The 57,702-nt window shown below is 39.1% G+C and overlaps 1 protein-coding gene across 1 annotated transcript; it reads right to left on the bottom strand.

Annotated features, from left to right (window-relative positions):
• Window positions 1-8,301: 8,301 nt before the first annotated feature.
• LOC132900534 (scavenger receptor cysteine-rich type 1 protein M130-like) lies at window positions 8,302-41,928 on the bottom strand. The gene is made up of 14 exons (XM_060942687.1): window positions 41,752-41,928; window positions 34,633-34,911; window positions 26,491-26,766; window positions 26,046-26,360; window positions 24,375-24,692; window positions 23,187-23,243; window positions 22,800-22,934; window positions 19,318-19,428; window positions 19,108-19,227; window positions 15,048-15,122; window positions 11,471-11,545; window positions 10,399-10,527; window positions 10,251-10,292; window positions 8,302-8,996 (listed from the first exon to the last, which is right to left on the bottom strand). The coding sequence occupies exons 1-14, from the start codon at window positions 41,801-41,803 to the stop codon at window positions 8,848-8,850; spliced, it is 2,133 nt and encodes a 710-aa protein (XP_060798670.1). The 5' UTR covers window positions 41,804-41,928; the 3' UTR covers window positions 8,302-8,847.
• Between the last annotated feature and the right edge of the window lie 15,774 nt (window positions 41,929-57,702).

A 57,702-nucleotide genomic window follows, 5' to 3' on the forward strand; every position in this document is an offset into this window, starting at 1 on the left:
CTGTTCCCAGCTGAGCCCTCACTCTGTGAATATCATAGCAGGGACAGGCTATGCGCCGGTGTGTCTCAGTTCAAGTCATGGCACATAATCTGTCAGACATTGAAAAAAAATCGATATATGATCTTTACACTAACAAGCCCTGGTCCTCGTCTCTACGCTGAACCGGGCACTGAAGGGTAAAGAGGGTGTGAGTCGCCTAAAATGCAGGCATTCACATGAAAGCATTACTGTTCGAGTATATTTGACTGTTCAAACACATGAAAGTCCCAGATGACCAGCTGAAACAGTGCAGGAGTGAATTCTATCAAAATGAAACATCTGCTAAAATTCTCTGTTGAGAGCATCACATCGTTTCCTGTGAAACAACAAGGCACACTGAAACCTAAAAAATAGTTTCCAGGATTCACAGGGTCAGCAGAGAAAGTGAAAAAAAAAACCCACCATCTTAGAGCTATTGACTCTAACACTGAGATATGATAACCTGCTAAAGAGAGATGCATAAAAACTGAGCACAGAGTTCATAAACTTAACAGTGCAAAATAACATGTAGCAGTCATGTTCCATATTTGTTATTATATTTTATACATCCTTTTGATGCTCTAGTAAGTATTTTTCAGTTGAGAAGCATATTATTCATAAAGCCTATTATTCTATCCACATTCACTGGATATGAGCAATCGTGTGCTCTGATTGGCTACTCTACCTCTAGGCTATCAGCTCATATACCGTGAGTAGAGAAAAACAAAATGGCGGCGCGTGTTGCTGAACCAACCAAAGACGAAATAAAAACTACTCGAAAACAAAAATACAAAAAAGCAACAAAATATGGAATGAAAGTATTTGATGGTAAGAACGTATCTTTTTTATTTTTCAAGAATTATGATTATAGCATTTTTCACAAATTGCTACTGTCATTTCGCCGGTTTGTTTGCATTCTAAGCGGAAATGATTTTGTCGGATGTTTTGTATAAAGTTTTTATTTATCGAATTTGCAAAAAATCAAAATAAAAATGCTCTGTTTCTCAAAATCCAGTGAATGTGGGGAGAATAAAACAATTACTCCACTCAGTCATGTCATACATGGCTTATAGCCAATTGAGTGCTACGTGCTTTGTCAGCTATCAGCTCATGTACGACTCAATTTCGTGGAATAACTGTTAATTATTCAGTAACTACTACACTGTAAAACCCAATAAGGTCACTGAGCTCAAAAATTTTATTGAAACCGATTACGTAAAAATTTTTGAGGTAAGTAACTTAAATTTTTTAAGGTAAGATTTCTTAAAAATTACAATTAAGTGTAACTATAGTGTAATTTTTAAGAAATCTTACCTTAAAAAATTTAAGTTACTTACCTCAAAAATTTTTACGTAATCGGTTTCAATAAAATTTTTGAGCTCAGTGACCTTATCGGGTTTTACAGTGTAGGCAAGTCAAGTCAGTTTATTTGTATAGCATTTTTAACATTGTCGCAAAGCAGCTTTATAGGAGAATAAAAACTTTAAACATATGAACTCATTTTATCCCTAATAAATGTATTTGTCCCTAATGAGCAAGCCTGAGGTGACGGAGGCAAGGAAAAACTCCCTCAGACAACATGAAGAAGAAACCTTGAGAGAAACCAGACTCAAAAGGGAACCCATCCTCATTTGGGTGATAACAGTTAGCATGACTATAAATAACTCGCTCCTATAACTGTATCCTATATAGTCATAAAGTACAACTGTGTAATCAGGAAATTCATTATAGTCCCAGCATGAAGACTATTTTCTTGAAGCCACCAACTGTCCATCAATGGAGAGCCGAGCGCAAAACCATTCATGACAACCGCAGTCCCAAAGTCACCATGACAACTGCAATCACAAGCCATCGTAGCACCACTATAAGTGTCCAGAGCCATTTTCTAAGTGTATCTTTCAACTGTCCATATAGGGCCATCCTCCACAGGAGCAATGTGATGAGACTCCAGCCAGAAGTAGAACATCAGGATGGATCAGGCAGGTCCGAGGAGCAGGAGAGGCCAGCATCACTGGTATCTCAGGATAGACATAACTCAACAGAGAGAGAGAGAGAGAGAGAGAGAGAGAGACAGGAAGATAGCACAGGTTGTTAGGTATGCCCGTTGTCACCTAATGGTTAAGAACAGTATCTTCTTCTTCTTCTTCGCATGTCCAGTGTGTTCTGAGTTGGGTCCCTTTCCTAGGGTTTCTTGACTAAGTAAGTACAGCCGGCTAGCCAACTGAGTGGACAATGCTTTTGATCATTGACAATTTAGAGTAGTCAATTAGTCGAACTGCATGTATTTGGACTGTGGGAGAAACCCACACAGACAACATGCAAACTCCACACAGAAAGGCCCCCGCCAGCCACTGGGCTCGAACCCAGAGCCTTCTTGCTGTGAGGCGACAGTGCTAACCACTGCACCACCATGCCACCCTAAGAACAGTATACGGTACATTTGGTTTAATCCATGTTCCTGTTAAACACAGTATATTAAACTGCTGATCAGTAATAAGTTCATTAACAATTAGCACTTTATACTACCGTTCAAAAGTTTGGGGTCACTTTGAAATGTCCTTATTTTTGAAAGAAAAGCACTGTTCTTTTCACTGAAGATCACTTTAAACTAATCAGAAATACACTCTATACATTGCTAATGTGCTAAATGACTATTCTAGCTGCAAATGTCTGGTTTTTGGTGCAATATCTCCATAGGTGTATAGAGGCCCATTTCCAGCAACTCTCACTCCAGTGTTCTAATGGTACAATATGTTTGCTCATTGCCTCAGAAGGCTAATGGATGATTAGAAAACCCTTGTACAATCATGTTAGCACAGCTGAAAACAGTTGAGCTCTTTAGAGAAGCTATAAAACTGACCTTCCTTTGAGCAGATTGAGTTTGTGGAGCATCACATTTGTGGGGTCGATTAAATGCTCAAAATGGCCAGAAAAATGTCTTGACTATATTTTCTATTCATTTTACAACTTATGGTGGTAAATAAAAGTGTGACTTTTCATGGAAAACACAAAATTGTCTGGGTGACCCCAAACTTTTGAACGGTAGTGTAGATGTAAGAGATCTAATATGAGCTTACTTAGTGAAACTAAGCATGTCTGTCAAGATATATTATTTCAAAAGACCAACCTAAGTGTGGACCCAAACAGGTCCTGGGGTTTAAAGAGTTAGAGTACACCAGTGGTCCTTAAGGTTTAATCAGATAATGTTAAGAAACGTTTTGTTTTTTGTTCTTTGTTTCCTGAGAGTGTACCGTAAAAGATGTAATCAAATATGAGAAGGTGGATGGGATTAAAACTGAAGTTACAAACTGGCATCTGACTTTTATGCTTTGAAATTTATTCATTCATTCATCTTCTATTTATCCTCATCAGGGTTACTGTGAACACTGGACACGAGGTGGGAATACACCAGGGCACCATGCACACACACATATTCATATAGTCATTCACAGCTAGGGGCAACTTAGAGTAACCAACATATCTACTGGCATGTTTTAGGGAGGTGGGAGGAAACCCACACAGACATGAGGAGAACATGCGAAACTCCACAGACAGTAATCTGAGCTTAGGATCAAACCCTGCAGCTGTGAGGCAGCAGAGCGACCCACTACACCACTCTCGGAATTTATACTAGCATTATACTAAAGCAAAAACATATATACATCGAAATTTTAATTTGGATGGAGAAACTGAAATACGACAAACAACAATGACCAATTGTGTTCGTATGTTTTTACCTCATTATATTTTACTGGTATTTATCAATGATTGACAGAGACTTGCTCTTTTGTTTTGCACAGGTTCCCCTCCTCCTGGGCCAGTGCGGCTCCAGAACAGACAACTGACGTGAACTGTTCTTTTATTGTGTGCTTAACCTGCTCTTGGGTAATAATGCCCTGTTGTGTTATTCAGCCTGCTCGGGTCTAAACCTGAGAGCACATCAAAGTGGCACACAGGAGCCGATGACAACAGGCCTCATGGGCATTGCTTTTCATCACGCATGAAATGCCAAGATTGAGTTTCGCTAGGAAAGGTGCCCTGCTATCACAGATAACACCTCTTAATGCACAGAGTCCCCGGAAACCTGGTGGCATTATTTCAGTAGTGTCTCAGCCTGGGTGGTGTAAAGAGAGACGCTGGAACGAGCATATGAAGAACAACAGGCAGCCTCAGAGCTGGCTGGCAAAGACTCTTTGAAACCTGTAGCATTACGTCAGTACAAACTTTAGAGATTTGTTGGTTGTTGAACAGCCATAACACCAACACTGGGACAAAAAAGGACAAATAAGGACAAAGGACAAAACCAAAGGGAAAAAAAACAAGTGAAAGAATAAAGTAATGAAAAGTAACAAAAGCAAACTAAAAACTTGTTTTCTGATCACATATATAAAGGCTGAGATCGTTGATTTCTTGCACTTTTCATTGTTTTATGTTACCAGTGATTATATGAACATATTCCAGCTCCACATTTACTAAACAGACATTCTTTCCTAATTTTGTTCATTGGTCCAACTTCAAATGCATTTATAAACTTTGTACGAGATTAGTAACGCAATAATGCTTACACAACCACATCTGCTTGTCTTTTAGACACAAATGTTTCGAAAAACGTTAACTCATTGCCTTGCTAATGTAATTGCTGGCTCATTTAGATTCCATAGAAATTATATGTATTAGTAACGCCTATCCATTAGAGCTTCTTGGGATTTTCAAGTCAATTACTCAAACAAAGACATAAATACTAGCAGGTACAGGTTAAGGCTTTCTGGTGCCATGGTGTGTTGAATTATGTCCAAGTGTATTTATAACCCCAGGTACCACCTCTAGCAGTCCCCGCAGTAGATTCTTCCCCAGACTTCTCATCACAGAATCCCAAAACCTACCTGGACTACAACACCCTTTCCTTCAACCACCTACTATAACCATCATTACACACCTACACTGTTTAATTAGAACAATATCTCATGGACTGTAGTGCTCCTCAGAGAACGTGCTATGATGCTGCTATGGGTCATTTCTTACATTGCTCCATTTTCCTGTCTATTTAGTATGCACCAGCTTGTGTATTTTATAGTCCTGTGTACTTATTGTATATCTTGTACTTATCTTACACTAATGTGTATCTGTACTTTACGTAGTCCTGTATGCCTGTATTCCATTCCAAAGTATACGAGTTATATGGACACAAGGAAAAATGCCATGGAACGTCATGTGTACAATTGTACACATTATGCCTGAAGAGGATATAACCCACTTAACTTCACACTCATAGTACATCCAGTAGCATACCAAGGTACATTATCAAGACAAATGACACTGTACACAGATCTCGTGAGCAAGTGGAATTTTTTCTTCAAACATTTGTCCAGGCTAATTGAAAAATCCTGTGTGATCACATCATTGAACATTCCTGAAGAATAAGATAATAAGCCAGTTAGTCAAACAGTCTTAGATAAAGCAGAAGACTAATCTCTTGATTGTGAATGATTAAATATGTGTGTTATTTTAAACATTTCATCTGTTTCTTAAGGGAAAAACACCAGGTTCTTGGACACTCAGGTTGTGCATGTGGGGTGACGAGCTTTTTTCTTGATTTATGGTGCTCCTCTATGACTTGGTGCCAGCTCTCCCTCTCAAGAACCTCGAACAAAAGCTTTGCAATAAAGGAATGGTAAGCTATTTTGGAAGAAATCTCCGAACATTCTGTTTTTAAACGCAAAATTTTAACAAGCACAAGCCCCTCCTGACAGTTTTCCAAAGCCACGCCCCAAAACCACATACATGTGTGTGCAGCCAAGGTTTTTTTTTTTTTTTAATTTACAGGCAACATGATTGGCAGGCAGGTAAAGACGCCTTAAATCTTGGTGGTCCATATCATTTGCTGTTCTTCTGTTTACATGAACTCGTGCGCCATAGAGGTGAAGTTTTTCCTCTGAGTATATATTTTATTCACAGCAGCTGAAATGTGAAGGAAATGTTGCCAAATATTACTAAAAACGTCAAACTTAAATATTGCTGATCCCAAGTGACCAAGGAGCCACTCAAATACAGATGTCCTCACTGCTGTGGCTCAGAACTGTTGTGTGTAAAGATGGTCAATGGTGAATAAATATATAAATACAAAATGATGTTTAATATACAGTTTCTAATGGTTTATAATTGCACAGCTTTAATATATCCATGTGACATGGAATAAACACTGGTGGAATAAATCAAACTGCCAGGTGGACAAGGGCATTTTCCAGCATGAGAAGGAAAGTCAACCATTAGATCATGTCAATTAAGAACACATTACAGGCAGTCCTAATTGCAAATATAAACACCCAGACATTCTGGAGGCCAAGAACTCAGACACACATAGATGACTGTACCCTGAAGACTATTAACTGAGAATGCCTAAAAGCTTAACAAATAACTGCGAAAAAAAAACAAACAAACCATCATTTCTGAATTTGAGCTGCAGAATTTCCATGATAAGTAAATACAGGTCCAAACAGCGATTACGGGGTCCAATCATTATGCAATGAATGGTGACAATGAGAGACTTGATTCTTTTTTTTTTTTTTTTATTCCATTATAAAAAAAAAAAATTATTTGAAGTGTGATGAATATTTTCATCTTGCGATGTTTTCATGAACAGCTATCTGAAATCAATGTTTTCATTTCAATGTTTAGTATTTATGAGCATTTTTTTGTTTAGCAGAGCTACTATCCATGGGAGGTCTCCATGCATAATTAATAATGTTAATGCACAACAACGCTGCACAAATATTACTTCACATCCTGTTGCCTCTAGGTCCCCTAAAATACCTCCACTTGCAATTTTGCTGCACCGTGTACTTTGTATTTCAGTGGCGAGCTATGCCTCATTTGCATGGTTCATTACGGTTGCAGAGCAAGTCACAGAAGGGCTTCAGAAAGTAGGAAGGCTTTTGATCTACCATAAACAAGTCAAAGTAAATGTCAAGTAGATGTAAAACAGCCACCCAAGTTGATCGAGGCAGTGCAGTAGCATGTTGCCATGAAATGAACATAAACGTTTTTGGATAGCCATGATAGTTGAAAATCTATGGCTACCATCAAAGTCTGGTACTACACCAAAAAATATAGACCAAAATTTGATGCCAGTGTGCAAAAAACATTGGAGGGATATGACCTCATTTCCTGTTTTTAGTTGCAGTGATCAAAAAATCATAAGGCAGCTGCACTTGTTACGTCATTCCAAAGGTGTTCATTGGAGTTGAGCTTCAGGCCTCTAAGGTTCTTCCACTCCAACCTTGGCAAACCAAACAACTTTTTTTTTTAATGAATTCTGATTCTAACATCACAGCCAGAAACTTTGTGCCAACTTTCTGGGTGGAAGGAATGGCACACTCTCTCTCCTTTCAATCACAGTGATACTAGCCAATCATGGGTGTCTGTGAGCTCATGTATGCAGAAGAGTGTAGATAGCGCTTTACTCTGAGTGTGTTATGCTTCCATTTGAGCAGCAGTTGAAAAAAGATGTGGTTGGCTGGTTAAAAGTGTGTCAGAGGAAGAACCTTCATCTTGCCTAGCTGGTGTCTGTCATATGATAGGGAAGAGCTGGCTGGTGTCTGGGAATTGGCAAGTATCCAAATTGAGGAGAAACTGGAAGGAAAATTAGGAAACTGTAAACTGTAACAAGGGTGTTTGTCCAGCTGATGGCACGACATGGTTTAAGGTGTGAAGTCATACTGAATGAGTGGACTTCCGTTAGCTGCTGTATGTATATCAGTAAGAAGGAAACATAAAATCAGTATAAGGATACCTTGGTGCTTGGATCCCTAACAATTATAACACTCTAAAAAATAAAGGTGCTTCAGTGGTTCTTCAAATCTCTGGATGGTTCCATGGAGAGTCAAAACTCTGTGATGAACCATTACATTATGCGAAAGGTTCTTCACATTGGAAATGGTTCTTCAGAGCCTGGCATTCTCTTACCATTTGCTGGTCAATGCACATAGGCTATGTTTACACAAATCTGTCTTCACTGATCAAACAAATGGTTTAAATGGTTCTTTAAAGAACTGTTGCATGAACGGTTCTTTGAAGCCCTGAAAAAGGTTCTTCTATGGCATCGCCCTGAAGAACCGGTACTGGCCCCATTATTTTTTAGAGCGTATCATGGTCATTTTGATGGTATTATTGATATAAACATAGAAATCAACAAACCTCTGAAAGTAAAGCACCAAAGAGACACTTCCATTTCTCAAATGTATATGGCGACACAGTGTGGTCAATTTAAAGAACTGCAATTCATAATTATTTGCAAATTCCATACAACAATTTTATTTACAGTAGCATGCAAAATGAGACAACACCAAAATGCATTTTAGACATTTATCCTGTTCCAACTTTTTACCTCTTTAAATAAAATGTTAAAATGGCCAACATATTATATGACGTTCTTTTAAAGTAACAGGTTCCTTTCTTTGTCAGGTTTCAGCTGCTGTGAGTTTAATCATCTTCAGTTTAATCATTTATTTTTCCATAGAGTCTTGGAAAGAACAAGAATCAATTCTTTTTCTTATAGTAACAGCTGCCAGTCTTACATATGTAAGTTTATATACATATAAACCTGCTCAGAGTGAAAGTGCTGGGGGTTTCAGTGCAAATATAGCACACACGGAGACAACTGATTCTAGACCAGCACCTTAAAATAAATTGTCTCTGTGTCTTTACATTTTCAACACACACATGATAACATGTACAGGAAAAATGGGATTCTCAGGTACTTTTAATTAACTAGCTAATTCATAATGAGTTTTTAAAAAAAAAAAGGTAAGACACTACGTCAGTAGGTCCAGTTCACATCAGTGGTGTCTGTGAGTAGTTCACAACATCATCATAGTCATCACTGTCATCAGGGTCATTTGAGAAGGAATCTACATCAGCGCTCACGGGAGAGTAAATGGGGGAATCTTCTCCACCACTCAGGTCCATAGTCTCTCGGGATACTAAACAGAACCACACATCCAGACAAAATCTTTTTTCAGGGAAGGCCTTCCTTCTTTCAGTAAGACAATGCCAAACTGCTTTCTGCACATATTAAAACTGCATGGCTCTGTAATAAGAGAGTCCGGGTGCTAAACTGGCCTGCCTGCAGTCCAGACCTGTCTCCCATTTAAAACATTTGCCACATTATGAAGCGCAAAGTATGACAAAGGAGACCCTGAACTGTTGAGCAACTGAAATTGTATATCAGGCAAGAATTTCTCTTTCAAAATTGTATATCAGGACAACATTTCTCTTTCAAAACTACAGCAATTGGTCTCCTCAGTTCCCAAACATTTACAGAGTGTTCTTAAAAGTAGAGGTGATGCAACATCATGATGATGCAACATGCCCCTGTCCCAAATTTTTTTTTAAATGTGTTGCTGGCATCAAATTCAAAATGAGCATACATTTTTCAAAAAACAATAAAATTTCTCAGTTTCAGCATTTGATATGTTGTCTTTGTACTATTTTCAATGAAATATAGGGTTTCCATGATTTGCAAATCTTCACACTCTGTTTTTATTTATGTTTTACACAGTGTCCCATTTTATTTTATTTTATTTTTTTTTTGCAATTGGGGTTGTATTAAAATAGTTATAATAAAGCAAAAATACTGCTTAAACAAAAAGATGGACAATTTTTTCCATTATCATTTTATCTTTGTTTAGTTTTAATATTTTTACTTGAATCTTGGTCATTTTAACGGTCATATAATTAAAATTAAACTTGCCAGAAAATGTTCTTTAGAGTGATCTTTTTTATTTGCTGAGAACCCTTTGATTGGTAGATCTGTAGTTATTTGTGCAACAAAAACTTTAAACCTATGTTCCCACTACAAATGTGTGCAATGGCCTTTGTGGTGGAAAATTATTATTCAGCTTATTGTGGGAAGAACAAATATCGTTACAGAATTAATGACCAAAATGTACCTTAGGCAACCTAAAATTGCTAGGGAATAAAAACAGTTGTATTTTCAAGAACATTTTCTGGAACATTTGTAATTCTGAGCATTTTCACATGCATTGGAAGTGACATGTGGTTTTGCTGTACAGTGATATCCAGATTCAGTTCCCAATTCTTTCAGTACAAACATTAAACTTCCTTTAATACTTGTTATGCAATGAAAAATACATATAATAATTATTTTTTTTGGCAGCACTATACAGATAAATCGAAAGGAATATGTTTCAGGCTGTGATTATAAACAAGGTTACCTGGTGGATTCAGGAAGTCCTCAGTGCCATGTACAGTGGGAACTGGGTGAGGTGACAACAAATACAATTATATGGATATGGATTTTTACAGGTATTAAAACTGCTTATTTTGATTATTTCAATTTCAAATGTAATCAAACAAGCATACTTCCAGGCGGCAGGTCACTTCTGATTTCTCCAGTATTTTCATAATTCTCCAAGCATAGATCTGTGGCTTTGGGGCCGGTATTTTCATAACACTCCCCAGATGAGGTGCTGGACGTGTCAAATGAGTCGGCTAGAAGGAGTTAAGGAAACAGGTGTGTTCATAATGTCAAAGCAGTCATTTCAAAGGATGCATATTGTAAGTACATTAAACATATGTATATATTTGTCACTAAGGACTGTTAAAGGAATACTCCAGTGTTTTGCAACCACATCAGTAGCAAATGTGTGAATATACCAGACAAACATTCCTACATGAAAGCCTGTTTTCTCAATTTTGAACCTTGATTATGATTGGTCAGAAGGTGCTTATTAATTTTCTATTACAGCCGATCTGACAGCAAACCACAGGTTTATAGTAACTGCTCTCATTCTAATAAATTATCTTTGTATAGTAATAACTTACACAAGTACTTGTATGGTTGTACTCCACATAAATATGTTTCTAAAATTGGTGTAATTGTTAATGTGGTGAAGTTTCCTGTAAGGAGCAACATTATCTACGTAGCATTTCTGGAAGGAGTCTCCATTGTCAGTGTTTGAAACATAGAGGCTGGTGCTGCTACAACATAAGTGATAGCTATGGATTTAAAATGGATTTAAAAGTAAAAAGGTACGACATTTTGTTCATCAATAAATAAAAGTGTTAAATTTTATTTATTAAATTGTTAAGCAAAAGATTGGGGAAAGTAATATATATATATATATATATATATATATATATATATATATATATATATATATATATATATATATACATATATACAGTCATGTCTTTTAGATATTTGTTGACAGAATTTAACTGTTTCTCTTAGACTACCATTATAAATGAGTTTCAAGAAAAGAGGAAATGTGTTGAAATTGCTGACCATGCTAAGTAACCGCATGCTACAGATGCACTGGATAGAAATCAAGGTTTAAAAAAGTGCTGGAGTACCCCTTAAAAGAAACATTTAATATTTAGGAGTTAGTAGTACAACCAAGCATTAAAAGTGGCACCAAAAATGATTGCTTACCACTGGGAGTTGCAGAAAGACGCTGAAATGTGTCCACAGGGGCTTGCAGGTATCCTTGCACTGCAGCACTTGTGACTGTGTGTAAAGGGCAATACAATATGTTTACTTGTAATATATATATATATACACACACACACTACCGTTCAAAAGTTTGGGGTCACCCAGACAATTTTGTGTTTTCCATGAAAAGTCACACTTTTATTTACCACCATAAGTTGTAAAATGAATAGAAAATATAGTCAAGACATTTTTCTGGCCATTTTGAGCATTTAATCGACCCCACAAATGTGATGCTCCAGAAACTCAATCTGCTCAAAGGAAGGTCAGTTTTATAGCTTCTCTAAAGAGCTCAACTGTTTTCAGCTGTGCTAACATGATTGTACAAGGGTTTTCTAATCATCCATTAGCCTTCTGAGGCAATGAGCAAACATATTGTACCATTAGAACACTGGAGTGAGAGTTGCTGGAAATGGGCCTCTATACACCTATGGAGATATTGCACCAAAAACCAGACATTTGCAGCTAGAATAGTCATTTACCACATTAGCAATGTATAGAGTGGATTTCTGATTAGTTTAAAGTGATCTTCATTGAAAAGAACAGTGCTTTTGTTTCAAAAATAAGGACATTTCAAAGTGACCCCAAACTTTTGAACGGTAGTATATATATATATATATATATATATATATATATATATATATATATATATACACACACAGTACAGTGTAGAAGTCTTAGGCACCCTATTTTTTTTTCATACAAACTTTATTATAGATTTCTATTTTATGACTTCTACATTATCCAGTCAGTACAAAAACATTTTAGAGTCCAAACGTTCATTTTCCAGCACAAAATTGTTACAGAAAAAAAAAATGTTTGTATCTGAGCAGCATATTACATAAGAGACTACTTTTCAGATTAAAAATGAAAACATAATGAAGGCTACTGGGTTTTGGTGCAAAATGAAGATGCGAGTGTGACAGTCAAAGTGTCCAGAAGAACTGGGGCTGGCTCTGTAAGATGCTCAGTAAAACCTACAGCTCAGTTCCTTATCAAACTGACCTTTTTTTAAGCAAAAGGTCGTCTCACACCAAATGCTGACTTCATTTCATTTATTATAGCTTACTGTTGTTTATAGTATTTTTTATGTTGAAACATTTCGTTTCATTATTTTTAAGCCATTTTTGTCTTCGAATAATTTCAGCAGCCAAACAGCCAAAAACTATGTTTAAATAAAATTAGATTTTTCTGCCTATAACATTGTTTCTACTTTTAGAAACCATAAATATATTTCACCAAAATGTCAATCAGGTTTGTTTGTTTTTTTAATCTTTCCAAGTCTAGTTTCCTGTATAGTTTAACAAATGATTTGATAATAACAGTTAATGTGACTAAAGATCTCTGAAACCTCTGTGTGATTTCCTCAAACCCACAAAATGTAGTTTCAATTTGAAATGAATTTAAACTACACATGCTTGCAGTTTGCAGAATTTCTTCTTCCAGTGTATTTTCTTGCATGATTCAATTTTAAAGACTCAAATGACTATACAGATAAAAGATGCATTCAAGATTCTTCCTTTTAAAGCTAAACTCTCAGGTGGTAGGTGCTTTCCATTGAGTAATCAGATGTTTTACACCCAAAAAACAAAGGCAGGAAGAAGCAGAATAAAAAAAAACAGGTTTCAGTTGTGGCTAAGTGTTGTTCTATTCAATTTCAGTAATGTATTATATATGTATATTATATACTGGTAATGTATATACAGCGCACTCCACAATTATTGGCACCCCTCGTTAAGATATGTTCTTAGGCTTCTAATAAATTCATTTTTTAAAAATAATATAGGACAACAATGCAAAAAAAGAGAAAAATCCAACCTTTAATTCAAGTGCATTTATTCAGTGGGGAAAAAAAATCCTACATTAAGAAATAATTCTTTTACACGAAACCATGTGTGCCACAATTACTGGCACCCCTGATGTTAATACTTTGTACATCTCCCTTTTGCCAACAAGACAGCACTTAATATTCTCCTATAACATTTCATAAGATGGGAGAATACAGAGAGAGGGATCTTTGGCCATTCCTCTTTGCACAATCTCTCTAAAGCATCCAGAGTCCTGGGTCCTCTCCTATGCACTCTCCTCTTCAGCTCACCCCACAGGTTTTCAATTGGGTTGAGGTCTGGGGACTGAGATGGCCATGGGAGGAGCTTGATTTTGTGTCTGGTGAACCATTTTTGTGTAGATTTGGCCACATGTTTAGGGTCATTATCTTGCTGAAAGACCAAGGGACGACCTATCTTCAGCTTTCGGGCAGAGGCCACCAGATTTTGATTTAAAATGTCCTGGTATTTCAAAGAGTTCATGATGCCATGCACCCTAACAAGGTTCCCAGGGCCTTTGGAAGAGAAACAGGCCCACAGCATCACCAATCCTCCCCCATACTTCACACTGGGCATGAGGTGCTTTTCCACATGTTCATCTTTTGTGATGTGTTAGAGTGTTTGTTGCCAAAAAGCTCTATCTTGGTCTCATCTGACTAAAGCACACGGTCCCAGTTGAAGTCCCAGTACCGCTTAGCGAACTCCAGATGTTTACGTTTATGCTTGTAAGTGAGAAAAGGCTTTTTCCGTGCATGCCTCCCAAACAGCTTGTTGGCATGTAGATAGCGCCTGATGGTTGTTATGGAGACTTTGTGACCCCAAGATGCTACTCTTTGATGCGATTTTCTAACAGTGAGCTTTGGAGAACTTTTTACTTCTCTTACCATCCTCCTCACTGTGAGTGGTGGCAAGATAAACTTGCATCCTCGTCCAGGCTTGTTTGCCACTGTTCCAGTTGTTTTAAACTTCTTGATGATTCCTCTGACTGTAGATATGGGCAGGTGTAGGCGAGTGGCTATTTTCTTGTAGCCACTGCCTGACTTATGAAGGTCGACACACATCTGCCTTACTTGAATGGTGTGTTCTCTTGTCTTTCCCATGTTGAAGAGTGTATAAGAGAAATAGGCCTCTGTGTCACATCATATTTATACCCCAGGGAAACAGGATGTGATGAATTGCTAATTAAAGGTTCCTAGATACTCTGATCAACTTTATAAACTACAGTAGAAATGACAGAAATGCTTCAATTACCTTTATTTTCTAGGAATTGTTATGGGTGCCAATAACAGGTGATTTTATGACAAATAATTATTTCTTAGTCAGGGATTTTTTTTTATTCACTTGAGTTAAGGGTTACATTTTTCTACAATTTTCAGTGTGAGATTATGCTTCTGCAATAAAACTTGAATTTATTTTAAGGCTTTTAACACATCTTAACCAGGGGTGCCAATAATTGTGGAGGGATATATATATATATATATATATATATATATATATATATATATATATATATATATATATATATATATAAAATACTCATGTTTGTCATTAGAAAAGTTTCCACCAAACAAAGTATAGAGAATGAATGGAGGATACAAGTCAAATTATCATAACTACAGTACGCATACAATATCATTAAGCGGTTTGCCCACAGAAAGGTATGTTGCATGTATAAAAGCCAAATCCTGACTCACCCTCTTCAGTAACAATCTGCAGATTTGGGCCCTTCATAGTAGGAGCTGGACCATCTGCATTATGCCGCACAGAGTCTGCAGTGGAGGGTACAACATGAGAATCTTCACATAGATAGTCACCTAAGCTCAGGAATGAACTGGTGACCCTGGAGTTGTGAAGCAGTAACACTTAGTCCTAAACTTCCTCAACATATTGCAAAATGCAACAGCAGAAAATGACTCTATATGGCCAAAAGCTTGTGGACACCTGACTTTCACACCCATATGTGGTTCTTCTCCAAACTGTTGCCACAAAGTTGGAAGTGCAGAATTGTCTCGAATGTCTTTGTTTGCTCTAGCATTACAAATTTCCTTCACTGGAACTAAGAAGCCCAAACTTGTTCCAGCATGACAATACACCTGGGCACAAATTGAAGGCCATGAAGACATGGTTTGCCAAGGTTTTACCTTTGGAATATACTGGAATGCCAACTACATGCCAGGCCTCTTCACCTCACATCAGTGCCTCACCTCACTAATTTTTGCCCTGAAAGGGCAAATCCTCCACAGCCACACTACAAAATCTAGTGGAAAGCCTTCCCTGAAGAGTGAAGGTTTTTATAAAAGAAAAGGGGGACTAAATCTAGAACGGGAATGTTCAAAAAGCAAATATGGGAATAATGGACAGGTGTCCACAAACATTTGGCCCTATAGTGTAACTGTACTAAGCTAAATCTACAAAATATTCAGTCAAATGTAGTAACCAGAATTATTCTATCCACATTCACTGGATATGAGCAATCGCACGCTCTGATTGGCTACTCTACTACTAGGATATCAGCTCATATACCATGAGTAGAGAAAAACAAAATGGCAGAGTGTGTTGCTGAATCAACTGAGGATGAAATAAAAACACTACTCGAAAACAAAACCCACAAAAATAAAAAAATAAAAAAATATGGAATAAAAATATTTCATGGTAACAATGTATCTTTTTTATTTTTCAATAATTATTATTATTATTATCGCATTTTCACAAATTGCTACTTTAATTTCACCAGTTTGTTTGCATTCTAAACAGAAATTATTTTGTCGGACATTTTGTATAAAGTTTTTATTTATTGAATTTGCAAAAAATAAAAATAAAAATGTTCTGTTTCTCAAAATCTAGTGATTGTGGATAGAATAAAACAATTATTCCACTCTATCTCATCATACATGCCTTATAGCCAACTCGGCGCTATGTGCCTCATAGGCTATCAGCTCATGTACGACTTGATTTCATGGAATAACTATTAAATATAGTGCACAGTAATAATCAAGCCATTCTACAAAAATGTATTTGTCCAACTGATTTACACAAAGCCATGAAATACACAAGATACCATGGTATTATGAAATGGTCTGCCTGCAAGTTCATATTCATCATTTTTGTTTATTATTAAACACTATTTATCTTCACTCATTCTTCATCCTTCAATCATAATGGCAAAGTCAAAGCCTATATTTAAATCATTGTTGTTAAATCCAAGTCATGTTACAAGTCTTTTTTCCCAGTCTGAAGTTTGAAGAATTCGTGACTTGAGTCTGTGTTCATGTAGATAAATCATTTAGTCTTTGAGTGTTTACTCATGGTGTTAAAGGATATGGGACATGAAACATAAAAGCACGCTATATCAGTTTCTTTCCATTAAAAATATGAATTAATTGCATCAACAAATACAAAATCATCTATAAAATTCAGCAAAATCGTTATATTCGTGATGATTATATGGCATTTCTGCTCGACTTCCGATATGCATTTTCTACAACCGGAAGAGCCGCTGTCACGTGATCATACGTAACAAAAACTTTCGGGCACAGCACAAGTGGGTAGATGAATGGAGAAGTGGATGACAAGAAAATTGTTTTTATAGTCTTTAAAGTACATTGGACATCATACATTGGACATCATGGTGTATTGTGCTGCTTATGGTTGCAATAATTCCAATGGGAAATGCCCTGGAGTAAGTTTTTTTGCATTCCCCAAGGACCCGAAGCTGAGGAAAGTGTGGGCTCACCTGCGCATGCTCAGTAGGCTTCGCGCATGCGCAGTAGGCTTGGTAGGACAAATCCAAGAGGTAGGATAACTTTACAGAACACCTGTTGAAAAACTTTGCACCTACTGTTTCCCACAAACTGTGTTCGGACCATTTCACTGAGGATTCTTTCAACATTAATACTCAGGTACTGAGCGATATTAATTCATGAAACATGAAGTATAAGGATGAGAAAAAAACAGTTTAAATCGGGAAGCTGCGCACATTTGCGCCAGGCTACACAAATGTGCGCAGCTTCCCGATTTAAATTGTTTTTTTCTCATCCTTATACTTCATGTTTCATGTTTCATGAATTAATATCGCTATTTTTTTTTTTTTTTTAAATCGGATCTGCGCGATTCAGCCGTGAAAAAGGCGGCATCCGCCGAAAGGCGCGCTGTTTGCATCCCTGCACGGAGGCCAGGGGACAGGGCAGGAATATTTTTGTTGATATGAGTGATCCGGTGCGATTTCACGATCCCCCTGTTGAAGACCTCTGCGCTAAGCGACTGAAAGCCGAGGTAAGGATTAGTATTATAATTTTGGGTGTATCAATTATTGATTATCATAATTCTGACTCGTTTCGCCATTTTGAATGTTTTCATCTCGGACTCTGGAAGCATTGTATCTCAATCAATCTCGAAAAATATCAGCAAAAAAAAAACTAGCTTGCAATGGACTTTAGCTAGATCTATGATGAACTTTCAATGTATGATACAAAAATAATACTTCTTTCAACAGATCATTAGCCTTTGAGCAGAATTGTTTTTAACTTACCAGGAAGTGTTATCGAGCCGACCGCTTTCAGTTTCATGGGGACTGAATGAACTCTCACTCTCAGAATCATCTGACCCGTCAGAGTAAAGACAAGATCCATGTTCATGTGAATTTCCAGCTATCGGTTCGAATTGATAGGGTCTAACTTCACATCTCTGTGAAACATCGGGAATATCACTGTCGATGGTGTCCATTTCGGTAACCTGTTTACATTAGATACCCAAGCGCTGGCTCCTTGGAAAGTTTTTGTGACGTCACGGGTCACGTGACCACCTAGCTCATTAACGAATCCTTGTTTTACGCTGATGTATAAAAAAAACTTGAATAATGTGATGATTTTCACATTTTTGACGCCCTGCAGTGATTTAGATGGCATTTCTTATGTCCTTTATACATAATTATGCCCAGAAAAAAAAATCCATGTCCCATATCCTTTAATAGCAATCAGAATTTGCCAAAATCTCTCTTGGTTAGGACCTACAGGGTGTTTCAAAAATTTTATATAATTTCACAATCTAATAACTTTGCCAATTCTCGTTCAATTGACCTTCAAATTTTAACAGCATGTGTGGAAACAGGTCAAAATTTTATGTTCAGTGTTTTTTGTTTTTAACTTTTTAGGTATGGAAATGCCATTCAGCGGAAAAGAAAAGGCATTTTGTGTGTTAGAGTACATTCGAACACAGTTGAACAAGACTGTGCAGCGTGCATTTATGAGAGAATTCTCTAAAAATGCACCAACTGCAATGCAGATTTGGACATGGCACTAAAAGTGCAAAGAGGAAGGCTGTCTGTGCAGCAGGGCAAAAGGATCTGGATGACCACCAGCATCGGAAGAGACGGTCGAGCGAGTTTGTGAATATTGAAAATTTGTGAAATCGTTCATGGAATCCACATATCTTTTGAATTTCTCATTCAAGTTTTGAGGAATAAATCTTATATTGCTCAACATTAAGCCTGTTCAGTTTCATTTGCCTAGACTATGTAGTTTCTGGGATATTTACATCTCAAATAATATCAAATTTTTTGAAACACCCTGTATATAAGAGGAACATCATGGGTGTAACTGAAGAAAGTGATGGAGGGGGTAAGAGGAATCAGTTGAGAAAAGTTTTCCTTAGTTTTCTGCTTGACTTTGAGCGTATTTATTTTGATGGAGCTTGTTTTACAGTACTGTGCATTGTATGATTGCTTCATGTTATTCTGATATCTTGGTATAAACTCACTGTGGAAGGTGGACAGGGTGAAACGACCATTTGCACCACCGTCATTGGCTTCACAGTCTGTATCATAAGAAGCACTCTCAACACTACTCTGAGTCCACATTTGTGGTGGCATTGTTGGGGCTATAGGGGGAAAAAAGCATACATTTACTCATCAATGTTTTGTCAGAAAACAAATATCTTGTCTTCATTTTAGGTGTTGTGTACACTGACCGGAGTTGCTGTCGTTGTTGGTGACTTTAACAAGGTGGATTGACTCTCTATAGTTATTCTCTTCAGCTGCTGTGGTTTGTAGATTGGTAAATCTCTGCTGAACTTCAAGAGCTGTGGGAGACAGTAAACCCGCCGTGACAGTAGCCTACTCTTTTAGCACACACTATTAAAAAAGGTTATGAAACATCCTAGGACATCCCAAGAGGGGAATGAATAACACATGGTTCCTCAGAAACATGCTACATTTATAAATGAATGATCATGAACCATCATAGGTGGCTGAACATGTTTGGAGGAGAGCACTAACCTGCCTATTCTGAATACACAAGCTAGCAAATATCAGTGGGTAATATCGCTCCATCTTTTGTGCCTAGAAAGCAGGGCACATTATGTTCTCTTGCAGTGGGGCATAAACTAAATATTTCAGACCTATGCATGGTACTTTAATGCTGTATGCCCACATTGTAGTTATTCCAATCTGAAATTTTGAAAAAATAATTACTTTAAGTGTTATAATAATTCATCCTGGGTATGACTTTAATAGTCCTGGGGATGACTTTAAACTGCAACTGGTGGTGAGTCTCAGGTCCGGGAGAACTTGAGTACTGGGGAAAGTGGAGTTACCGCTTAATCACCATTGCTCCCAGGTCTGCTCTGACCCAGAGTGATAGCACCTGCTTGGGTTCCAGCTATGGGTTAAAGAGTACATTACCAATAAGGAGCTGGCAGCAGGGTGCTTTTCGGTGCAATGTGGCAGATGAACCCAACAGGGTCAATGGCACACCACCAGAAGGCATGTGAAAGAGCCATTCAAATGGCCAACGGATGGCATCACTCGGCAAGTCAGTTGTCACTGCAGGGCAACTTCCATACCCGTCAGGTCTGTGGGACTTTTGTGCACGACTTGGCATCAGGTCTGGAGGTCCAGAGAGACAACACGATGGGGCAATGACATCATTTGTCTTACCTTACTGTACAAGGCACTCCATTAGGAGAGAAGAATAGTATGCGAGAGCTCACGAGGCCAGACATTTCCATGGCAGCTCGTCCGGGCTGTTCATGCCACCACTGCAGGTGGCTCTGTCACTCTGGTGTGGGCCTCACGGCCCACCTGCATTTCTGCACATCCTAATGAAGCAGTCATCATCGCAAGCGATAGGCAGCCGATGACTTTAAGTGTTTCATATGATTACTTTAACTGGTTATAAAATATTGTTGACAACAAGTGAATGTGATATTACATATATTCTTTTGTATCACATGCTACGTTATTCTTAGTATTCGTAAATTATATGCAGCAGCAGGAAAATTTAATTGCACTTAGCCATCTAAATGAACATCACTTTTAAATCCCTAAGAGTAGCCTTTGTAGGGAATGGGTCATAGTCATGATCACTTAGGTATTGGCTACACCATGGGCTATGATGTTCTCCAGATGCAACACTCTATATCCTAAAGATAGGATGAAACCTTAGTGATTGTGCTACTTGGGAGGCTCCTAAAATGTAATTTTTGATTACCTGGAGCTAAAAATAGCTATCAAGCAGCAACCAGTCCAGTAATATCTAGATCAGAGCATGACCTTAATATTATAAGGATCTAACTGCCATTCAGTTTTCATCCAGATACCAAAACCAGAACCAATAATACTGATAGGTTTTGATTTGTCTGTACTGAAGGAAGTTGAATTGACAAAGTATGATCTAGAAATGTAGACCTCTGCCGCCTAAGAGATTCTCATCTCATCTCATTTCATTATCTCTAGCCGCTTTATTCTGTTCTACAGGGTCGCAGGCAAGCTGGAGCCTATCCCAGCTGACTACGGGTGAAAGGCGGGGTACACCCTGGACAAGTCGCCAGGTCATCACAGGGCTGACACATAGACACAGACAACCATTCACACTCACATTCACACCTACGGTCAATTTAGAGTCACCAGTTAACCTAACCTGCATGTCTTTGGACTGTGGGGGAAACCGGAGCACCCGGAGGAAACCCACGCGGACACGGGGAGAACATGCAAACTCCACACAGAAAGGCCCTCGCCGGCCACAGGGCTCGAACCTGGACCTTCTTGCTGTGAGGCGACAGCGCTAACCACTACACCGTGCCGCCCCTAAGAGATTCTGTCTCATGGATATCCGGGAGCAAACAGTCACTGACGCAGACACAGCTGTTCAGAGATGTTTCTCAGTTTATTATAGGACAAACATGAGTATATATTCTCATTCAAGAGTGTGTTGTAGCTGTACAGTAGGATGATTTAATGATGATGATTTAAGAAGCTGAGTCATCTGTGTGTGACAGAGTAACATCAGTGGGTGATGAAGCATTGCATCACTGGTCAGAATAACCTTATGGAAACAGAGCAGATATGTGAGCAAAGATAAATCTCAAGGATTTAACTAGCCAAAACAAGTAGCGATCAGAACAGCCTGTACCAGTTTCAAGCATGCCAAACAGATATCTCTATCAAGTATTAAGGTCTAACTGTATTTAGTCTATCCACATTCACTGGATATGAGCAATCGCGTGCTCTGATTAGCTACTCTACTACTAGGCTATCAGCTCATATACTGTGAGTAGAGAAAAACAAAATGGTGGCGCGTGTTGCTGAACCAACCGAGGATGAAATTTAAAAAAAAAAAAAAAACACCAAAAAAGCAAAAACATGTGGAATAAAAATATTTGATCATAAGAATGTATATTTTTTGTTTATTTTTCAAGAATTATTATTATAGCATTTTTCACAAATTGCTAATAATAATAATAATAATAATAATAATAAGTTAAATTTATATAGCGCCTTTCAAAAAACCCAAGGACGCTTTACAATTATAGACAAAGAAAGAAAAAATAAATAAATAATATAATAAAAAATAAATAAATAAAAAATAAAAAGTCCACCAAGTAGGGGTCAGGATGTAATTCCCGTGGTGTAGCAGCCACAGTCCCACCAAAAGGTGCACGAAAACGAGTCCCACATCTCCAGCACCACCACTGCTACTGTTATTTTGCCGGTTTGTTTACATTCTAAGTGGAAATTATTTTGTCGGACATTTTGTATAAAGTTTTTATTTATCAAATTCGCAAAAAATCAAAATAAAAATGTTCTGTTTTTCAAAATCCAGTGAATGTGGATAGAATAAAACAATTATTCCACTCAATCTCGTCGTACATGGCTTACAGACAACTTGGCACAATGTGCCTCGTCGGCTATCAGCTCATGTACAACTCAATTTTGTGGAATAATTATTAATAATACTATAAAATCATTCTTTCCACCTGATATACTGTCTTAATTAACTGCAAGCTTGACAATTTAATGACATCTCTAAAATTCTGGCAACGAAAAAAAAAATCCTTTCTGAAAACTTTGATCACTTCACACTGATGAGGCTCAAACTTTCCTGAAGGTCATATGTCCTTCACAAGGTTTACTTCAAACAATAACTTGACATGCTGCTTGAATTTATACCTACCTTTTTTTTTCTTTTTCGAACAGCAACACGTGATGATATTTGAGAGTATTACAATCAAAAGAATGCAGGATAGTATAATGCAGCCCAGTACTGCAGGATTCCAGGACACTGAGAACGGTTCTGCAGTGGTTTGTACTTAGAAGAGAAAAAGAACATGTATGTAACATAGGCCAAAGTGTTTTTACATTGATTACAAAGCATGTGTAATGTCCTGTGTGTTACTGATATGTTTAATCCAGCTTTCAATTTAATACAAAGACTTAAGGCACGTGAAACTAGGGTTCGTTACTTCTATATTATTCAACCCATGTACTGTGAATGATTTATTATTACTGACTTTGTTTTCAAAAATGTATTCATCTAAAATTATCCAAAAATGATACTTACTTGTTACCATTGTTGGAGCTGTATTTGGAGTGGTAGGTGCAGGCAATCCAAGAGAGTCTGGAAGAGGCAAAATATATGTTCATATACTGGCACAAGTGTACAGAAGGCTCTAAAACACCATGTTTGATTACATGCTACAAAATGACTATGAACAAACAGGCTAAAGCCATCATCATTCAATCAATTATTTATTCATCCTCATTAACCGGGTTAGGGTCATGGTGGATCTGGTGCCAGAAAACCTGGACGTAAGGTGGAGATACAGTCTCATTACAAACTTACAAACTCATTCACACCACCCAAGTTCCCAATCAATCTACTGGCATGTTTTTAGAAAATGAGAGGCAACCAGAGAACCCGGAAGAAACCCATGTGGACTTTAAGAACATTGACAGCATGCAAATCTCTACACAGACAGTAATGACCAGGTCAGACGACAGGCTGCAACTAGTTTTCAACTACTTGCATCTACCTGCGATAACAAAATCACAGGTAGACGCAAGACTGGTCTTGCATCGACGCACAACGACGCAGAGTGCTGCAGAGGGTCTTTAGTAGATGCAGGTTGACACAAGTGGATCATGATCTTTTTGCATTTCAGCTGCAATTCGCTTCCAATCGGTGCAAATAGTAGGTTGATGCATGTAGAGGCAGGCGGTCGTACAATGCTTGAGCGACCAATCGCAGGTTGAAGCAGGTAGTGGCAGCTAGACGCAGCCTGACGCAGGGGAAGACAAATCTTTAGAGATGGCTGCGATGCATCGCAGGTAGATGCAGACTGCACCTGCAAATAGTTTACAACAACCTGCGAGCAGTCTTATGGCCTTATATTTTTTTTAAAGATTTTCTGTGCACTGCGTCAACCTGCGTCGAGCTGCGCCTGCTTCCGACTGGTTGCGTCCTGTCATAACAGCTTAAAATTTCTGCGTCTTCCAATATGTCTGACCACAACGAAGGATTTGGCACAAAACGCCTGTGTCCACCTGCGATCAGTCGCCACCTGACCAGTCACAGGTAGCAAGCAGCATGTGTCTTTCTGCCGTCTGACCTGGGCATAACTACTGCTCAACCCTGTGGCTATGAGGCAGCAACACTAGCCACTGCACCACCATACTGCTCAAAGCCACTCAAATACATTTTTATTTATTATATGCAAAAAAGAACTAATGCTTGATTAACTTTACTTACTGTTACAAATCACTCCTGCAGCGCTTGTTTCTTTGCACAGATGTGTATATTCAGTTGCATCTATCTCTTTACAGTCCCACAGGATTTTGTTTCCACTCTGACAGTGGTAATACCAATATGTTCCATTTGCGTGGTTAAAGGGTGGGGCAAAGCTTTTGTATACTTTTGCTTCCCCACAGCCTAACATGGCACAAGCCATGGATGCCTCTTGCTCATCCCAGCAGTTTTCACACACTGTACCCCATGAACCATTACGATGGATTTCCACTCTGCCTGAGCAATGGTCCAGTCCGCCAGTGAGTCTCAGATCCTTATATTCTTTAGAATGTTGACAGGAAAAGAAGAAAAAATTAATACCAGATTCGCATTGATAAAATCTGCATCTGATTAATATATCAAACAGAAAGGTGCACAAGTTATGTTGTCAGGTTTGTTAAATAGGAGTCATACAAAACCCTGAAACAGAAACACTGAAGGCCTCATAATACTTAATGCAGAGATGATGAAGTCTAAGAGGGTTGTGCAAAGATGAAACCACCTCTGCAGGTTTATATTCTTGGGTTTCAGTCACATGACTTTTCTTAGTGATTTCACTTCCAGTAAAACAGCCGGTGGTCAAGCAAACCAAAATGGCTGCCGTAGTGCAAACAACTAGCGATAACTTATCAAAGTACGCTCGTAATCTAGAAGCCACTGCTCGCTTTAGATATATTCAGAAGATTGCTATGTGCAATGGAATCGACCCCTACAGTCTGGGAAAGAAGGATTTGTCATACGATCTCGAAAACTACCCTTCAGTCGAGTTCCCCGACATCTCAAACTATCTGGTGTTGCAGACGTCCTTCTACACCGCAAAACAGACGAAAGTGTGGAAGAGTATGGAGGCTTACAACTTTTTTGTATGTGGCTGGGGGTAAAGGACCTCGGTATCAAGTCGCTGCCGAATGAATCCTGTATTGTTTTTGCCCGTGTAAGTATTTTTTTAAGCTTTTTGTTTGCGTCTTTACAACGAAGCGCTGCAAGTTGAAGTGTAAACAAACAACAGTTCGCTTGATTCTCACTTGTGTTCACTCTTACTAAAAAAAGTACCATAAAATAACGACACATAGCAAGAAAAGTACTTGGAAAACACTAACAACATAGCTGAGAGGGAAATACAAACCTTTCACCAAGTGATCACTGCAAACTCGAGCATGCTTCGACTCGGCTCCCTTCGATTTCAGTGAGAAGTTCAAAAGCCACCTTTCTCAACATCTTTTTGTGAAATCCTGTGTTCGTTCACCCTTTTTTATTAGCTCATGGGGAACCCTGAAGAAACTTTTATCAGTTTAACAGTTTGATGGATTCAAACAACCTAAAACAACGCAAGCGTAAGGCATTTTTCATGCGAGCAATGCACCTTCTTCGTACAAACACTTTGTCAACTGAGCTTTGGTTGACCACCAGCTAAAGTTTTGAATAACTAATGAGGCGGATGTGAAACCCAAGAATTGGATGTTGCATCCAAGTGCTCCAGTCCTGCAGGTGGCGCTATTAAACTTTCATGACAATGTCCACAACTACAGGAAGAAGATTGTAATGACCAATCATAGGTTTGGCATAGTTATTTGTGATGCTTGCCCAATTATGCCCTAATCTCGACAGGAAGGACGCTAAGGCCTTGAGACATACCTGAACACACCACTCCAGCATCTTCTTTATGTCCACAGTCATTATCTTCCCTCACTGCAGGACACTCCCACAGGCTCCTCTCCTGGCCTGTGCAGTTCAGCTCATCCATGAGAATGGGACCTTTACCCTGGCTATAGGGGCCACCCTGCCCATTAACAGAGATTGCATATCCACATTTCATCTGAGCACAGACCACATCTGCATCCTCTTTATCCCACTGATCGTCACACACCGTGCCCCATTGTCCAGCGTTCCACAGCTCCACCCGTCCAGCACACTTATGGGTACCTCTGGACAATCTGACTTTGTTGTTACCTACAGTAACAGATTCAAGTCCATTCAGAAATTTCAGATTCAGATTCACTGGCTGTCATTTCTTTCTCCAGAAAATACATCTTTAGTAGAATATGATGTATAGACTTAATATCCAAATCTCATAACTTACCACATATGACTTCAGAAATTTCTGAGCAGTCATTTCTGACCACTGTGGAACATTTCCACAAATAGGAGTTGTTGTAGATGCAATCAGTTAGACAAGCACTGTTGGGTGGTGCTTTTGTGCTGTTCTGTGGAAAAGCTACTCCACAGTTGAAGCTCTGACATATTTCATTGGACAATCTGAGCACAGACTCATTGGACAGAATGACTGCTGATCCAGGTGTTCGAGATGATATATTCCAGATGCAGGGATGATTTGTTGGGGTTATGTAAGGAGCATCTGGTGGAAATAATGTCAGCCATTTATATACAAAATTAGGTTTCCAATATCACAACAAGATCCAAGAACATATTTGCTTTTAATATAATTACTCATTCCCATGAAGGTAAAGAACAAAGCATTGGAGAACCATAAAACTGTGTCTGGTGTGGGTCTCAGTTAAAGCTGGGTAATACGTAAGGAATAAAACATGACAGGATGGTGTGATAACCAGCCTGAGGTTGATTATTTTCAATATAAGCACATTCTGAAGTGTTTTATACCACTTACCACTACAATTTGCTAACAATTACAACTGAATGACATTTTATCCTTTTAAAGTTACATTTAATGTTGTGGAACATCCATAACGCGAGTTAGTTCCTCTCTATCACTTAAGTTATAGCAATAATAAACATTAATTTCCTTACTAGTACCTCTACCTCTTACTAGTACCACTCTTGAAGTTCATAAAAAAACAGCTTGTCATGTTACCAAGAGATAATAAACATCTCCTTAAAGCTAGACGGCCTTCGATTTCACAAAACCGGTGAAATTTAGTTCCCTCTGAAATTTGGTCATTGTGATATATGTTTCTTTCTGTAATATCTCAAAAAAAAAAAAAAACCAGGCCATTCTGTGTCTGGGAAGTTATTTAATTTGAGGGGATTCCCTAGCAAATAATGTGCATGAAATCGCTCACTTCACGCAGTCAAGCAGACAGAGGAAGTCCGTGTGCGCATGCGCAGGTTTACCTTCTTCTTCTTTTTCTTCTTCTTTTGGGTTTTACGGCAGCTGGCATCCACAGTGTTGCATCACTGCCATCTACAGGTTTACCTTGACTGTGCACTGACAGTTCCATCATTCTGTTGCTAAACGAACAGCTGATCACACCGAGGTGCTCGCTGACCGCCGATATTTATTTGTTTGGTCCTGTGTTTCCTTTCTTTCGTAACATAACATCTTTTCTTCTCATTACTGTAGTCGGTCTTTCATGTTTCATTTGCACACTCACATCCTCCATTTTTCTCTCCCGTTTCAATTTGTATCCCACAATGCCTTGTGTAAACGGGGAAAGCCCACCACATGTTGCATGACATAGTATCTTGAATTGGGGCATGGTGAAGCAGGAAAAAATAGCGGAGAATTTAGGGCCACGTGGCCCTAAATTCATTCATGTTTCTATTTTTTAAAAAACTAATAAAATTGGAAATCTGTGATTCGAATTCCGTAGCTTTCAGTCCACTAAACAAAAATAATTAGGTGTAAGGGAAAATTCTTTTTATTACCTACACTTGAAAACTCTGAAAGGCAGTCTAGCTTTAAAGAAAACTTCACTATATCAATAACAGCAAATTTATTAATACATGTATTATTAGTCTTATATTATGTGGAGAGTATGTTATACTAGTCACAATTACTGTAATAATAATAATAATAATAATAATAATAGCCCTGCGATAACCTGGCGACTTGTCCAGGGTGTACCCCGCCTTTCGCCCATAGTCAGCTGGGATAGGCTCCAGCTTGCCTGCGACCCTGTAGAACAGGATAAGTGGCTACAGATGATGGATGGATGGATGGATGGATGGATGATAATAATAATAATAATAATAATAATAATAATAATAATAATAATAATAATAATAAACACCTTATGATCAATCAGACTGGACGATCCAACAGTGTCATTGTATAAGAAAAACTTTATCATGATATTTGAAACATTTTCATGATACAGGATATGTCACAAAGTTTAGTTCTGTTAAAGTGCTAGTAAAACAGTACAATAACTTTTATAAAAGTTTGTGAGAACTAGTCTTTAACATTGTTTAAAAAGGAGTATGTTTATATGTTTTTGCTTCCATTTGTTTGTCTGTTCCAAATGTAACTCAAAAAGTAGTGAACGGATTTTGATGAAATTCTAAGGAAAGATGAGTCATGGACCAACGAACAGTTGATTAGATTTTGATGCAACTGTGGCTTAGTGGAGGTATGTTCTCTACCGAGTGCCCTTCTAGGTTAAAGGGTGTTACAGAAAGGCTGACAATATAAGCAGTAGGCCTATCTCAGAAAAACATATTATATTATGGCATAATTTAGTTTATCTGGATATCAATCTCAGATCAGCATATCATCCAGGCCTTGTCTCTTTACTGTAATAAATTAGTTATTTCATAAATAAGTGTAATTTTTACTTCAGGTAGCTAACTTAAACCTTTATGAGAAAACTGTCACATAAGAGAAGAGCTATACAGGACAAAGTTTTAACTCAATTTATTTAGCAATGTTAAAAAGCCTCCTTGTATACTTATAGAAAGTAATACTTTCTATAAAGCCCTTATTCGTAAATCATTATGTGCTTACAGTTTGCAATTAAACTAGAGCTCCTACACTCAGTGGCTACTTTAATAGGAACTTGTTCTTGATTCTAAGGCCGAATCCCATTTCACCCCTTGGCCCTTCCCCTCCATTTTGCACGTTCACGTGAAGGGGTAGGGGTATCCCAATCCCAGTTAACACGGAGGGGTAGGGGAAGGGGTAGGGCTTCTGTACCCCTCCAAACGGAGATTTTCCTGGAGCTGACTCCGAACGAAGGGGTTTGAGTGATTTCCCACAATGCCATGCGGATTTCAGCGAGATTTCATGCGGATTTCAGAAAGATGGCGGTTCCCGCGGCGAAAGATTGTCATAAATGTATTTTCTCCATTATTTACGTGTTTTAAGTTGTTATCCAGAGGAAACACGCCGCTTGATTCGCTTTCGAGCTGAGAATGAGCAGCGATTTCTGAAATCCAAGCTGCTGCTAAAAAGCTTTGGGAGTGAGTATTGTTTTCGGTTGCTTGACTGCGTACGTTTTGTTCTGTTATTCTCGCTTTTATTGTTTACATGAGTGTTCTGACACCTCATTCTGTCGGATGTGGTGCACGAAGCGCCAAAGATATCCCATTCAGTGGTGTTAGTTAACAAATCACACCCTGCCAGCAGAGATTTCTGGTTCTGGCTCTGACTGTAGCGGCTGGTCGCAGCCAATGACGCATTTGGTCGCGTTTTGCTAACGTAAACGCTGACGGAGGTACGCGATGACGTATGCGATCGTTGAAGGGCTATCCCAATACGTAAGGGTTGAATTTCAAGCCCTATCCCTTGTAGCTCAGTTTCAAGGGGAAGGGCCAAGGGGAAGGGGAAGGGGAAGGGGTAGGGGTAGAAATTAGAATTGGGATTGGGCCTAAGATTCCTGTTCTTGGCTGCCAGGAGTGGAACCCAATGTGGTCTTCTGCTGTTGCATGCTGAGAAGCTTTTCTGCTCACCACAGATGCAAAGAGTGATTATAGATCAATACACGCAAGGACAAATAGACTCAGACACAGTTTTTATCCAACTGCAATAATAACCCTCAATGCTGTGAAATAATGTGCAATACAAAACCTGACTGTGAAACAGACCGATGTAATGACAGAAAGTATGCATGTCTGCAGATGTATGTTCATATGGTTACTGTCTGTCTGTACTGTTTGTTTTTTGATGACTGGGTGTGTTCATAATGACAGGAAGCATGCATGTCTGTAGATGTATGTTCATACGACAACTGTGTGTCTGTACTGTCTTTTTTTGCAATGACTGGGTGTGTTTGACTGTGTGTTCATGTATGCTGCTAATACTGTTACATGTTTTCTATGTATTCTTTTTGACTTAAATTATATTTTAGAAACTCAATGAATGAGGCACTGACTGGAGAGCACTTTAAATTTCATTGTACTTGTGACAATGACAATAAAGACCTATTCTATTCTATTCTATTCTATTCTATTCTATTCTATTCTATTCTATATGAGTTGCAATATCATTCCTGGCAGCTTGAACCAATCTGGCCATTTTCCTCTGACCTCTCTTATCAACAAGACGTTTCCGCCCACAGAACTGTCCCTCTCTCACCCAGTGGTTTTTGTTTTCCACACCATTCTGTGTAAAATCTAGAGACTGTTGTGTGTGAAAACCCCAGGAGATCAACAGTTTCTGAAATACTCAAACCAGTCCATCTGGCTCAAACCAACACCCATGCCACAGTGAAAGAAAGTCACACTTTGAGATCACAATTTTTCCCATTCTGATGTTTGAAGTGAACATGAACTGAAACTGTTGATTTGTATCTGCATGATTTGATGCATTGTGCTGCTGTCAAGGGATCGGCTGATTAGAGAACTGCAGAAAACAGCAGGTGGATGTGTGTTCCTAATAAAGTGGCCGGTGAGTGTATAATGTTTGATAAATAATTCCTTGATAACTTATTATAATCATGTTGTAGTACCTATTCATTATAATACCATGTGGTGTTCTGTGCAACACTTATAACTATTAATGACCTGTGAATAACAATGATAATGGATAACATTATAAACATGTAAAATGTCATCACTGAGTGTTTTTTAAGTGAAATGGTTGATATGTTGAATTATTCCTTATTATAAGATCTAAGAAGACACTGTTCACTTTCATTTTTGTAATGTAAGATAGAAAGACTTAATTCCTGATTTATTTTTAAAAAACACATTGAAATGTGAAATTTTTGATGTCAAAATAATAAAGGCACATTATAAAATAATAGGAGCAACTACAGTGGTGCTTGAAAGTTTGTGAACCCTTTAGAATTTTCTATATTTCTGCATAAATATGACCGAAAACATCATCAGATTTTCACACAAGTCCTAAAAGTGGATAAAGAGAACCCAGTTAAACAAATGAGACAAAAATATTATACTTGGTCATTTATTTACTGAGGAAAATGATCCAATATTACATATCTGTGAGTGGCAAAAGTATGTGAACCTTTGCTTTCAGTATCTGGTGTGACCCCCTTGTGCAGCAATAACTGCAACTAAACATTTCCGGTAACTGTTGATCAGTCCTGCACACCGGCTTGGAGGAATTTTAGCCCATTCCTCCGTACAGAACAGCTTCATATCTGGGATGTTGGTGGGTTTCCTCACATGAACTGCTCGCTTCAGGTCCTTCCACAACATTTCAATTGGATTAAGGTCAGGACTTTGACTTGGCCATTCCAAAACATTAACTTTATTCTTCTTTAACCATTCTTTGGTAGAACGACTTGTGTGCTTAGGGTCGTTGTCTTGCTGCATGACCCACCTTCTCTTGAGATTCAGTTCATGGACAGATGTCCTGACATTTTCCTTTAGAATTTGCTGGTATAATTCAGAATTCATTGTTCCATCAATAATGGCAAGCCGTCCTGGCCCAGATGCAGCAAAACAGGCCCAAACCATGATACTACCACCACCATGTTTCACATATAGGATAAGGTTCTTATGCTGCAATGCAGTGTTTTCCTTTCTCCAAACATAACGCTTCTCATTTAAACCAACAAGTTCTATTTTGGTCTCATCCGTCCACAAAACATTTTTCCAATAGCCTTCTAGCTTGTCTACGTGATCTTTAGCAAACTGCAGATAAGCAGCAATGTTCTTTTTGGAGAGCAGTGGCTTTCTCCTTGCAACCCTGCCATGCACACCATTGTTGTTCAGTGTTCTCCTGATGGTGGACTCATGAACATTAACATTAGCCAATGTGAGAGAAGCCTTCAGTTGCTTAGAAGTTAAGGCCAATTTATGCTGACAACGCAGTCCTCGCAGATGGTGTCGCAGATGGCGTCTGCGTAGCCCCCCCCCCTTCGCAGACACTCTGCGTGCACCTCCCAAAAATTGTGACCACTGCAGAAGGGCCTCTGCATGCTCTTGCGACAAGGCTTTCGCAGATAGCTTTTCGCAGACAGTTGTAATTTATCGTTGAGCAGGGAGTGATAGGCGTGCGCGATGTTATTCACCGCCACAATGCAAGGGGGCACGAAGTCGCGAAATCGCTAGGAGTAGTTGGTGGGTGTGGTTCGTGGAGTGTTTATCCTCCGATTACTTATAATGACTAGAACTGGAGTTGTATAGATGTACGTACTTCCTCACTTCCTCAATCAACCGCTCTTCGTGCTGCTCCATCTTCGCTCGTGTTTTTAAAAATGGCGGTAGTGAAAACAAACCAAACCGGGAAAGTAGGGAAGCGGAAGTGCGTGTACAGCGGATGTAGAGTGGACCAATCAGAGCCCTCTTGTCTGCGACGCTGTCTGCGAGGCTTCTGCGGTGGTCACAATTTTTGGGAGGTGCGCGCAGAGCGTCTGCGAAGGGGGGGCTACGCAGACGCCATCTGCGACGCCATCTGCGAGGACTGCGTTGTCAGCATAAATTGGCCTGAAGCCTCGCAGACAGCATCGCAGACAAGAGGGCTCTGATTGGTCCACTCTACATCCGCTGTACACGCACTTCCGCTTCCCTACTTTCCCGGTTTGGTTTGTTTTCACTACCGCCATTTTTAAAAACACGAGCGAAGATGGAGCAGCACGAAGAGCGGTTGATCGAGGAAGTGAGGAAGTACGTACATCTATACGACTCCAGTTCTAGTCATTATAAGTAACCGGAGAATAAACACTCCACTAACCACACTCACCAACTACTCCTAGCGATTTCATGACTTCGCGCCCCCTTGCGTTGTGGCGGTGAATAACATCGCGCACGCCTATTACTCCCCGCTCAACGATAAATTACAACTGTCTGCGAAAAGCTATCTGCGAAAGCCTTGTCGCAAGAGCATGCAGAGGCCCTTACCCTGGGGTCCTTTGTGACCTTGCAGACTATTACACACCTTGCTCTTGGAGTGATCTTTGTTGGTCGACCACTCCTGGGGAGGGTAACAATAGTCTTGAATTTCCTCCATTTGTACACAATCTGTCTGACTGTGGATTGGTGGAGTCCAAACTCTTTAGAGATGGTTTTATAACCTTTTCCAGCCTGATGAGCATCAACAACGCTTTTTCTGAGGTCCTCAGAAATCTCCTTTGTTCGTGCCATGATACACTTCCACAAACGTGTTGTGAAGATCAGACTTTGATAGATCCCTGTTCTTTAAATAAAACAGGGTGCCCACTCACACCTGATTGTCAGCCCATTGATTCAAAACACCTGACTCTAATTTCACCTTCAAATTAACTGCTAATCCTAGAGGGACACATAATAATAATAATAATAATAATAATAATAATAATAATAATAATAATAATAATAATAATAATAAATTTTATTTAAGGCACCTTTCAGGGCACTCAAGGTCACCTCACAATACACATAAACAACAATAAAAAGAGCAAAAAAAGACAACAATATAAATGCAGTAAAATCAAAATAAAATCATACTTTTGCCACTCACCGATATGTAATATTGGATCATTTTCCTCAATAAATAAATGACCAAGTATAATATTTTTGTCTCATTTGTTTAACTGGGTTCTCTTTATCTACTTTTAGGACTTGTGTGAAAATCTGATGATGTTTTCGGTCATATTATGCAGAAATATAGAAAATTCTAAAGGGTTCACAAACTTTCAAGCACCACTGTATAAGCAACTGTAATATTTATTAACAATTATCAAACATGATAAACATTTTAATGCTTCCAAAAATAACATGGACACGTAGCATCTACTGAATGTTGGTGAAACAGGAAGCTGCCATAAGCAGGTGCTACAGATACGGTATGTCAGTATGTGTCTTTGTGTATCAAAAGGATTCACTAATGACATTTTCAAATGTTTATGATGTTAATAAATATTATAGCTGTTTGATAATTCTTCACAGGTCATCATTAGTTATAAATAAACACCACATGTTATAATAATGAATAGTGACATAGTGAATTGTTTATAGTGCATTATTAGAGCTTTATGGAGAATCAGAAGATATATTTTTAATTCCTCTACATGTTTAAAAGACATAGGTGTTTTTTTTAAGGTTATAAACCTGGGAATAAAAAGAAAATATCAAGTCTTACCGCAAACAACCTCAGAGAGAATGCTGCAATCTGCCCTGTTAACCTTTGTGCAGTTGATCAGCTGGTTATTGTGGTAGCTGCAGCCTGTGAGACAGCTCGCATTTCCATGTGCAGTGCTTTCATTTAGACTGTAGACTTTACCACAGCCCAGGGCCTGACAGATCTGAACAGCAAGCGGTGATAGGGACTGTTTCGTGAAAATAGCCAAACTCTGATTTTCTCCTGCAGCCCTCAATGTCCAGGAGCACAATGTGGAGGCCTGGTTTATGAACAGCTCAGCTGATGGAAAAACAAAGAATAAAATAGTTGAAAAATTATCAGGTGTGTAGTTACAGTACGAAAGACCAGGTTGACTAAAAACATGTTAGGATTTATTGTTAGGTTTTAGAAAGAACATGATTTATAACCGCTCTTAAAATGTAATTTAATTTAATTACTTTAGGGAAGTTACATTTGGTTACAAAACCACAGAATTTGTTCAGAAAACCACCAACTCCATCATATTACATACCTTGTTGTTAATTTCTGGTTAAGTAAAACATGATCAGGTTAAAAAAAATTAAACTCAACCAAGCAACTACACCAAACCAAGCAAAAACAATAATATACCAGTACTGTTTCTTGAAATACGAATATACCAGTATTATTTTTAGAAATAACGAAATAAACTAAAATAATTTCTTGAAATAATAGTAGTATTCTATTTTGAAGTAAAATCGTATATGTTGTATCTAAATAAACCTGAAATAACAACTAAAATAAACACTCAAAGATACAAGAGAATGTATTTGCAAAATTATACTAATATTACACAAATATGACAAATAGTTCAGTATTATATTGAATTTTAATGTCAAAGGAGAATCTTAGACAACGCTCCACACTGTATATTCAGTATTATTCTATCCACATTCACTGGATATGAGCAATCGCGTGCTCTGATTGACTACTCTACTACTCGGCTATCGGCTCATATTCCAGAAGTAGAGAAAAACAAAATGGTGGAGCGTGTTGCTGAACCAACCGAGGACGAAATAAAAATTCTACTTGAAACAAAAATTGTTATCAAGTATTTAAAAGAAACAGAAATAGTGAAAAGAATATAGTTGGTTTCCCCCCCCCCAATATCTCCTGTTCCACATTCCAGCCCAGTCGGTGGTGGTAGTGCACCTTTAAGTTGGCTTGCCAATCACCAAAAAAAAACAAAAGAAGAAGAAGAAGACAACCCCAAAAATAAAAAAAGCAACAAAATATGGAATAAAAGTATTTGGTGGTAAGAACAAACTTTTTTTTATTTTTCAAGAATTATTATTATAACATTTTCACGTCGGTTTGTTTGCATTCTAAGCGGAAATGATTTTGTCAGACGTTTTGTATAAAGTTTTCATTTATTTAATTTGCAAAAAATTAAAATTAAAATGCTCTGCTTCTCAAAATCCAGTGAATGTGGATAGAATAAAACAGTTATTCTGCTCAATCTTGTCATATATGGCTTATAGCCGACTCGGCCCTTTGGGCCTCATCGGCTGTCAGCTCATGTACAACTCGATTTCGTGGAATAACTGTTAAATAAATCAGTATGATATAGTTTCATGCCATTGATGCTATTGTGTAAAGTCACAAATCTCAGCTTACACATAGCAGCCCGGAATCAAATTATACACCATAAAAAAAAGTCACATTTTCAAGTGAAAACTAATGTTGTCATAACAAATTTGACCCAAATACCAATATACGTCATTATAATAAGGCATCGAGTGATTTTGGAGTACCAGGTCTCTTTAAAAATCTTCTGTGAGGATAAGTAGAAATGAAATTACACAGGGGGGTGGCACAGTGGTGTAGTGGTTAGCACTGTCACCTCACAGCAAGAAGATCCTGGGTTCAAGCCCAGCGGCCGGCAAGGGTCTTTCTGTGTGGAGTTTGCATGTTCTTCTCGTGTCTGTGTAGGTTTCCTCCAGGTGCTCCGGTTTCCCCCACAGTCCAAAGACATGCAGGTTAGGTTAACTGGTGACTCTAAATTGACCGTAGGTGTGAATGTGAGTGTGAATGGTTGTTTGTGTCTACAGGTATGTGTCAGCCCTGTGATGATCTGGCGACTTGTCCAGGGTGTACCCCGCCTCTCGCCCATAGTCAGCTGGGATAGGCTCCAGCTTGCCTCAGGCCCGGTGCCAGGAACAGTTTACTAAGGGGGCAATTAGAAATCGCAAGGGGGCAAATATTTTTTCATATAGTGTGTAGTAGTGATGGCGGTCTGACAACGTGTTTCAAACAATTAACTGCGCCAACCACAAAACCACGGCCCTGAAGGTTGCTTTAGTCCGGGAAAATCATGTGGCATATTACCAGGGCAGTTGCGCTTTATCAACACCCGTGCCCACCTGTTAACCCTCCCCTCCAATTTTCTCACAGACGCGTTACAACCGGAAAGATGCCAAACATAAAACAACACACACAAACCTACAGTCCTTTACATTTAAAATACATACAAATAGCTCCGCGGCACGAAAACAAAACGTCAATGCAAGTCTAAGGTACTTGGCTCGGCGGCCAAAATCATAATTTAAAAAAAATCAACAGAGCCCGCGGCTGCACCAGTAATAGCCTTCCTGACTTGCACCGAGTCAACACTAACCACTTAATCCGCGATCCCAGTTTAGGCGTGTAGGGGACTAAACACTCTGAAGTGATGAATTTTCACCCCCGCTGCATGGGGGGTGACGTCAACGACACATATTCTTACGCTATTTATGCACAAAGCGGACCATATATGAACACATACACCAACATAAACGGAGATAAACTTAGCCTACAAAGAAAGAAAATGGATTCACAATATTGTGATTGAATTCGTTTAATTCGGAGGGGGAAAGACTACTCCCGTAAACTGACTGCATATTGCAGGATATTGCAGAGACAGTGCACTTGTAAGTGTGCATGTAAAACCCCCGCCCGCACGACCCTTGTCCTTATCACAGGTCTGTGTGTGCGCGGCTGTGTCAGCATTTCACACATACACCCACAATAACTAGTCCCCAGTAGTTAGGATTGATACATATGTCTAAAACAGGGTTAATATTAAATTCAGGCTTTTTGAAATAATCCTACCTTAATACAGTTGAATTCTACGATTGCAATGTAAGAATCATAACAACCAATCAGATTTGTTCTACCGTGCCAGTTTTAGTAGTGATATGTGAAATGTATTTTTGTGCAATGCGCAACCACTTAATATTTCGTATTTGAAAATGCAAATTATTAATACATCTATAATACATTATATTTTCATAAGAAAACAATTAAGTGATCTGAGTCTCCGTTGAGGGGGCGGGGCTGTAGCCACGAGGGGGCGACGCCCCCTTTCGCCCCCCATGGCGCCGGGCCTGGCTTGCCTGCGACCCTGTAGGACAGGATAAGCGGCGACAGATAATGGATGGATGGATGGAAATTACACAGGAAAGTCTGGAGATTTGAGATTTTGTCTTGACAAAAGAATTTGACGAAAGTTTATCAGAATGAAAACGCACTCTATTTATCCACTATGGGATCAGAAATGTACAGAGATGTATCAGAATTTGTCTTGGTGAGATTGGTGCTGTCGACATGTAACATACAACAATACTGTCAAACATTAACATACAAAAGCGTTGAACAGGACCACAAATGAACATGCAGTCACAGACAGATGAGGCAATAAAGCAGGTACCGTACATTGTATGAACTTTAACCATACTAGATATATTACTAGTTTAATTAGGTATCATGCAATCAGTTTTCCTCAAATTGCATTTTCACATGTTAACATTTCGCAGTATTTAAATCTACGCTACTCTCTATACAGGGTGGAGGTGATGATGTCTAGGCCTTGTGCTGCTGCTTAGAACAAAAAAGGTCACAGGAGAAGTGTGACTGCACCTGCAACTCATCAGAGACTGCATCTCCACACCACAACAACACACCACATCCTGTCACATCCTGTTACATTCTGTCACATGGCACACGTATCCCTCTATGAGAAGCACTATTCACAGCAACAGTGCACTGAAATGCAATAAACATACAGTATATCAACTAAAGTTTACTTCAAGGCATGATTAGCCACATTTCGTAATCAGAAAATACCAAGCACTTTACATTTTCAATTACAATTGACCTACAATAATTTAGAATGCATGAGGTTTTTTTTGTAATGATTATTTATTTCATTTTACTTTTTTATTCTAAGTCAGAATGTGACTCAAACCTGAAAATCTATGATTCTGAAATACTCGAAAAATAATTCAGATTTGATTTTAATGTCAGGTTTCATGACATGAAGCCAGATCATTCTATTTTTAGAGTAATAAAGATAGGTGAGGACATTCCCACCCTCAATAAAACCCACAAAAAGTGTGCCTTTTGGCCACTGCTGACTTATACAGCACCACATATACACCACCTTACAAACCACTGAAGTAACTCTTAATCTTGAAATAGGAAATATTTGCAAGAATAAAAATATTCAGAAACATGTCACAACACTTTGTGACTGTAGTATTATAAATGTCTATCTGGGTTAAAAACGATTGGAGCTACAACCTTATAATATAAAGAGCTTGATTTATATCTTTATATTGTACAACAAACAAAATGAAAAGCTGTATTCAAACAAAAATTAAAGCCCTGCCTTTTCATTAAGCACTTAAATTTGCAGTTTAAAAAAAAATTATTTAATTTAAAAAATAATAATTAAAAAAATTGTGTTTTTTCATATTGTACTAACCTCTCCAGGGGTATTTAAACTGACCGTGAACTAGTACAAGGTTCTGTTAATGACAGAGTCTACAAAGCACATCTGTAAGTCACTCTGGATAAGGGCATCTGCTAAATGCCATAAGTGTAACATGTAAAAAAAAAAAAAAACCCTTTATATATATATACACACACAGTGGTGCTTGAAAGTTTGTGAACCCTTTAGAACTTTCTATATTTCTGCATAAATATGACCTAAAACATCATCAGATTTTCACACAAGTCCTAAAAGTAGATAAAGAGAACCCAGTTAAACAAATGAGACAAAAAATATTATACTTGGTCATTTATTTATTGAGGAAAATGATCCAATATTACATATCTGTAAGTGGCAAAAGTATGTGAACCTCTAGGATTAGCAGTTAATTTGAAGGTAAAATTAGAGTCAGGTGTTTTCAATCAATGGGATGACAATCAGGTGTGAGTGGGCACCCTGTTTTATTTAAAGAACAGGGATCTATTGAAGTCTGATCTTCACAACACATGTTTGTGGAAGTGTATCATGGCACGAACAAAGGAGATTTCTGAGGACCTCAGAAAAAGCATTGCTGCAGGCTGGAAAAGGTTCCAAACCATCTGTAAAGAGTTTGGACTCCACCAATCCACAGTCAGACAGATTGTGTACAAATGGAGGAAATTCAAGACCATTGTTACCCTCCCCAGGAGTGGTCGACCACCAAAAACCACTCCAAGAGAAAAACGTGTAATAGTCTGCGAGGTCACAAAGGACCCCAGGGTAACTTCTAAGCAACTGAAGGCCTCTCTCACATTGGCTATGTTCATGAGTCCACCATCAGGAGAACACTGAACAACAATGGTGTGCACGGCAGGGTTGCCACTGCTCTCCAAAAAGAACATTGCTGCTCATCTGCAGCTTGCTAAAGATCATGTGGACAAGCCAGAAGGATATTGCAAAAATGTTTTGTGGCTGGATGAGACCAAAATAGAACTTTTTGGTTTCAATGAGAAGTGTTATGTTTGGAGAAAGGAAAATACTGCATTCAGTGTAAGAACCTTATCCCATCTGTGAAACATGGTGGTGGTAGTATCATGGTTTGGGCCTGTTTTGCTGCATCTGGGCCAGGACGGCTTGCCATCATTGATGGAACAATGAATTCTGAATTATACCAGCGAATTCTAAAGGAAAATGTCAGGACATCTGTCCATGAACTGAATCTCAAGAGTAGGTGGGTCATGCAGCAAGACAACGACCCTAAGCACACAAGTCGTTCTACCAAAGAATGGTTAAAGAAGAATAAAGTTAATGTTTTGGAATGGCCAAGTCAAAGTCCTGACCTTAATCCAATCGAAATATTGTGGAAAGACCTGAAGCGAGCAGTTCATGTGAGGAAACCCACCAACATCCCAGAGCTGAAGCTGTTCTGTACGGAGGAATGGGCTAAAATTCCTCCAAGCCGGTGTGCAGGACTGATCAGCATTTACTGGAAATGTTTAGTTGCAGTTATTGCTGCACAAGGGGGTCACACCAGATACTGAACGCAAAGGTTTACATACTTTTGCCACTCACAGATATGTAATATTTTGATCATTTTCCTCAATAAATAAATGACCGAGTATAATTTTTGTTGTCTCTTTTGTTTAACTGGGTTCTCTTTATCTACTTTTAGGACTTGTGTGAAAATCTGATGATGTTTTCGGTCATATTTATGCAGAAATATAGAAAATTCTAAAGGGTTCACAAACTTTCAAGCACCATTGTGTATATATGATAGAAGACTAAGAAGACAGAAGAGTAATTCAATTTGACTGATTAACTGTCTGTTAAAAAAATATCAAGGAAAATAATGAAAATATTTTATTAACTCAATAAATAAACTCAAACGTTTGTGGGGAGTTGTGCAATACAACTAACACTCGGGCAAATAATTTATATTACTGCAAAATAAGATTCCCAATAATATTATTTGATGCATAATTCCTTAGAAATTTCTCCTGAGTTATCACAAGTGTATATGTGCGAATACTTAAGACAACTCGACTCATAAGTACGGAATGAAATTAAAAGAATACCTTCATAAATTACAGATTAATCAAATCTGTAATGTCTTCTTAAATATTTCAAGACTTGAAGATATAAAGCAAAAAAATAATTTTTAAAAACCCTCATATCGAAGACAAATACAAAAGGCCTTTGTACATTGGAAATGGAAAGCATAAACATGAACAAGGCATGAATAGTGGAGACAGAAGAGTAATTCAATTTGACTGATTAACTGTCTGTTAAAAAAACAATTCAGGAAAATAATGAAAATATTTTCTTAAATTACACACATATGTTATGAAATGGATCATGCATGATGCACAAACCTTGACAGAGGACTAGAGCCTGAAGTACCACGAGGATCTTGAAGACCTCCATTTTCGATCTTCACTCCTTTAACTTAATTGAAAGTTAAAGTAGTAGACTTCACTCCTTTAAACACAAGGCATCATGAGAGAGAGAAGAAGGAGGTGAAATGAAAGGCAGAGATACCAACCTCCTCTCAAATGTTCAAACCAGTTGCCTGTTTCCTCTTTTCATTCACGGAAATGCCATGTGGGGGCACATTAGTATTAATATACTAGTGCATCTCAAAAACTTAGAATACCATGAAAAAGTTCCTTTTTTTCATAATTTAATTCAAAAAAGTAAACTTTCATATATTCTATATTCATTACATGTAAAGTGAAATATTTAAAACCTTTTTTGCTTTAATTTTGATGATTATGGCTTATAGCTCATGAAAATCAGAAATCCAGTATCTCAAATTATTAGAATATTCCCTAAGATCAATCAAAAAAAGGATTTACAATACAGAAATGTCCAACTTCTGAAAAGTATATTCATTTATACACTCAATACTTGGTTGGGGCTCCTTTACCATGAATTACTGTATCAATGCAGTGTGGCATGGAGGTGATCAGTCTGTGGCACTGCTGAGGTGTTCTTGAAGCCCAGGTTGCTTTGATAGTGGCCTTCAGTGTATCTGTATTTTTGGGTCGGGTGTTTCTCATCTTCCTCTTGACAATACCCCATAGATTCTCTATGGGGTTCAGGTCAGGCAAGTTGGCTGGCCAATCAAACACAGTAATATCATGGTCAGCAAACCATTTGGTAGTAGTTTTGGCACTGTGGGTAGGTGCTAAGTCCTGTTGGAAAAGGAAATCAGCATCTCCAAAAAGCTCGTCAGCAGATGGAAGCATGAAGTGCTCTAAAATCTCCTGGTAGATGGCTGTGTTGACTTTGGAATTGATAAAATACAGTGGACGAACACCAGCAGATGACATGGCACCCCAAATCATCACAGACTGTGGAAACTTCACACTGGGCTTCAAACACCTTGGATTCTGTGCCTCTCCACTCTTCCTCCAGACTCTAGAGCCGTGATTTCCAAATTAAATGCAAAATGTACTTTCATCTGAAAAGAGGACTTTGGATCACTGAGCAACAGTCCATTTCTTTCTCTCCTTAGCCCAGATAAGACACTTCTGACATTGTCTCTGGCTCAGGAGTAGCTTGATATTAGGAATGCGAAAGTTGTATCCCCTTTCTTGAAGATGTCTGTTCGTGATGGGTCTTGATACACTGACACCAGCCTCAGTCCACTCCTTATGAAGCTCTCCCAAGTTATTGAATCAACTTTTCTTGACAATCCTCTCACGACTGCGGCCATCCCTGTTGCTTGTGCACCTTTTCCAGCCACCCTTTTCAGCAATGACCTTTTGTGGCTTACCCTCCTTGTGGAGGGCATCAGTGATCATCTTCCGGACAACAGTCAAGTCAGCAGTCTTCCCCATGATTGTGGTTGTGTGTACTGAACTAGACCGAGAGATACACTGTGTTCATACTGTTTTACTCAAACTCGAAATGAAATATTCTAATATTTTGAGATTTTTTTTATGTTTTTGTACTGTATGCCATACTGATTAAAATTAAAATAGAAAAATGCTTGAAACATTTTAGTTTATGTGTAATGAGTCTATAATATATAACATTTTCACTTTCTTAAATAACTGATGGAAAATATTGAACTTTTTCACAATATTCTAATTTTTTGAGATGCACTAGTATACAGTAAAATTTTGAACACAGGTACTGGAACCTTTGTTTTTATAACTGTCTACACTTTGTCGTACACTGCATATCATACACTGCACAAATCTGTATAAATATGTATCTCCATGATTAGGTTATATCTATAAAATGGTAAAATGAGTGTCTTATTTCATTTGATAAGACAATTATATTGGTAACTTTAAAATGAAAGCTGATTTTAAAATGATCATCCAAAGATGGATAAAAGATGTTGAGTGCCTTCCTGTTAAAATTTGCTAAACTTGTGAAACTTGTTCTAGAACGTGGTAACAAGGTATTTGAAGAAACTGCCATAACAAACGCACAGTACAAGGTCACATAGCCTATAATAGCCTGTAATGGTGATTTATAATGTACAATTTTATCATATTTTTGGATTTTTATTCTTGAATAACTTTCAAACCTCTACAACATTCTCTCTCTGTGTGTGTGTGTGTGTGTGTGTGTGTGTGTGTGTGTGTGTGTGTGTGTGTGTGTGTGTGTGTTTTCTTGCCAATTATTGATATCATTTATGCTTTGACTTTATCACAACTTCATTAACATCCCATATGCGTTATATTCATAATAGTTCATTATAGTTTATATTCAAGTAGGAAGTTCAATAGGCCTCTGACAGCTAGTGTGATAAAATATTTTTTAAAAATACATCATCGTTTTGAATAAAATATATTTGTGGAAAAGAGATTTTAATGATATGCAAAATATTGTATTGATGTATACTGAGAACAGATCTTAAACACTGATACCCCATATAATTTTCAGTCTTTACAGAGGCATGAAAAATGTTACTTAAGGATAGGAACCAGTATTCAGTAAGTGTATTCAAACTGAGTATTTTTGCTGTTGCTCTTACACATCTTAAGTAACAACAGTAAACCCATAGCGTAAGACCTGACTGTGCTAGATCATAGAGATAAAGTCAATCAGAGACTAAAATGTGATGCTATAAATGTATCAGAATACCACATAAGTCGCTGCTGATGGGTCTAATGTGAGCTAATCATATAGTGTCTACTTGAAATATAGTGGCAAAATTTTGCAGTTTATTTTTTCAGATATTGCAGTTAAGTTATAAAGTGTGAAGTGTATTTGTCTCTCAAGCAGAGAGCACTTATCTTTAATAAGCAGTGTACATATATATATATATATATATATATATATATATATATATATATATATATATATATATATATATATATAAACTCTGTTATCATAGTGTCCCCATTATTTGGGAGGACCTGTTGAAACAAACTGTAATTAAATGTGGGAAACAATTTGAAAAAATTGAGCACTCAGTTTTATCTGCAGCTTGCTAGAGGGCACTATTGTGCTTCTGCACTGTTGAAGTGCCTGAGAGTTCGATCTAAAATTACCAACATACAGCACTTCATCCAAGTCCTAATCCACATTTTTATAATAAAATTACATTACTGTTGTTGTGATGATGATACTGATGATGACATCACACATACAACCCCAATTCCAAAAAATTTGGGACGCTTTGTATAACAAAAATAATAAAAAGAGAGTGTGAAGATTTGCAAATCATGGAAATCCTATATTTCATTGAAAATAGTACAAAGACAACATATCAAATGTTGAAACTGAGAAATGTTATTGTTGTTGTTGTTCTTTTTAAATAGAAACTAATTTGTCAGCAACAGAAAAGTTTCAGAAAAGTTAGGGACGGGGCAACAAAAAGTTGTGTAATGCTAAAAAACCTAATTTGGTTAATTGGTAACAGGTCAGTAACATGATTGGGTATAAAAAGAGCATCTCAGAGAGGCGGAGTTTCTCAGAAGTAAAGATGGGGAGGGGTTTACTGCTCTGTGAAAGACTGCATGGGCAAACAGTGCAACAATTTAAGAATAACATTCTTCAATGTAAAACTGCAGTGAATTTGGGGATCACATTATCTATGGTCCATAATATCATTAAAAGATTCAGAGAATCTGGAGAAATCTCTGTATGCAAGAGACAAGGCTGAAAACTGACACTGGATGCCTGTGATCTTCAGGCCCTCAGGCGACACTGCATTAGAAGCAGACACGTGTCTGTAGTGGAAATCACTGTATGGGCTCAGGAACACTTCAAAAAAACATTGTCTGTGAAAACACTTCATTACTGCATCCACAAATGCAAGTTAAAACCAGATATAAACAATATCCATAAACACCGCCATTTTCTCTGGGCCCAAGCTCTTTTACAATGGACTGAGGCAAAGTGGAAAATTGTCCCAAGGTCTGATGAATCAAAATTAGAAATTCTTTTTAGAAATCATGGACACTACATCCTCTAGGCTAAAGAGGAGAGAGACCATCTGGCTTGTTATCAGTACACAGTTCAAAAGCCAGCATCTGTGATGGTATGAGGGTGCATTAGTGCACATGACATGGATAGCTTGTACATCTGGGAAGGCATCATTAATGCTGAATGATATATACACGTTTCAGAGGAATATGCTGCCATCCAGACAAAATGTTTTTCAGGGAAGGCCTTCCTTCTTTCAGCAAAACAATGCCAAACCGCTTTCTGCACATATTAAAACTGCATGGCTCCGTAGTAAAAGAGTCCAGGTGCCAAACTGGCCTGCCTGCAGTCCAGACCTGTCTCCCATTTAAAACATTTGGTGCACTATGAAGCACAAAATACGACAAAGGAGACCCAAAACTGTTGAGCAAGTGAAATTGTATATCAGGCAAAAATGGGACATTTCTCTTTTAAAACAATCAGCAATTGGTCTCCTCAGTTCCCAAATGTTTACAGTGTTGTTAAAAGTAGAGGTGATGAAACACATTGGTAAACAAGCCCCTGTCCCAACTTTTTTGAAACGTGCTGCTGACATCAAATTCAAAATGAGCATATTTTTCAAAAAACAATAGCATTTCTCAGTTTCAGCATTTGATATGTTGTCTTTGTACTATTTTCAGTGGAATATAGGGTTTCTGAGATTTGCAAGCTGCAATGCACTCTCTGTTCTGACACCTTTCTATCATAGCCAGCATTAACTTTTTCAGTAATTTTTGTTACAGAAGCTCTTCTATGGGATCAGACCAGACAGAATAGCCTTCACTCCCCATGCATATCAATGAGCCTTCAGCACCCATGACCCTCTCACGGGTTCACCGGTTATCCTTCCTTGGGCCACTTTTACTACTTACTGGACCTTACTGTGGTCCTTACTGAACCAGTTTTGTCCAGATCTCCATCCACATCCACCAGACCCAACATCATGCACTTTTTGGAGCAGCACTTCCAGGCTCTTCTCCAGGCCTAGGCAGAAGATCAGGAGGTGCTCTGATGCCTGATCCAGCCAGCAGGTACTCCAGCCACAGCCACAGCAGCCACCATGGCCAGGGCCCCCACACGCTAGACATGAGATGTCCACAGAATGACCCAGAAGCTTTCATCAAACTCTCATTGAGTGCACCATGCATGGAGATGGCCAGCCTCCCAGGGGACAGTCTGCTTGCTGCTGCTACTGTCGGGGGGGAGCCCAGCTCACAGCCCAACAGCCCTAGTTGCAAACCTGATGGAGCGCTATTTCGCAACGAAATTTCGCAAAAGCACTATTTCCCAATGGGTCAGCCACACCCCTGACTAGCCCCGTCAGTGTTTCCACTCACTGACGTTCTGCAAGTTTGGTTGCCCATTTGGCTTTATCCAAGAGTGCCAGTGGGGATGGCAGATGGGTCCAGTGCCACTAACCAGCAATTAACTGGCAGAAGACCATGCGAATGTGTTTCCCCGCCCCTTCTCCTGCTCACTCCCATCCTTCATCTCCCTGCCTTCCCCCTGACCCTGCACCACAGAAACATGTGATGCTTCTCACCTGTGTCTGATTACCAGGAGTCTACTTAGTTGTGTCTCTTTGTGTTTTCAGTGAGAGCTGAGCAATGCAGAACCATGTGTGTCTACATGTGTCTAGTATGACAAAATCGCTGAAAAAAGAGAGTGAAAATAAAATGCACCTTTAAGTTGTTGCAAGCCTGCCTCCCCTCTCCTCATTTCCAATGAACCATTAACATGTTAGACTGGAACACCCCACAAGACCTACCATTTTGGAGTTGCTCTGACCCATTCATCTAGCCATTACAATTTGGCCCTTGTCAAAGTCACTTATATTGTTCATGCTACCTAAAACAGAAAAGTGTCAGCATTAACTTTTTCAGTAGTTTGTGCAACAGTAGCTCTTCTGTGGGATTGGACCATATGGGTTAGCATTCATGCCCCATGTGGATCAATGAGCCTTGGCTCATTTTGTAAACCATGACCCTGTCATCGGTTTACCAACTGTCCTTCCTTGGACCATTTTTGGTAGGTACTAACCACTGCATACTGGGAACACCCCACAAGATGTGCCATTTTGGAGATGTTCAGACCCAGTCATCCAGCCATCACAATCTGGCCCTTGTCAAAGTCACTCATACCCCTTTTCCACCAAATCAGTTCCAGGGCTGGTTCGGGGCCAGTGCTGGTGCTGGTTCACAACTCGTTCAACTTGCGAGCCAGCTGAGGACCAGTTTGCTTTTCCATCGCTCGCGGTGCTAAGGGGAGTCACGTCATTACGTCGCTGTGTACGTCAGTTACGTCGCTACGTTTGCATAAACCTTGGCGCGAATATTGAAGCAAAAACAACACGGAAGAAGCAGCAGCAACAACAACAACAACAATAATAATAATGGATGACTTCGCGTTTGTACAGCTGCTGCTTCTCGGCGCTTAAAAATAGCGATCTTTCGCGGTCTTGTTATTGTTGTTGGTCTTAACAACTCCGCCCCCTGCTGATGTAAGCGGTTCTTTCCTCTGGCCCAGCAGAGAGTTGGTGCTAGCCTGGAACCGGTTTTTCTGGCCCCAGAGCCAGTTCTTTGTCAGTGGAAACAGAAAACCCGGTTCCAAACTAAGCACTGGCCCCGAACCAGCCCTGGAACTGCTTTGGTGGAAAAGGGGCATCAGATCCTTACGCATGCCCATTTTTCCTGCTTCCAACACATCAACTTCAAGAAGTGACTGCTTTCGTGCTGCCTAATATATCACACCCCTTGACAGGTGCCACTATAACAACATAATCGACGTAATTCACTTTACCTGTCAGTGTTTTTAATTTTATGGCTGATCAGTGTATATACAGTGTCTTGCAAAAGTATCCAACCCCCTTGCTGCTTGTCTTGTTTTGTCGCATTACAAGCTGGAATTAAAATAGATTTTTGGGGGATTAGCACCATTTGATTTACGCAACATGCCTACCACTTTAAAGGTACACATTGTTTTTGTATTGTGACACAAACAATAATTAAAAGTAGACGGCCTTTCGATTTCATAAAATCAGTGAAATTTAGTTCCCTCTGAAATTTGGTCATTGTGATATATGTTTATTTCTGTAATATCTAAAAAAAAAAACAGGCCATTATGTGGCTGGGAAGTTATTTAATTTGAGGGTTTTCCCTAGCAAATACTGTGCATGAAATTGCTCGCTTCGCGCAGTCAAGCAGACAGAGGAAGTCCATGTGCGCATGCACACGCTTACCTTAGCCATCGTCCTCGTCTTCAACTTTTGGGTTTTACGGCAGCTGGCATCCAGTGTTGCATTACTGCCATCTACAGGTTTACCTTGACCGTATACTGACAGTTACATCATTCTGTCGCTAAACAAACTGCTGATCACACCGAGATGCTCACTGACCACCGATATTTATTAGTTTGGTCCTACATTTCCTTTCCTTCGCAACATAACATCTTTTCTTCTCACTTTCCGTTACTGTAGTCGGTCTTTCACGTTTCATTCACACACTCACATCCTCCATTTTTCTCTCCTGTTTCAAATTTGTATCCCACAATGCCTTGCGCAAATGGGGAAAGCCTACCACATCATGCATGATGTAGTATCTTGAATTGGGTCACGGTGAAGCAAGAAAAAAATAGTAGAGAATTTAGGGCCACATGGCCATAAATTCATTTATTGTTCTTTTTTTTTAACTAATAAAATTGGACATCTGTGATTCGAATTCAGTAGCTTTTAGTCCACTAAACAAAAATAATTGGGTGTCAGGGAAAATTCTTTTTATGACCTAAACTCGAAAAATCTGAAAGGCAGTCTACCTTTTAAGATGAAAAAACAGAAATCTGGAGTGTGCATAGGTACTCACCCCCTCTCATATGAAAACCCTAAATATGAGCTGGTCCAACCAATTTACTTCACAAGTCACATAATTAGTTGATTAAGATCCACCTGTGTACCATCAGTGTCACATGATTTGTCACATGATGTCTGTATAAATCAACCTGTTTTGGAAGAACCCTGGCTCTGCAACACTACTAAGCAAGCAATATGAAAACCAAGAAGCACTCCAAACAGGTCAGAGACAAAGTTGTAGAGAAGTATAGATCAGGGTTGGGTTATAAAAAAATATCCCAAACTTTGACTATCCCAGGGAGCACCATTAAATCCATTATAGCAAAATGGAAAGAATATGGCACCACTACAAACCTGACAAGGCCACCCACCAAAACTCACAGACCAGGCAAGGAGAGCATTAATCAGAGATGCAACAAAGACACCAAAGAGAACACTGAAGGATCTGCAAAGATCCACAGCAGAGATGGGAGTATCTGTCCATAGGACCACTTTAAGCCATACTCTCCACAGAATGGGGCTTTATGGAAGAGTGGCCAGAAAAAAGCTATTGCTTGAAGGAAAAATAAGAAAACACATTTGGAGTTTGCCCAACAGCATGTGGCAGACTCCCCAAATACATGAAAGAAGGTTCTTCTGGTCAAATGAGACTAAAATTTATCTTTTTGGCCATCATGAGAAATGCCATGTGTGGTGCAAACCCAACACCCTGAGAACATTATTCCTACAGTGAAGCATGGTGGTGGCAGCATCATGCTGCAGGGATATTTTTCATCTGCAGGTACAGGAAAGCTGGTCAGGACTGAAGGAAAGATGGATGGCACTAAATACAGGCCGCTCCGCTTGGGATCACCACCTTACTCGTGGTGGGGCGGTTTGCGTGTCCCAGTGACCTCTAGAGCTATGTCGGCTGGAGTCTCAAACTCCTGGTAGGGCCACACATACCGAACAGGTCAAAAGGTAGGGGCCAGATGAAGAGTGATCCCCTAGTCCTCCAGGTTGGGGTTGGGCATGGGGCCAAGTACTCCACCCTGTAAAAAGAAACAAAGTTACGGAAACCACAACAACGATGACAAGTAAAACATCTGGTCTAAGGGTAGACTTGAGCCGGACAATCAGTGGCAGCATGACCAACTCTAATGAAAGCCTCCATGAGGAAGTTAGAACTGCGAGAGATAGTCTACTCAGACCAAAGGCAAGGATTAGAATAGGAGTATGGAACATCCGCACCATGTACGAAACATCAAATTCAGCCCAGGTTTTGAGAGAAATGAGTAAGTATAATTTGGATGTTCTTGGCGTAAGTGAGTGCCGTTGGACTGGGTCTGGACGCCAAAGAACAACTGATGGCTCGGTCATACTGTGTTCAGGCCATGAAAACACCCACACCAACAGCATGGCCCTGGTTATCACCAAGAAGTATGTAAACACCTTACTAGAATGGGAACCAATCAGCGACCAAATGTTAAGAGCGCGATTTGACTCAAAACACTGTAAGCTTATGATCATTCAGTGTTATGCACCTACAAATGAAGCAGACGAGGCTAAAGATGACTGGTACAAACATCTAACCCAAGTAATTTCCAAGGTTCCTCGCCACAACATGCTTCTGGTTATCGGCGATTTAAATGCCAAAGTAGGAACAGATAACACCAACTACGAAAGAGCTATGGGCAAACACGGCCGTGGCGCAATGAACGACAATGGCAAACGCCTTGCTGATTTCTGTCTTAACAACAACCTTGTAATTGGAGGTACCATCTTTCCCCACAAGAACATCCACAAGCTCACTTGGAGGTCACCGGATGGAAAGACATTAAACCAAATTGATCATATCATTGTCAATGGAAGATGGCAGCGGTCTCTGACAGATGTTAGAGCCTTCGGAGGAGCCGGTGTATCAAGTGACCATAATTTAATTGTAGCAACAGTGAGGTTGAAAATCTGCAAGGTAAGGAAGCAAGGTCATCCGAGGAAGCTACTTGATATCGCCAAGCTGAAATATCCCAATATCCACAAACAGTTTGCCCTGGAAGTTAGAAACCATGTCCAAGCCCTCACTGAGGTTACAGAAGAGGACACCACAGTCGAAACCAAATGGAATAATATCAAAAACACCTATAACAAGGCGGCAGCCAGTACCACAGGCTACGTGAAGAGGAAGAACAAGAAATGGATATCACCTGAGACATGGAAGAAGATAGACGAACGAAAAGAACTTAAAGTGAAGATGCTGAACACAAAGTCACCTAGGCTACAAAAACAGGCACAGCAGGCATACAAGTCCAAAGATAAAGAGGTGAAAAGAAGTGCTAAGAAGGATAAGCGGGCATTTATTGAAGAGATGGCTTCCAAGGCCGAACTAGCTGCAATGAGAGGGGAGATGAGTGTTGTCTACAAGATCACTAAACAACTCTGCGGTAGTAACACCAGCCGCGCAGCACCAGTTAGAGCCAAGGACGGTTCTACGCTGACCACGGAGCGTGAGCAAGCAGATAGATGGGTTCAACACTTCCAAGAAGTGCTCAACCACCCAGAACCAGACCATCCAGCAAACCCTGACCCACTGCAAGAGGTCCTTAACATCAACACTGGCCCACCCATGGCTTTAGAGGTCAGAGAAGCTATTAGAGCCATGAAGAATGGCAAAGCACCCAGCATAGATTCCATCCACGCCAAAATGCTCCAAGCTGATCTTGACACTGCAAGGAGTGTACTGGTTGACCTCTTCAGCACAATTTGGGACACCAACACCATCCCTAATGACTGGGCCAAGGGCCTCATTGTCAAACCCCCAAAGAAGGGCAATCTACAAAACTGCGACAACTGGAGCAGCATTACTCTTCTCTCCATTCCAAGCAAGATCTTTTGCAGAATTCTTCTCCAATGAATTGACTCAGCCATCGACAACAAGGTTAGACAAGAGCAAGCTGGATTTCACAAGGGACAAGGGTGCATTGACCAGATCTTTGCACTAAAGAACATCTTGGAGCAGTGCCTTGAGTGGAATGTCCCGCTGTACATCAATTTTATAGACTTTTGGAAGGCCTTTGATAGTGTGCATAGAGGGACTCTTTGGAAGATTCTGGAGTCATATGGAATACCCAACAAGATCATTACACTAATTAGCCTCTTCTACAACCACTTTGAGTGCAGTGTCATCATTAACAGCAACACCCTATCCGAATCATTTGCAGTTAATTCCAGTGTCCACCAAGGCTGTATCTTCTCTCCCATGTTATTCCTAGTTATCATTGACTGGATCATGCAACAGACAACTTACGACAAGCCCAGAGGCATACAGTGAACCCTCTTCTCCCATCTGGAGGACCTAGACTTTGCTGACGACCTGGCAGCCCTTTCTTCCAGGAAAGATCACCTACAAGAGAAAACTGACAGATTGGACAAATTTTCCAAGCAAACTGGTCTTAACATCAGCACCACCAAGACTAAAGTTATGTGCATCAACTCATCCAACATTACACCTATCACTGTCAATGGTCAACCACTGGACTTTGTAGAGGACTTCACATATCTGGGTAGTCTCATTAGCAAGGACAATGGAGTCACAAAAGACATTCAATCTAGATTATCTAAGGCCCGTGGGGCCTTTGCACGACTCCAGCCTATCTGGAAATCCAAGCAGTACAGCCTGAAGACCAAGCTTAGACTCTACAATAGTAATGTCAAATCTATGCTCCTTTATGGCTCTGAGTGCTGGCGTGTTGTGAAGTCAAATATGAACAACATCAGTGCATTCCATAATGGGTGTTTACGGAAGATATGCCGTATCTTTTGGCCGCAGAAAGCGTTGAATGAAGAACTCTATAGATACACAGGCTGCTACAACATCATACTGGAAATTAAGTGCCGTCACCTGAAATGGTTGGGACATGTTTTAAGAATGGAGTAGGGGCACATACCAAAGACATTGCTACAGTGGACCCCTGCTGGGAGGCATAGGCCTGGATGACCCAAAACAACCTGGCGAAGAACAGTCTAGACCAAGCTTAAAGAGATGGGCCTTATATGGGGCGAAGCCCAAAAAGTAGCAAAGGATCGCCAAGAATGGTGTCGCTGGGTCGGGGCCTTATTTCCCACCAGGGAAGAAGAGGATAAGTAAGTAAGTAAATACAGGGCAATTCTAGAATTCTAGGAAAACCTGTTTGAGTCAGCCAGAGGTTTGAGACTGGGACAAAGGTTCACATTCCAGTAGGACAATGACCCTAAACGTACTGCTAAAGCTCCACTGGAATGGTTTAAAGGGAAACATTTCAATGTCTTGGAATGACCTAGTCAAAGCTGATACTTCAATCCAATTGAAAATCTGTGGCATAACTTGAAGATTGCTGTACACCAACGCAACCCATCTAACTTGAAGGAGTTGGAGCAGTTTTGCCTTGAGGAATGGGCAAAAATCCCAGTGGCTAGATGTGCTAAGCTAATAGAGACATACCCCAAGAGACTTGCAGGTGTAATTGCAGCAAAAGTTGGCTCTACAAAGAATTGACTTTGCAGGATTTTCCCCAAAGTGTGGATACATGGCAGTTTGCCATGCTGTGCAAGTCAGCACCATGCTGTCACTTGCACACCAAAAAAAAAAAAAAAATCAATAGCATAAATTGAACAATGCAGAGTACTTTCCGCACCTAAATATCTCCTATTCCCCTCTGAAAATGAGTAATAATTCTAGAAATAGGAAGATATTGTAATATATGGATCTATTCAACTGGTGGCCCTCAGGCCGGGTCTGGCCTGTGAGGTAATTTGCACCGGCCATTTATTAAGTAGTGTAAAAAAAAAAATGTCCAGACACATGCGCTGCGTTCCACTTTCACATCTCTTGCTCTTCTGGTCCTGCCTGTTAGTTAGACAAAATGTCTCTTTCTACTTTAAAAAAGTGAAAAGTTGATGCACCTAACGGGCAATACAATGGTGAATGGACAGAGAAGGACCCTTTCTGCATGAATCTTGATGGAGAGTTTGCATTGAAAGCAAAGGAGCTGGTAACATCATTAAATGAAGCATCTTTACAACTTGGACTCCTCGACATTCAGTCATCAGATGACCTGTGACAGTCATTACAGCTGGCAGGTTCTGAAAAGTTTTGGACTCATGACGTCAGCCACAAGAAATTCCATTGTTCAAGGGGTCTTGCTCTTTTTATCTTCACAATGTTTGGCAGTACTTACACATGCGAATCATCATTCTCACCCATGAATTCCATTAAAACTAATAATCGTGCATCCCTCACTGCCCAGAATCTGCACCACTGTATGCGTATTGCTCTGACCACGTATACATCTGACTTCACTGCTCTTGTTAAATTAAAAAAAATTAATTTTTCTCATTAGATGGCAAATGTTGGCTGATTTTTTAAATGTCTGATGCAATTTCTATAGAATTACTTTGCCTTGATAAAACACTGCACTGATATGTTGTCATATAATTCCCCAGAGGAAAACATTGCTTCTTACAACAGTCTTATCTTTGTCTTTCAGAAACAAGTCAGCTCTTACTCAATTTCTCTCTCTCTCTCTCTCTCTCTCTCTCTCTCTCTTCTTTTCTCTCTCTCTTTCTCTCTTTTTCACCCAAAGGGTTTTTTGGAGAAACAAGTCAGAATTCAGTAAGAGCTGGCCAATATCTCATGACATTACTTCTTAATTGAAACTCCTAAGAAACAGTCTATTGTCAAAGCCCAATTAAAGTCCAGTTTAAGTTCAACTTAAGATCTTAAAATACTCTTCTGCTATTTTTTGCTCCTAAAGGGATTTTAGGAGAAACAGATCAGAATTCAGTAAGATCTTATTTATTTCTGTGAGACAAAGACAAGACTGTTGTAAGCAGTAATATTTTCCTCTGGGTCATTCCATACTATGCACTTTTTTTTGGTACGGTTGTGTGCAATTAAGTCTTAGTTAAAGGTAGACTGCCTTTCAGATTTTTCAAGTGTATGTCATAAAAAGAATTTTCCCTGACACCCAGTTATTTTTGTTTAGTGGACCGAAAGCTACTGGATTTGAATCACAGACCTCCAATTTCATTTTTTTTTAATAGAACAATTAATGAATTTAGGTCCACATGGCCCTAAATTCTCCACTATTTTTTCCTGCTTCACCATGACCCAATTCAAGATACTACGTCATGTATCATGTGGTGGCCTTTCCCTGTTTGTGCAAGGCATTGTGGGATACAAATTTGAAACAGGAGAGAAAAATGGAGGACGTGAGTGTGCAAATGAAACGTGAAAGACTGACTACAGTAATGGAAAGTGAGAAGAAAAGACGTTATGTTGTGAAGGAAAGGAAACGCAGGACCAAACTAATAAATATCGGCGGTCAGCGAGCACCTCGGTGTGATCAGCTGTTCGTTTAGTGACAGAATGATGGAACTGTCAATGCATGGTCAAGGTAAACCTGCAGATGGCAGTAATGGAACACTGTGGATGCCAGCTGCCGTAAAACCAAAAAGAAGAAGAAGAAGAAGAAGAAGACAAAAACGGCAAAGGTAAGCATGCGCATGCGCACACGGACTTCTTCTGTCTGCTTGACTGTGCAAAGTGAGTGATTTCATGCACATTATTTGCTCAGGAATCCCTTCAAATTAAATAACTTCCCAGCCATAGAATGGCCTGGGTTTTTTTAGATATTACAGAAATAAACATATATCACAATGACCAAATTTCAGAGGGAACTAAATTTAACCGATTTTATGAGATCGAAAGGCCGTCTACTTTTAAATGAGTGAAATCTTAAATGTGATATGGCTCACCTGGACTGATTTCCTAACTTACCATTTGAATATAGAAAGGCTTGGGCTTTTGTCTTAAAACAATACAATGCACTGATGTTATGCAGTTACAAAATAATATATATATATATATATATATATATATATATATATATATAAGAACTCCTATGTTGTTGTACTTTACTTTACTGTATCTGTAGCTGTTAATGTGATTACTCATATTTCAAGTGGTATTTCTCAGGCCCCTCATTTGGGATACTTTTCATGAATTGGCCCTCATTACAAACTAATTGAATAGCCCTGGTCTTGACTATCCTGGTACTCAACCCAAAAGTGAAAATAAAGGGTTTCACTGCGTGCACTGACTGCCATTCACAACCATACATAAAACCACGTTCTAGACACTGATTGCTAGATGGCACAGTTGCATGATTTGACCTCAGTTCTGTTCCTGGCATCCTGGAATTGGAAAATGAAGAGGCATGCTACAAAGTGTTTTTCATTTCAAATCTAATTTTGCCCTTTAAATTTTGCCCCTTGCATATTTGACAAGATAAAATAACAGCAAATTTAATAATGTTGAATTGTGCCTAAATCAGCCCTAGATGCTACCAGAATGCACCATTTGAAGTCTCTAATTTCAAATTTTTCCGGGGGAGCATGCCCCCAGGCCCCACTAGCAGCCTTCAGGGCCCTCAGGCCAGGCTCTGCATGAGTAGCACCGCTCTGATATTTTTTTCTGGGGAAAGCCCTGCTTTGGGGAGCGTGAATACTTGTGCACACTCTAGATTTCTGTTTTTTCATCTTAATTATTGTTTATGTCACAATAAAAAAAAACAATTTGCACCATTAAAATGGTAGGCATGTTATGTAAATGAAATGGTGCTAACGCTCCAAAAATCCATCTTAATTCCAGCTTGTAATGCAACAAAACAGGAAAAACACTAAGGGGGATGAATACTTTTGCAAGACGCTGTATTTAACAATTATTTGCTGAAGACAAAGTGAATATTGGTGAATAATAACTGAGATGAAGTTGAGGTTATTATTCACTGATATTCACTCAGCCTGAGGAGGATAATTGTTTCAGTATAAATACACAGGTGATTATTTAAAAAAAATTTAAAAATCGTTGTGGCAGCGGGGGCGTGGTTAAGCGCCGGTCTGTGACAGGAGGGCGGAGTCAGGGAAGGTAAGTGGCAGAATCACTACACCTGACGTTAATTAACCTGTGTTTGTGTGTGTCTTCCCAGTGACCGCGCCCTATTTAAAGAGGGAGAGCAGAGGAGCTCTCCCCCGA

The sequence above is a fragment of the Neoarius graeffei genome, chromosome 16, assembly GCF_027579695.1.
Source record: "Neoarius graeffei isolate fNeoGra1 chromosome 16, fNeoGra1.pri, whole genome shotgun sequence".
Lineage (NCBI taxonomy): Eukaryota > Metazoa > Chordata > Actinopteri > Siluriformes > Ariidae > Neoarius > Neoarius graeffei.

Coding starts and splice junctions, on each gene's coding strand:
- LOC132900534 (XM_060942687.1), bottom strand. CDS start 41,803: ATGGAGGTCTTCAAGATCCTCGTGGTACTTCAGGCTCTAGTCCTCTGT. Junction 26,361..26,490: donor AATTTCTGAAGTCATATGTG/GTAAGTTATGAG, acceptor CTGTTACTGTAG/GTAACAACAAAGTCAGATTG. Junction 8,997..10,250: donor GGACTTCCTGAATCCACCAG/GTAACCTTGTTT, acceptor GGTTCTGTTTAG/TATCCCGAGAGACTATGGAC.